Source organism: Ahaetulla prasina, chromosome 2 (genome assembly GCF_028640845.1).
Source record: "Ahaetulla prasina isolate Xishuangbanna chromosome 2, ASM2864084v1, whole genome shotgun sequence".
NCBI lineage: Eukaryota > Metazoa > Chordata > Lepidosauria > Squamata > Colubridae > Ahaetulla > Ahaetulla prasina.
Genome location: NC_080540.1, coordinates 278,998,860 through 279,069,233, shown reverse-complemented (window position 1 = coordinate 279,069,233; position 70,374 = coordinate 278,998,860). Strand labels below are relative to the sequence as shown.

The 70,374-nt window shown below is 42.1% G+C and overlaps 1 protein-coding gene across 3 annotated transcripts; it reads right to left on the bottom strand.

The window, feature by feature from the left end:
* Window positions 1-10,311: 10,311 nt before the first annotated feature.
* On the bottom strand, window positions 10,312-54,129 carry GDNF (glial cell derived neurotrophic factor). 3 transcript variants are annotated; one of them, XM_058170040.1, is made up of 3 exons: window positions 53,737-54,129; window positions 30,671-30,868; window positions 10,312-19,011 (listed from the first exon to the last, which is right to left on the bottom strand). In XM_058170040.1, exons 2-3 carry the CDS (start codon window positions 30,840-30,842, stop codon window positions 18,530-18,532), a joined length of 654 nt encoding a protein of 217 aa, XP_058026023.1. In that variant the 5' UTR covers window positions 30,843-30,868; window positions 53,737-54,129; the 3' UTR covers window positions 10,312-18,529. The 3 variants fall into 3 exon arrangements, with proteins under 3 accessions (XP_058026023.1, XP_058026021.1, XP_058026022.1); XM_058170038.1 differs by lacking the exon at window positions 53,737-54,129 and adding an exon at window positions 36,475-39,427; XM_058170039.1 differs by lacking the exon at window positions 30,671-30,868 and having other exon boundaries at window positions 53,737-53,855.
* Between the last annotated feature and the right edge of the window lie 16,245 nt (window positions 54,130-70,374).

Genomic DNA, 70,374 nt, shown 5'->3' with positions numbered 1-70,374 from the left:
GGTGCGCCAGTTGCGCCCCTTTCTAGACCGGGATGTCTTGTGCACAGTCACTCACGCCCTTGTGACGTCTCGTCTGGATTACTGCAATGCTCTCTACATGGGGCTCCCCTTGAGGGGCATCCGGAGGCTTCAGTTAGTCCAGAATGCAGCTGCGCGGGTGATAGAGGGAGCCCCTCGTGGCTCCCGCGTGACACCTATCCTGCGCAGGCTGCACTGGCTACCTGTGGCCTTCCGGGTGCGCTTCAAGGTGTTGGTGAACATCTTTAAAGCGCTCCATGGCATAGGGCCGGGCTATTTACGGGACCGCCTGCTGCTACCGAATACCTCTCACCGACCCGTGCGCTCTCACAGAGAGGGACTCCTCAGGGTGCCGTCGGTAGCGACAGTGTCGTCTGGCGGCGCCCAGGGAAGGGCCTTCTCTGTGGGGCTCCGCCCTCTGGAACGAACTCCCCAGGACTCCGTCAACTTCCGGACCTCCGAACCTTTCGTCGCGAGCTTAAAACTCACTTATTCATCTGCGCTGGACTGGGTTAGTTTTAAATTTATGGGTTTTTAATGGGTTTTTATCCTAAATTTTTAATCTTGGCCAATTTAATAAGTTTTTTAATTGTATTTTAATCGTATTTATATTGTATTACTGTGTATTTTTTATCTGGCTGTGAACCGCCCTGAGTCCTTCGGGAGAAGGGCGGTATAAAAATTTAAATAATAAATAAATAAATTTTGGCTTCCTTCCTTCCTTCCTTCCTTCCTTCCTTCCTTCCTTCCTTCCTTTTTCTTCTCTCAATTTTTATCCCCTCTTTATTACCTTATAGGTAACTCAAGGTGAAAATATATACAATGCTCCTTCCTCCTCCTATTTCCCTCACAACAACAAGTTTGTGAAGTGAGTTGGGCTTAGAGAGAATGACTGGTCCAAAGTCACTCAAATTGTTCTTGCCCCTATGGTGGAACTAGACCTTTCAGTCTCCTGGTTTTTAAGTTGATGCCTTAATCACTTTTTGCACCCATATCCGCCTTTTATTATTCTTGTTGTTTTGTTTTCGGATTGTCACTTTTTCTTCAGGTACCTTTTCTCCTGATGTTTTCTTCCCAAATCCAAAATTTAGCAATTCTTCTATTTCCCTTTTAGCATATCCTTCTTTTAGGAGTTCCCATCCTCTCAGTCCTTTTCTGGCTGTTTAATCCTACTTATCATTGGTGTAAATCAGGGGTGTCAAACTCACAGCCCGCAGGCTGGATACGTCACACGCTGGTCATGCCCCCCCATTTTAATGACGGGGGGAAAAGTCACGATACATCACGTGATGACAATGTGACAATGCAAGTTGGTGTAAATTAATTAAAGTCCACAGATTTGACTTCACTCAGTTTAAGGTGTTTTTTTTTTAAAAAAAATCAAGAATATCAGCATTACATGGCTACTTTCCTCCAATGTCGCTGCTATTCCTATTTCCTCAGGTAAGTCTTCCCTCTTGGTTAGCATCAAGTTAAGGATAACTGATCCTCTTGTGCCTTCCTCCATCCGCCGAAGGAGAAAGTTGTCAGCAAGACAAGTCAGGAATTTCCTGTAAAGTCCATGCTTGGCAGAGTTTATCTCCTAACAGATGTTGGGGTAATTAAAGTTCCACATCACTACTAGTTCATGACTCTTTGAAAGAATTGCAGTTTACTTTTGGAAAACAATAATACATCTTCTCCTTAGCTGGGCTGGCAATAGTAGCCCTCCAACAACATGGCTGTCATTTTTTTTATTTTTTTATTTTTTAACCTAGATGCTCATCATTCGCTTGGATTTCTATTTTTAACTTACAGTACAAATCCTCCTCCTTCTTTATACCTTCTGCTTCTCCTGAATAAATTATGTCCTTCAATTCCATTTGGAGGAGTCATTCCACCAGACCTACATTATACCTATTAAATCACATTTGCTTTCCTGTACTAAGAGTTTAATCCTGTCGTGTTTATTTCCCATACTCAGGAGCTTTAGCATGTAGACAGTGAAGGCCATGAACTTTAGGAGGTTCCCCCCCCCCAGTGATTTAATAGGCCCCACGACATGAAGAAACACTCCCACTCCTTTCTCTAGTCCAGAAGCATCTGAGATTTTTCCTCAAGGTTTGTGTCTCCAACCCCCACAAGATTCATTATAAAGCCTTTCTAGTTAAACTTTGCCATACTTCAGCCAAAATATTTTTACTAGTCATTGAGAGGTTCAACCCATCTTATGCCATTTGGAGCTATCATTCCAATAGCTCAGACTATACACCCAGAAACTAAAATCCTCTTATCAAAATCAACTGACTGAGAAGGTTTCCAAAAGGCAATCCCATGTCCCCAGGACATTGCAACCTTCATAAATACAAGCGTCAAAATTTTGATCGTGTCACCATGCTATAATGGTCATAGATGCCATAACTGCTAGTAAGTTACTCTTCAGTCTTGTAACTTTGAATGGTCGCTAAACAAACAATTGTAAGTCAAGGACTACCTCTATACCAGGGGTGTCAAAATCTCATCATCATGGCGTCATCACATGACGTATCACGACTTTTTCCCTTTCACTAAATCGGGTGCGGGCATGGCCAGCGAGTGACGTGTCTGGCCCATGGGCCACGAGTTTGACATCCCTGCTTTATACACTAGCATAGAATAGAATAGAATTAGGATACAAGACTTCCCCTTCCCCTTCTGATGGACCAACCAGGAGATGGAGCACTTCACTGAAAACAGAAAAGTTTACAGCTGGTTGGTTTTTTTAAACAAATTTTTCAATCTATCAATCTGGAAACCAATTTTTAGTGTGCAAATAGATACAACAGTTGGTAACAATCTGACTGTACTCTTCCTTATCTCTATATTTTTGTTTTATAATATATTTTATATATTATGTTTTTATAATATTTTATATTTTTGATATGTTTTGTTAAAAACATATCAAAAGTGCTGCAATGGAAAGAGGAAGAGGTTGACAACAGAAAATTCCAGAATTTATCTTGAGACATTCAGTAATGCCTTTAGTGTTCAACTCAAAATGCAAAAACAAAAATGTGTTTTAAGAGTTCCAGATATCATTATCAAACATGATTTTACAAAAAGCAGGAGAGTGAAGGAAGGAAAAGAAGGGGAAAAGGCCAGTGGTGGGATTCAGCCAGTTTGCACCTCTTTGGGAGAACCGGTTGTTAACTTTCTGAGCAATTTGGCAAACTGGTTGTTGGAAGAAATCATTAGGGCAGAGAACTGGTTGTTAAATTACTTGAAGCCCACCACTGGAAAAGGCTGATTTGATATTCAACAGTCTTTGATGACCCGCCACATCATCTAAATGCAAGTAAAGTAACATTCAAATTAATGAACTGGAAACACCGGGCTTGTAATACATTGTTCTAGTATCACTCAGAACCTAAAATTAGTATATTATATAAAGGCCTCACATTGTCCATTTGAATAGTTGCAGTCTTGGATTACTGATGTCACTCATCTCTTGTGAGTCTTTCATTATTGTGGAGTTTAGTCAGCGATCAAGAGAGATTGAAGAGTCATCAACTCATAACCAAATAAAGCATCAGGAATGAAACAGAAAGCTGTAACTGACCAGGAGTGAAGAAATGATCAACAATGCCATCTCGATAAAACAAAGTATATCTTTTTTTATCAAATCTGAATTTGTAGATCTACACACACACACACACACACACACACACGGAATGTTATACAAACACACACACAGTTTCCCTGAAAATAAGCTCCAGTTAAGATTGTCAGCCAGATGGATGCATTTGGTATTATATTTCCCCCCAAAATAAGACCTAACCAGAAAATAAATCCTAATGCATCTTTTGGAGCAAAAATTAATATAAGACCCTGTCTTTTATATACATATATATATATATATATATACATATACATGTACATGTACATATACATATACACACACCATGTTTCCCCAAAACTAGGATCTGTTCAGATAATAAACCCAATTTGGCTTTCGAGTGCATGGCTAAAATAAGCCCCCCCTGAAAGTAAGCCCCCCCCCAATACTTAGATGCATGCACGCAAACAACACAACGTGAGGAGGCGAGGCCGGGGGGGGGGGAAGGGAGGGGAAACATGCCCCACTCACCCCACAGGCACTTGCCATCCACATGGAATGGCCTCACAGAGGCTGCTCCCTGAAACCCTAGCTTTTAGTGGCAGCCGCAAAGAGCAGCCACAAAAAACCTCTTGCCAGTCCTATCCCTGTCAACCTGGGATTGGGGGGAGGGGGACAGCTCCAAGCAGTGGCCAGTGAAGGCTGTCTGCGCAGGATCAGCTGCGCAGACATGCTGAAGTGGGATCAGCACGGCTGGATCTTACCCGCAGCATTGCTGGTGAGGATCGGGTCAGAGCCGCTGCCGCCCGAGATTATCAGGCCAGATTTGGTGAGCTGGACACATTGCTGCCACTCGGGAGAAGAAGAGAGAGAGGCCCGAGAGAACCCATTTCTCATGTTCTTCTTCTCCTCCTGGGCAGCGGCAGTGCATTCAGCTCCCCGAATCTGGCTTGTCGATCTTGGCCAGCGAGGGGGAGTGGCAGGTGGGGAGGGGTGGGGCGGCGGAGAAACATGACTCATGAAGCAAGACAGGGCTCCCCTTGCCATCTCTTCTCCCCCCCTCTGGGCATGGCAGGAGCTGGTAGTCAGGTAAGACGCGGCGGAGAAGCAAGACATATATATTTATGCTGTCTTGCTGTGAGCATATATGAAAACTTTTCCTATTTTTATCCAATAAACTCTGATAATGTGCATTGATATAATCCATATGCCTCATAGCAGCCAAGTCTAATATAAGCAAACCTTTTCTAGCAACATCTTGCACATGCATACAAAGAAGAAATGAAATTCATACATCAGACGGCACTCCTACTGCACCCTTTCTACACCCAGCTCAACTTCTCTTTCTTTTCTTTTGTTTCCTAACTGGACCCATTTGACATTATGCAATTCGACCAATTTCTACATCGTGATCATTTTTTAAAACATTCCAGCCAGTTGTCGAGGATTAATTGAAAGTCTATAGGGCAATCTGCTGCCCTCCAGATATGTTGGATGACAGATTCTAGACCAGTGTTGGCGGACCTTTTTGGCACCGAGTGCCGAAATGGGACTCAGCGGTGCTGAGGATGGGATGCATGGGGTACATGCACGCGCTGGGAAGATTATTTTCCATTTCAGGCATGTGCATGCGCACTGGCCAGCTGGTCTTCGTGCATGCATGCACACCAGAAACCGAAAGACCAGGTAGCTGGTGCGCATGCGCTTGCCGGAAACTGAAATATCATCTTCCTGGCATGTACATGTGCACCGGGTGGCTGCTCTTCTAGTTTCCAACGTTCCCGCGCATGTGAAGGCCAGCTGGTTGGCGTGCCAGAACCCAGAAGAACAACGGGCGAGGGCTCACGTGCCCAGAGAGATGGCTCTGCATGCCAGTTCCAGCACGCGTGCCATAGATTCGCTATCACGGTTCTAGACACTCCAGTAAGCAGGAATGACCAGATGGTGGTAGAGAGCCCCCCCCAAAAAAAGGGGGGTATAACATAGGTAAGAAAGGGGACAGGGCTTTGATGATGTAGTGGCAGTTGCCATCTTGACTTTTTTGACTCGCTGTGCAGATACCCTGCTAGGCAGATTGACTATTGAGCCAACTTAGATTTACATTTAATAAATAATAAATAAACCTCATCCAGGGGACGTGGTGGCATATTGGGTAGGACGCTGAGTTTGTCGATCGAAAGGTCGGCAGTTCAGTAGTTTGAAACCTAGTGCCGCGTAACAGAGTGAGCTCCCATTACTTGTCCCAGCTTCTGCCAACCTAGCAGTTCGAAAGCACGTAAAAAATGCAAGTAGAAAAATAGGGGCCACCTTTGGTGGGAAGGTAACAGTGTTCCGTGCGCCGTTGGCATTGAGTCATGCCGGCCACATGACCACGGAGACGTCTTCGGACGTTGCTGGCTCCTCGGCTTAGAAACGGAGATGAGCACTGCCTCCTAGAGTCGGGAACAACTAGCACATATGTGCGAGGGGAACCTTTACCTTTACCTTTTAAACCTCATCCTATACATGTGGATGGCAGCAGGTTGAAGAAGAATTGGTGGATTTTATGTTTAAATTGCAGCTTAGACAATAGTCTGATAAAGGAATGCAAAAGAGGGATGAGGTCAGAGAAAGCATCTCCCTGGCTCTCTAAAAAGTAGAAGCAAGGAACAGAAGAGGTGCCTTCACACTTGTGAGATTCTATTACTATAACTTACAATAAAGGTAATGTTAATATAAATAGTTTTAGTTTCCTGTCTGGACTATCTCAAAGGGCTGACAGCGAATGGAAAAAGCTCTGACTTTTTTAAAGTTTCTGAATTGGGCTTTCCTCTTCTTGTTTCATTTTGGTTCTTCTTGTTTTTGTTTCTGAAATTCTTCCAGAGGACCGTTGCATGTGGCATCCAAATTAAAATGCTTTCAGCCCCAACACTTAAGACGTTTAATTGTAGAACCGCAGTAGGTATATAGATGCACACTCAATATTATGATCGTTAATGTCTCCCAAGAGAGAAATTATACACAATGTTTTTCCGGGAGCAGTTTTCATTTTTAAAACTTCCTGGAAAGAACCAACTTCAGTGCATAGACATATTAATTTTTAGAATTCCTCTCTCCTTGAACATGCTATTCCACTCGCAAATATTTCAAAACATTTTCAGCTGTCTTTCTTTTTACATTAGATGGCCAACTTCTACCTTGGCCTGTTCATTGCCAGCTATAAAACATGGTTCAGGAAAGAGTTTTTAGAAAAGCATTTACAGTATAACCTTATGGTGAGGGCAGAAAGAGGAATAAAATCATCGGTACCACGTACGGAATGGGGAATTGAAAATAAATTAAGCCCGTTCCCCATTTCCTCTGGAATAACATCTGACCATTTTAAAAGACCTGGCAATAAAACATATGATTGAGTGATCACCAGAGAATGCCTTTGCTATAAAGCAACACATTAGTGGTGTGTTAGGTATGCCACAACTGTACTTGTGGTTTATGCTATTGCAGGCAGCAAATGAGCTTAGACTGAGCCCCAGGGATATCCCAATGAAACTATTTATACTTTTAAGACAGGTGTTACTGTACATTATATAAAGGTTTGATGTGCAGTATTAAACTACATGTACGGGTTGGGCATTTGTAGAAGAGAGAGAAATGCAATTGAGAACAGAAAATTTGGATCCTTTAAAAAAAAAATCAGACCTGAAGATCCTTTTAAATAGCAATAGTGCTTAGACTTACATACCATTTCATAGTGCTTTTACAGCCCTCTCTAAGTGGTTTACAGAATCAGCATATTGCAACAATCTGCGTCCTCATTTTACCAACCTTGGAAGAATGGAAGGCTGAGTCAATTGAGCCGGTCAGGATCGAACTCCTGGCAATGGGCAGAGTTAGCCTGCGATATTGCATTCTAACCACTGCACCACCATGGCTCCTTTTACATCCATCTGTACCTCCTTAAAAAAATGAGCAGGAGGTAATGGATATTTCCCTGGATGAATTGGGGAATTAAATACACTGACCATAGGGTGATGTAACACCAGAGTTTATATTATTTGTCCCCCTATTTAGTCTTTGACTCTTTGAGTAATATTTGGAGGGTGTGTGTGAAGAATGACAGTTTGATGAAGTCTATTACTGCCAATTTAATTGTATCTTACCAATGAAAAGGAGACAAAGAAGGAGAGGGAGAAAGGAAAGAAAAAAAGAAAAAAAGGAAGGAAGGCAAAAAGAAGGGAGGGAGGGAGGGAGGGAGGGAGGGAGGAAGGAAGGAAGGAAGGAAGGAAGGAAATGTGCTATCTGTAAAACAGAAAAAAATGCTGCAAATCTTGAATACTTGGATATCATTTATCAGGACTTATTTATGTAACAGAAGGATAGTTGCTGTTATTCCTAGCTAAGGACAAATGCAGATGTGTTTGGCATTGACCTCCTCCCCTTCTTTTGACAGACAGAACAAAGTAGCACTTGATGAAGGCCGATTTCATAAGAATAATATCCAAGGGCTTGACACTCTGCTAGCCCTTCCACTTCTGCCTTAGTGCTTTGAAACTTGGGACCAATTATTTTTCTTGTTGCTATTTATTTCAGAGCTGTCAATGGCCTCCTACCCTGCCCAAAATCTTGGATGACTCGCTTCCACTTCTCTGAGCAAAGCATCTAAAGCTTCCCAGGCTAACATTCCAGGTTCTTCTTTTACCTGTCCCTAGAAAGTAGCCCATGTCTGAAGGCAAAATCAGCCTTCGCTCTAAATGAGAGAAGAATTGTGAATGTAGGTCGGTGGACATGGCAGCCTTTCAATTCTAGAGCCCCCCCCCTCTCTCTCCAACCCTCCCTCCCTCCCTTTCTCTCTCTCACACACACACACACATGCACACAGAACACACCTCTTGCCAAATAAAAACCAGAGCAAGTGCATATATCATATCACAAATCCAGGAGGCATGTGGATCATTTGAACAGGATGTTTCAGTGCTATCGTGGTTTGGATCTCTGGCTACCGCTAACACAGAAATGTTTGTGCATCCCAGCCTCCAGCATTCTTGCTGTTAAGCTTTCCCTCCAGGCTTTAATGTGGCTGCTTCTGTTGATGGATGAAATTAGCCTCTGTAGTAACTGGAATAGGATGTGCAAAAAATGTGGCGCTGCAATATAAATGACTTTTATCCTTCGAGTTGTTCTGACCTATTCTGAAATATGGCCACAAAAGGCCATCTTTTTAATTTATTTATTCGTACTTTAATCTCTAGTAAAAAAAAAAATCAGCTCATAGGTAGATGGGAATTTAATTATTATTTTTTTTAAATTTGGGAAGAATGGTGGAAAAGTTGGCAGCTTCCCCCAAGAATGAAATGGAAGGAACCAAAGCTATAAAAAGGATAGTGAGGAGGAAAAAAGACAGCTCCAAAAGAAATAACTTGTTGGGTGGCTGACCTCAAAGTTGGTATGGTAATAGATGGGGCATTGTGCTGGTAGACTAGCCAAAATTTTTCATTAAAGAACTCGAGATTTAATGAGTGTCTGTGTGAGAGAGAGAATATGAACTCCAAACAGCATAAGTATCACATGGGATCAAAATCAGTGAATTAGTGCAATGTTTCTCAACCTCAGGAACTTTAAGATGTACGGACTTCAACTCCCAGAATTCCCCAGCCACTTGGCTGGGGAATTCTGGGAGTTGGAAGTCCGTACATCTTAAAGTTCCTGAGGTTGAGAAACGCTGAGTTGGTGGACAGAACATTGGGATGAAAGCCACTGAGGCTTTCACGGTGACCCTCCACCTGCCATCCACCTGTCAATTTTTTAAAATAAGATTTCATTTGAATTTTAAATACACAATAAAAACTAACAAGAACTAATATTCAACTCTTCGGCACTCCCCCATGGACATGAAACAAAAAGGGGGCATAGTCTCCATTCAGGCAGAGGACTTTTGTTACACCTCCAGCCAGTTAGAATTAGACTTGGCAAGGGTTTCCTTTCCCAAGGTCCTCTTTAACAGCGCCAGGTCCTCTCCATGTGGAAAGGCATTCCATGTGTTAAATTTCGGCGGGGGAGTTTGGTGCAAAAATTATTTAGTGGGATCATACATAACTTTGTAAAAAAAAAAAGATTTTTCTATATTTACCTTTGGAAAATTCAAATTTAGTAGGAGGGAAAGAATTCCCCTAAAAACATGTATTGCTACAGTCAGTCAATCGCATGTGATTGGTAAAATGTCTTGATGAGTGCATGCCATCCCAAAAGCCTCATGAATCAGAGATCTGGAGAGTTCGTTGGCTTTTGAATTTATCTTTTACATGTGCTTCAATTAGCTGAGTGTCCACAAGTATGTGAAACAAGGCCAGTTGATGGACAGAGGCAGAATTACCATATATTACCTAAGAAATCAGCCATCAGTCATTTATGTAAGGGGCCCTCAGAGCAACAGATCCCCTCAGCTAATATACATCTGTTTCCCAATAAAGTGACCTGGTACTGAGCCAGGGCATCTGCAGGGTTGAGGTAAGAAACTCAAGATGGCACCTACAATCATGTGATCCAAGCTCTGTTTGAGTGATGTCACAGGAAAAAGGGTGGAGCATAAATTGTGCAATGGCAACTGACATCTTGGCTATTTCATAGCGGGCAACCCAAAGCCTTACCTGCCTTTGAGATTCTGTTTCAAAAAGTCAAGAGACCAAAGCCATCTTTAAAGTTGTGCAACAACGACAGTTAATCACCTCATAACAATAGAAAGAAGCTTTATTTCATAAAAAGTTTATAAAATGCATATTGTACAAAAATAAAGTCTGTAGAGAACTTTGCTTAACACAAACGGCTGAGACGTCGATTGGAGGTGAAGTAGAAATCCCCAATAATAACAACTGTTTTATTTTTATTTTTTTCCCCAATTCTTATTTCCAGAGTGGGAAAAAATCACAAACTTTACCTTTTTGGTTTGTTAGCATTAGGCTGCCATTAAAGGGTAAAACAGGGAAAGCTACTGGTTGCTGAAAGAGGCTCACAGCAAAGGCCAAACTGATTTCTGTAAAGGTGCTTGGATGCTTCATGAGAAGACATGGAACCTGCTCTCCCTGGTTGGTTTGGATGAATATTTTGAGGGTATCATTTTGCCTTCTGCAGGCTTCGCTGTCTGAAAAGATAACTATACTCATGCATACAGAAAAACTTGAATAAGAACCATGATGTTCTTACATCGCCAAATCCATTAGATTTTTCCAATTGATGACCACATAGTACCATCTTATGATTAAGGATAAACCAGTCATGTAACTACTCTACAACATATCCTAAACATGACAACTAATTGTCCAGAAGGCATACCAGTCAAATTTATGTCTTGCTGATTTATCTTACAGGGAACAGTATGAGATTCATGCATTGCACTAAACCATAAACCATGGTTTCGACACAGCAGTTAGATAGCTTCACAAAAGCCAAAAATAAAACATTTAGTACATTATGGCTTAATACAAGATGTGAAACTGCAGTTGGTCCTGTCTTGCCAGAAGTAATCAAGATTTAACAGACTGGTGGTTTGTAATACAGCCTATCTGGTAATATTCTGTCCACGGTAAGATTCAGATTGTAGAAATTCATTAAAGGATAAACTTTCGTGCAGTCTTGTATCCTGTCATGTGACCATTCTATCACTATTCCTTCATCATTTCCCCCACCCCCTTTTGGATAAAAATCCAGTGAAATTCCTTTTGTTTCAGTGGGAATATTAAACAAATGTTTAAATCCACTCTATGAAAGCCAGATTTACAGGACACATGAAAGATTCACTGGAAAGGAAATTAAAACTGGAAGTAAATGTGACAATAATTCTAGCTGAAAGAGTCTTAGGTTGCTCTCTGGAGTAAGTCCTATTGAAAGCAATCAGCTTTACTTCTGAGTAGATAGGCATCAATGCTGTTAATATCTATTTATACGTGGAAATATAGGGTAGCAACAGCTGGCTATGTTACCGTAGCTTGATAGTTTCAACTCCAATGATTCTTTATCCTCACCAGCATGGCTGATAGCAAAAGACCTGGAAACTTGTAACTCAAAATATCTGGATGGTCCTAGTCTGCCTTCTTCTATGCTAACCTATAGGAATATGAATGCTTCAAAAAGTATATCAGAGAAGTCCTTTGTGCACATTTGCACAAGTGTGAATGCAGAACTCTTTGCTAGACAGTAAGGCAGCTCACAGTTGTTCAGGTTACTACCTGAACTTGAAGAAAGTTACAGCTGCTTTAAGAATCTCATATGTCAACTCTTTAAAGCAGTGAGATTGTTCTAGAGCATGGGTGTCAAACTCGCTGTGTCACATTGGCGTCACGTGACATTTTGCGATGGTTTTCCCATTCACGGAGCTGGGGTGGGCGTGGCCTGCACATGACACATCCAGCCCATGGACTGCCAGTTTGACACACCTGTTCTAGAGGCCTGCTTTTGGGGGTGGGTGGGAGCTTTTTAACAAAAGAGAGAGCTGTCAAGCTTGTGTAAAACGTTTGAATCCTTTTTGAAGCAGGTACAGTCCTTTTAAACAATTAAAACTAGGGGTATGTTCCTTTTCATTTTAATTGGGAATGCTGCTGAACACAGCAGAATATATCTCTAAAATGAACATGGATAACTATAGCCGCGCAAATTTCTGTAGCAACAGGATAAAAAGTGGCTTCAAGACAAGCATTAGGCAGGCACGTAAGATGTAATCCACAGAAAGGTCAACATCCCTAGGACAAAATCAAAATATTTTGCTGGAAGCTTTAGAAACCTTTTCCCAAATGAATGGAACACATTCTTGATGACAGAGATATACTGAACTGTTGGCTTAAATCCCGCTCAGATCCCATTCTTGCAATAGATATTTCTCAGATGCAAAGGCCGCATGAATGAAGTGTATGCTCAGCACAGCAAAATTACTTATCGACATTTCCAAAAACGAAGTGCTTGGAATTATTTTTAAAAATAATTCTCAGATACTCACTCCAATGAAATTACTTGAAGTTAAATCTATTTCATTTCTGCGGAATACTAATTTGATGTTCCATTGATTTCAGAAAACTTATATTCAGTGTTAATAAGAGTAGAGTTATAGCCTGGGATATGACATACAGTCTGTTCTCTGGATTACAGTCGCTTATGTTTATTGGAGACCAACCGCACAAAAAAAAAAAAAAAAAAAAGAGAGTCAAAAAGAGATAGGAATTGCAGTTAAAATATTTGGATGGAAATTATAGTGGTCCCATGTCTGTTGTACATTAGCAATGGTAGCAGAATCAGACATGAAAAACATAGCATTTGCAGGTTTAGTCAAAGTTTCAACAGCATCCATGATAATGTAATCAAAGTGTCACCTGTATTTTTATGTGCACACATGACATGCATAAAAAACAGGTGGGACTTGGAACCCACTATTGTGGCTGCCACCTTAAGGACATCTCTGCAGGCAAATGAACAGGGACATAAATTCTTCTGCTTTCTGGTGTGAAAGAATAAGGCTACATTTTCATAAAACTTTGATTATGGATTAATTGGCGTTGAGTGTGTTTTTATTTTTTTCATTATTATATAATCCACATGTGCTCTGTAGTTTTTGGCAGAATGAGATAATATGGCTTTCTTTTCTCTTTGGTCTTTATCTTATCAAATGCTGAGGGGTATTTTTCAAATTCCACATTAATTATTTTCTATGGGTCATGGTGTTGCAACTCCAATAAATATTCTACCTGTTACATCAAAGTAGTTGTTGTTGAATTTCTACCAGAGAGTTCAAAGACACTGGCTCTCCTTTTTCTTGGAAGAAACCTCTGAACACTGTAGGACTGGAGGAATTTCTCTTTTGGATTGTCTCCACATGGCAGAATTAACTTAAGAGGGAGATTGTGGAAGTTCCTAGCCATCTCACCTTGGTAAACTGTATATGTTGAGACACAGGTCTTCCTTGGCTCCATAGTCCAATTGTATGAAGGTGGGATTGGCAGATGGCTCAAGTAGGAAATGGTGAGCATAAAGTTATGTGTCCCAAGAAGCCACAAGTTATCATCCTATCAGATAATATATTACATGAAAAAATAAAGATGTGGCAGGAAGAATGGAAAGCTTCATTCAAGAATATATTAAGATTCAGGAAAAGTTCCTATATCTCAGTATGTCTATGGAGATCCTCAGTCATCCAGGTCATGGTTGTCCCAAAGGTGCTTTTTCAAAGGGAAACTGGACTTTGTTTTTCCTTGAAGATGTTTCGCTTCTCACCCAAGCAGCTTCTTTAGTTCTCAAACATTGCACTTCAGAACTGAGGAAGCTTCTTGGATGAAAAGCGAAACGTCTTCAAGGAAAGACAAAGTCCCGCTGCCCTTGAAAAAGCATGTTTGGGACGATTATATCTCTCAGTAGTAATATGGTAGGCAGTAGCAGCAGAAATAGCAAACCAGCTTCAAACATGTAAGATCTTCATTTTCATTTCCTGGGATCTCTGCTTTAAGAACATTAGATATGAACCCCGGGAGATAACACTCTTTTGTCAGTCAGAATAAAAAGACAGGACAAAATGACCTGGCTTATTATGAACTATTGTAATAAAACGGTAATAAGTACTCTAAAATTTTCACAATTTAATTTCCCCCCCCCATGCTTTTGCTTAAAAACAAGGAGAGCTCCATTACAAATATTGATTAAATTCCTAGGTGTATTTAAATAACGTTTTTAGCAGATTAAGACCAATACTAGGAACTAATATCTGCCAAAGACTACAGAAATACTGTTATTAACTAGTTTTTTCATAATGGGTGAAATGTTCAGATAGTACGAATATCTTTCCAGATGTAGGATGGTCTTGATCAATGTTATGCAAGGATGTAAAATGTTTCTTAGGAGAAGGGTTTTGCTATAAGCATCCCAAAAAACATTATGTTCCATCTGAAGCAGAAAATTAAGAGTCGCCAAATTGGGCACTAGCAAATATTGTTCACTTCATTGAGATGGCGTTAAACAAATGCTTAACTTTGTTGTCTAAGTCAGGGGTCTCCAACCTTGGCAACTTTAAGCCTGGAGGACTTCAACTCCCAGAATGCCCCAGCCAGCTTTGCTGGCTGGGGCTTTCTGGAAGTTGAAGTCCACCAGGCTTAAAGTTGCCAAGGTTGGAGACCCCTGGTCTAAGTGACCAGTGACTAAGCCTTTGCTGCAATGGGTTTGCCTCACCTCTAAGTTCCTTTCAAATAGTTGCTATTTATAGTTGCTATTTTAGGGGTTATGTCAAACAATAGAAGCTTGGGCATCCAACAATTTGTATGCAGATTTCCACTGAAATGCACTTCAGATAATTTAAAAGACCATCGTATTAAAAATGTATGCGTGCATGCAGATGTTCATCTGCTGCGGTGCTTCCCAACTTAGCAGCTTTAAGAAAGATGGACTTCAACTCCCAGAATTCCTCAGCCAGCCATGCTGGCTAGGGAATTTTGGGAGTTGAAGTCCACAAGTCTTAAAGTTGCCAAGGTTGGGAAACTCTGATCTGCTGCATACAACAGTTTGCATCAGTTGACCCAGTGGCTTCTTATTGGAGATAATGGTCTTCAAAATGAATATATATCAGTTGTTTGAAAGCCATCACTAAGTTATTATTTGAAATAGCTCATCTTTGATGGCCTCCAATCACTTCTCTACGCTGAATGAGGCCAAGGAAGAGACATCTCAAAATTAAACCCATTAACCTCTGACAGGATATTCAGCTATTAGAATATTCTTGATATTTTCTGGTCTTTATGATACTTTGCCTCTCCCCCACATCAAAGGTAATAAAGTATGATATCTCCTGTGACTTCAACCCTTCCCAACAGCACTGTCAGAAGTTAGGGAATCTTCAAACTTTCAACTAGTTAAAGAAGATCAATGATAAAGCATATTGCAATGAGTATGATGAAATACTATCCAACTGGGCTTCCATGATTTTTTTTCAAATGGTAAAGTAAGTGATTTTTTTTTAAAACAACAACAACAGTTTGCATTCCCAATATTAATTCTTAATACTTCTTTTTTAAAAAAAAGAAAAACTATATACCTTGATCCCAGCATCACTATCCCATTGTAACTTTGGCACCTCTTTAAAGAAAGAAGCTTTAATAAATAATGAAACTGAAACTCGTGTCTGAACCGTAATAAATAATAATAATAATAACTTAAAATCTCAATAAATATTTTCTCTAGATTTGACTTTAAACAGGATGCATTGCATCAAGTAGTCTTTCTCTTCACTCACGATGACTGCAAATAAAAATGTAGTTCATTAAGTAAGTGACCTTAGTCCTTCTTTAAACCAATAAAAAAGATCCACATTTTTAAAAATGGCATTTTGCTAGACAGGTGATTAAAAACACAGCCTGCTATGTTGGGAAACAGAAAGGGTAACATCTCTCTCCCTCCAACGTTAATCCTTTTTCGGTTACATTCTAAATTAGTTAGCTTTCAGAAATCCTCCATCCTTTTTCATAATCATTTGTTTAGAATTTAGCAATAGAATTAAAAGTTGAGCTTGATTTCTTTGCCATACAGGTACTCCTTGACTTACGTACACCATCGAGAACAACCGAAGTTCTGTTGCTAAGCAAGATGATTGTTTAGTGAGCCCCACTCGATTTTACAACCTTTTCTGTCACGGTTGTTAAGCAAATTACTCCAGTTATTAAGTGAATCACACGATTAAGTGAATTCGGCTTCAGCCATCACTTTTGTAAATACAGTACATGCCAGTTGCCAAGCATGATCATGGTGGATACTGCAATGGTTGTAAGTGTGAGGACCATTTGTAAATCCCCCTTTTCAGGGCCAATAACTTCAAACGGTTGGCACATGAGTGATTGTTAATTGAGGGGCTACCTGTATATAAAACTATGGAAGTGCTTTCGATTTACAGCTAGTCCTCGAAGTAAGACCACAACGGAACCCAACATTCACGCTGCTAAGGGAAACATTTGTTAAGAGAGTTTGCCCCATTTTATGACTTTTCTTGCCACAGTGGTTAAGTGAATTGTTGCAGCTGCTAAGTTAGTAACATGGTTGTTAAGTGAATCTTGCTTCCTGTCAGGCCTGGAAACCATATTAAACTTTAGGTTTCCAGACGCTGCCACATTTTTATCCTGAGGGGAGGAGGGGGGGTTGAGGGATAGGGTAGTATTCTTCAACGGCTCAAGGTCGGATGGTGTTCACGTCTGCAGGAAGAGTGGCAAGAAGTTCCTCGAATGAACTGGAGGAACGTGGGGCCGTGTGATCATCCGAGGGGTCAGGGGGGTGGGACTATTGGGGTTTGTATAACTGGGGAAACGAATCCGGAACTTCAGTTTTGGGAATTGCACTCATCGTGTGCCAGTCTCCTCATGCTAGTAAAGGACTCTGAGAAAAAGAAAGAATGCTTCTGAGTCTTTTTTCTGAACGCAGAAGAGGAATTTCTGGAACCTTGACATTTCCCCATTGACTTTGCTTGTTAGAAGGTTGGCAAAAGCTGATCCCATGACCACGGGTATACTGCAACTGTCATAAATAACTTGATAACTAACTCAGTCATCAAGCATCTGAATTTTGATCACATGAGCATGGGGATGCTGCAAAAGTTGTAAGTGTGAAAAACGGTCCTAAGCCGCTTTTTTCAATGCCGTTGTACCTTTGAGTGGTCACTAAATGAACTGTTGTAAGTCAAGGATTACCTGTATACGTAACTCTACTTGAAGCTTTGTAACCGGAGGACTCTGTTGCGAGTTTCCTTTCTGACGGATTGGTATGGGTAGAATAATTCTGCATTATTCATAAGGCACAGGAGAAGAAGCTTGTTAATGTCTTTACAGAGGGATGTTGTAATGTCTTTACAGAGGGATGTTGTGATGTACAATTTAGCTAAGTGGTCTGTAAATCAAGGGCAGAATTTCAAGCTTAGAATTCTGTGAAGGATTTCTGAAAGAGATTATTAGCAATGGAAGACAAAGGTCTACGATTGCTAGGTTTTCCATAAACAAGTATCAAAAAAAGTGCTGAGTGAATTGTTGGGAACTGTCAGTTCTCAAGCTGGACAAGTTTAGTCAGCGATTTCTATGAACGGAGAATTCTGCTAGGATAATTTCCTCCTTTCATCAAGTGTGTTTTATCCATTATAACATTTCTATATATTCCACTCTTGCATCTCAAATATCCCGATAAATTCTTCAGGATTGCTCACTCAGTTTTCAGAATACTTCAGCCAGTATGGCCATTATGAAGAATTCTGGAAACCCAGTCTATATTAACTGGAGGATGCAAGCTTAAGGAAGGTTTGGATCAGGGGTATCTATGGGGGATGAGGTCAAGAAGACCAAAATCGTAGATATGGCTGGGTAACCAAAGCATCGTTCCTTTTTAACATGCAACAGACACATTTAAAAAGGGTTGGAACGCCAGTCATCTGATCATGGTGGCCACTCTGACATTGTTGATTCTGCCCCCCCCCACCCAGAAGCTCCTGCATCTGATCATAAAATACATTCTTCTCAATATGAAAGACAGATTATGCCTCCAGATTGGGATGAAGGCCTGTGATCATTAGTTTAACTTCCATTTTGGAGTGGGGGGGGGGGAGAAAACAAAGAAGGAAGGGAGCTTGTGTTGATAAGCACCTGTTTGGCCAAGTTTTGCCAGTGGTGGATCACTTCATAACCAATGGTGTAAAGTAATTCCCATTCATCCTGGATCTCAACCCCTGAGCACTGATGTCTATTTGCCTTCCTGTAGAAACCAAAAGCTCCATCATGTTGTCGCTTCACCAATTATCCTGTGCTGGATATCCATCAACCAGGCTCCCACAGCTGTTGTTCTCCTGTATGCTTGGTCCTCTTCCTTCTTTTGAAGCCAACCTTTTCTTTCCTCAGGAGCCTTGGTCCCCTTCTTCGCCCATTGTAGCAGGAATGCAATATCATAGCCATGTCCAAACACACAAGGACATCAAATGCACCCACACTTTTTAGCGGAATGTTTCCTCAGTATGTGATAAGTTGATAGGTCATCGTCCAAAAACGAAAGGTCATCATCATAAGCAATGGGTCTGCAACAAGGCTGTGGCCTGATTTTGTCACTGACCAACTTTTTATTTTGGGTTAAATTGTTTAAAATTTGGTCATACAGGGTTACAGCAGTCTCGCACGAACCACTACAATAACGGAAAATTAATTCTTCTTTGGTAGTGTATCCCAAACCCAGGTCAGTCACATTTAAGTGGATCTCACTTAAGACACAATCCCGAGATTTAAGCCTTTGAGCTCTCCGTCCTTTCTTGTTGGAATTATTGTTCCTTCCTGCATTTTGCCGGTTTCTTTCCCGTTTGGAGAAACGTGGTTTATCTGGTGACCTCTTCAGTCTTTTTAAAGTGGTTTGAATAAAATCCATCACATCCTCAAGTTGGCTGGGATAATCCACAGGCATATTAGCTGTTGGGAAACAGGAGAAAAACAATTTGTCAAATGATTGCGTATCCATCTTATTTCACATGGAGAAAATGATCTTACTTACTGAAATTTCAAGCAGGCACATGGTTAAATCTGGAAGTGACAACTGCATACGTTAAAGGTTGCAAAATTCAATTTTTAAAATTTCATTTATTACTGGATCCAACTCAACAATGAGACTCTGCGTGATATACACTAACAAAACACAAGCCTTAAACCAAACAAGAACCATAGTGTTAAAACAGATATTGTACAATATATAAATATGACATACAGAATATAAATTGATGACCAATACCATAATATAAAAAACCAAAAGAAAACTGTGCTCAACTGGACCCAAATCATCCCATGATCACGACAGCTTAACAAAATGTATGTTCTATAGGCATGATTTCAAAATTCACAAGGATTAACACATTTTTATCAAGACGAGAACATCCATTGCTGCCTTCTTCTTTTAGGTGCAGACATTGTATAAGGTGATTGTGAAAATTCAAACATTACTTTTGATGTTGAAAGAGGTCCATAAAACAGGCTAACCTATTTAATACATATCCATTGGTTGACTAAGTGTTTCCATGGAAAACTAGATTAAGTGAAATATTAGACTGCGATGTATTCTCACAGCACCTAGTCACTCTTGAACAGACAGAAAACTTCCTTAACTTGATATTCCCAATGCATTGGAGTACAACTGTAATTTCTATCCAGGGGAACCACTGGGAATTATGAAAGTGGTGATCTGATACATTTGGAGGGTTCCAATTACAGAAAATTGGTCTATTCCTTGTCTGTGACACTCTATAAGTTGCCTATTCATAGTTCTGTTCCATTTCCAAAACTGTCTGAGCATTGTTACCCACCTTTTAATGTAAAAATGGGCAGGAATTACAGCTGGGGGAGGAGGACATTTTTATTTGGAGCATGGCAATGACACAGTGAACAGGATTTAAATGTTGGCACTCACATCCTGGACATAAACTGTTTCAACCGCCTTCTGTCACCGATTGCCTCCCAACGACCCGTGCGCTCCCACAGATTGGGCCTCCTCAGGGTGCCGTCGACCAAACAATATAGGTTGGCGACCCCCAGGGGGAGGGCCTTCTCTGTGGCGGCACCAGCCCTGTGGAACGAGCTTCCTCCGGGATTACGACAACTCCCCGACCTCTGGACCTTCAGACGTGAACTGAAGACTTTATTGTTTCAGCGCGCTGGACTAGCCTAAGAATAAAATGTTTTAACTAAATTTTAAGGGTTTTTAAATAGTTTTTATCAATTTTAGTGATTTGGCCATGATAATATTTAGTTTTAATTGGGTTTTTAATGCTTATTTATTATATTGTTTTTAATATGCCTGTAAACCGCCCTGAGTCCTACGGGAGATGGTGCGGTATAAAAGTATGATTAATAAATAAATAAATAAAATAAATAAACTCCTACCCTCAAAACGACGCTACAGAGCACTGTAGACCAGAACAACTAGACACAAAAACAGTTTTTTCCCAAACACCATCACTCTGCTAAACAAAAAATTCCCTCAACACTGTCAAATTATTACTAAATCTGCACTATTATTGTTTATCGTTCCCACCACCCATCTCTTTCCACTTATGACTGTATGACTGTAACCTTGTTGCTTGTATCCTTATGATTTATATTGATATTGATTGTTTCCTGATTGCATATTTGTAGCCTATGATTATCATTAAGTGTTGTACCTTATGATTCTTGATGAACTTTTCTTTTATGTACACCGAGAGCATATGCACAAAGACAAATTCCTTATGTGTCCAATCACACTTGGCCAATAAAAAATTCTATTCTATTCTATTCTGTTCTATTCTATTCTATTCTATTCTATTCTATTCTAAATTTATTCAGGTTGGATTTACACAAAAAATACACTAAGCCTCAAAATATAACTGATCACTTTTAAAATTTGAACACAACTAGTCCAAAGAAAAATATGGGATCTGTAAAACAGGTCTTCAGGCCATATCTAGCCCATGGTTCACAGGATTACCATAGGATTACCACTCCTGATTAACTGGAAAACATCTGCCTGGATTCAAGCCACTTTCAGTCTATCTACGTGTGAATGCATCTCCTCCTTTGAGTGATACTTGCCGTGGAGAATTGCACCATAGAATTCATCCCCTCAACAAATATTCTTATCCATTCCCAGCAAAATTGGTACCATTCAAAGACTGAGTGCAATGATTAGGAAATCTGGTAGTCGTAATCAACAATAATGAAGATAACCCTGGTATATGCAGAAAGTATGGAAGCAAGCAGACAACTTCATAATAATTGAAATATTTGAAGGATGAGTAAGAAAGTTGACCTTGACAGAAATAAGTCAGATCTGTTATGGAAACAAGGAGGAGAAAAGGTTAGCTTAAATCCTAACCAAGCAGAAAGTATGCAGAGGCAGGTCAGATCAGACTCCTCCCTAATTCACATGGGTATAAAAATGAAGAGGAAATACTTCACAATTAGATTTGCAAGGTTCTGTTATTATATCCCATATCAAAGTAGTTTTAGCCTGCCTGTAGAGTTGTGACGCAGTGACTCAGTGGCTAAGATGCTGAGATTGTCAATCAAAAGGTCGGCAGTTCAGCGGTTTGAATCCCTAGTGCCATGTAATGGGGTGAGCTCCTGTTACTTGTCCCAGCTTCCGCCAACCTAGCAGTTCAAAAGCACGTAAAACATGCAAGTAGAAAAATAGGGACCACCTTTGATGGGAAGATAACAGTGTTCTGTGCGCCTTTGGCATTCAGTCATGCCGGCCACATGACCACGGAGACGACTTCGGACAGCACTGGCTCTTCGGCTTTGAAACGGAGATGAGCACCGCCCCCTAGAGTCAGGAACGACTAGCACATATGTGCGAGGGGTTACCTTTACCTTTATTAGAGTTGATTTCCTGGTCTGGTCTACATAGTAGGCCTGTATAAAACCTAAGATAACCCAAATATTCCAGCCTGCTTTGCAGATATGGCAGTGACTGAGAAGGAATCCGAACTGACAAGTTAGAACCAGAAGATTGTAGAATTGGAAGGGACTACAAGGCTCACCTAGTCAACCCTCTGCAACGTGTAGGAAAATCAATTAAATATCCATGGAAGGTAGGTATCCAGCCTTTAAAAAAATAATAATCCACAGATGGAGAACCAACAACCTCCAGTCCTTAGGTGAACTATTCTTGTTGTTTGCATCCAGATTAAGAATGGACTTCATTGCAAAATGCACAAGCTTTGGAGGAAATGGAAACATGTTCATCAACGATGGATGATATATTAACAACACTGAGGAAAAATAAACTTTGAATGACTCAAACAGTCCTTGTTGGCTTACTAAACTAGAAAAGACAGCTGGCCAACAATCCTTCCTATAATATAAACTAGTACTGTATTTTTTTTTAACAAGACGAAAGGTTGCATCCAACCAGCACAGTCTATTTATTCTCTGATATTTTTGTGCCTGTTATAATTCCTTCTGTGAGACCATCTATGACAAGGGTGTCAAACTCAAGGCCCGCGGGTCACAGATCTGGCCTGTGGGGGCCACCCTGGAAACCCCAAAGGACCTGCTTGAGGTGCCTCTGCCAGCAAAAACAGAGCTTGGGGGGGGCCATGCATGGTCCCTCGAGCTCTGTTTTTAGTTGCAACCCCCTTCTGCAACCCTCTGTCAGTGAAAACGGAGCTCTGGAGGACTGCATGTTGCCCTCCTGAGCTCCATTTTCGCTGAAGAGAACTCAGGTCACCACAGGTGCCCCTGACACGAGTGACGTCGAATTGGCTGTGCCCAGTGTTGGGATTCAGCCAGTTTGGGCCAGTTCGGGCGAACTGGTAGTTAAATTTCTGGCTGGCCCCTCCCCTCCCCGCCCCTTCCAGGAGTCCCCAAGCACCCCATTTTGGCTCCCAGGTAAGTGCAAGTAGGCCTCCCAGGCTCAAAATGGGGCACAGGGGGAAGGCATCCACTCCCTGGCCCTTTTTTGCTCCCAGGGGGGTGCAGGAGATCAAGTGCTGCCTGTCACACCCCCTGGACACACCCACCATGGCCACGCCCATCCAGCTGGACATTAGGGCAGAGAACCAGTTGTTAAATTATCTGAATCCCACCACTGGCCATGCCCATCCTGGCCTCACACCCCGGTCCCCCAAGGTCAAATACAACCCTGATGCAGCCCTCAATGAAATTGAGTTTGACGCCCCTGATCTATGAGATCTCATGCCAGGACTCAAGTGGGAAGAGGAGAAACCAAGAAGCCCTTTCTTTGAATCGTCATGTACAGTCAACATGTTCACATGTAGTTTTGCACTAGCTTGTAAACTGACAGTAAATAGAAGTGGGAAGAACTAGAAGCTTTGGGTTTAGAATTCCAAACTGGTTGGCCAAAACTGTTACTTAGTCTAAAACTCATTTTATGAATTAAAGGGAAGCCTACTACTGCATGCTGGTTAAAATAAAGATGGTGTAAGCCACATGTACTTTGAAAGAATCACTGAAATTAAATAAAAATATATTTACAGTGGCTGGGTTCACACAACATAGTAGACAAGGTTAGATGAGTTTGTGTTGTTTGTGTTTCAGTCTGCTGTGAGAAACCAGGCACTATTTTAGTATCTTGTGTGAACACTGAGCTACATCATGGTTTATTTTGGGGGCCTAACACATTATGTGAATTATATTCTGTTTTCTTGGTTTCAGTAAATCGAAAAGCATCTATCAATGAATATAGAATACATATGATTCTTCTATACATTAAATGGATGCTCCTCAATTATGAGAGCTTTGGGGGCTTCTGATGTTCACTTAAGGTGCAGTTTTCTTAGAAGAGGCTAATGGAGACTTAAGACATTTTGGTTACCAAGATTGAACATCATCTACAAATTCACCATATTAGCATTCTAGAAATTTCAGTTTCTGAAAAGAGTTCTAATGTCAAAGAAAGCTCTCTGCTTCCTTTTCAGAGCCATCTAAAAGTTCATACAAACTGCAAGAATAGTAGGGACTTCGTGGCTCTACCCCATTGCAAAATTAGTTTAATAATTGTGGGTGAACCAATGGCTAACAAAAACAAAATGCAAAGCAAAACAGTCCCCTTAACTCAGCTGATCTGATGACTCCTTGCCCCATCTACTTACCTTGAGACACCAAGCCTACCTGGGAAAATCTGGTGCTTATGAGACCATAAGATGTAGGAAAATTGATTCGCTTCCTTTATTTGCTGCACAAATGGTCATCTTGCCTGATTTGCATTTGGTTGGGGTTGACCTGGCTTCAAATTAAAGACTGTATAGCACACTGAATTTAGTTGCATAAAGTCACTAATCAACTCTGCTTATTTTTCTAATCATAAGCAACATCTGATGGTGGAAATAAAAAACGGTTTTGCTTCAGTCTAGTCTAGCTTTGAGCTGTATGGAGGCAAATACATATCCCTAATTGGATGAAGAATTATCTGCCTGTAGATGCAATGCGGGCAGTTCTTTTTATCAATCCAGCTAGTAGATTGTTAGAGAATTTAGAACAGAATGAGCTGGAAGGGACCTTGGAGGTCTTCTAGTCCAGCCCCCTGCTCAAGCAGGAAACCCTATACCTTTTCGGTACCAAGTGCTGAAATGGAAGTGTATACATGCGGGGGAGCACAGGAAACTGGAAGAGCAGTTCCCCAGTGTGCATGTGCGCATCAGGAAGCCAAGCTTCTGGTTTCTGGTGTGCGCATGCGCCGGTCACCTGATCTTCTGGTTTCTGGCACGCACGCACGCACGAAGACCAGCTGGCTAGTGTGCATGTGAATGCCGGAACCCGGAAGAGCAATGGGTGACGGCTGGCATGCCTGGAGAGATGGCTCTGTGTGCCATTTCTGGCACGTGTGCCATAGGTTTGCCATCACTGCCCTATAGCATTTCAGACAAGTGATTGTCCAGTCTCTTCTTAAAAACCTCCAGCGATGAAGCACTCATGATTTCTGGAGGTAAGCTGTTCCGCTGGTTAATTGTCCTCACTGTTAGGAAGTTTCTCCTTAATTCCAGGTTGCTTCTCTCCTTAATTAGTTTCCATCCATTGTTTCTTGTCCTGAGCTCTGGTGCTTTGGAGAATAATTTGACCCCCTCTTCTTTGTGGAAGCCCCTCAAACAAAGGAATACGGCTATCATGTCACCCCTAATTCTTCTTTAAAAGACTAGTCAAACCCAAATCCTGCAGCCGTTCTTCATATGTTCTGGTCTCCAGGCCTTTGATCCTCTTAATTGCTCTTCTCGGAATTTTTTCCAAAGTCTCAACATCTTTTTTTGTAATATGGTGACCAAAACTGGTTGCAGTATAAAATCAGCAACTATACCAATCAATTGCGGTATTTGGGAAAGACGAAGAACTGATTTTGACCTGCCTTTTTCTATTGAACAGCTGATTTGCCACAACTGCGCAGGGTTGCTGTGCAAATATGATGTAACGCAGGGTTTCTCCTACAGAGGAGACTGCCCTTTTCCTGCTGGATTTTCTCCCTTACATATGGTTATATCTAAAGCTGGACATGTTAGTTCCATCAATATGCCTCATGGTTTGCTGGGTGCCAGTGAGGATGGAGATAAAACACTGAAGGAATGCTGCCACATTTGCTGCCAATCCGTTACAGTGTGATGGGGTTCCTTTTTTTTTTTTTTTTGAACTAGAGGTATATTATTTTACAAGGGGGTCAGTTGACACAGAAAAATATGCATTTTGCTATATAGTGATATTGACAGCATGTATTTAGGACAGGTATATAGCACAACACTGGATCCTCCTAAGTCCCCCAGAGACTATCCATCTGTGTCTCTCTTGCTTCCTCTCTTTTTCTCTCAATTCCTTCCCCCTTTTCAGGCTTTTACAATAACATGCTAAAAGATGGCTTGATCTTCTCCTGCTTAGCTGAATATCTACTGCTTCTCTGCTGAGGGAAGAATCTTTCTCAGGGTCATCTGCCCAGTCCTTCCCCAGAGACCAGGCTATCTCCTTCCCCCCCACACCCTTGCCTTATGTCTCCTTTTCCAATCAGGAAATTAAATGTGTGGTCCACACTCTTAACTTCTCTCTTCAACTTTCTTCTCCAGCCCCTCCGTTAATTTTATGCGCAGACTTTTTTTCTCTTCTCTCCTCCTTCCCTCTTCTATTTTTAGTCAGGCTAGTAGCATGACCCCTTAGTAGAGGTGGGTGGCACCCTCCCCGCCCCCCCACAGCTATGTAGCAGACTGGAACAATGGGACTGCTGTCTCCAAAATTTCCTCACAAAAGCCCTGGCCAGCCAGAGCAGCTCATCAGGCCTTGTGATAAGTGCAGCTTCTCTTCAAGGCCAACATTGAACTTTCTTTTCTCTTTTTACTCACTCCAATAGCTGGCCCATGTCATCAGAACAGCCAACAGGCCAGGCCACTGAAAACCCATGTGCCACTTTATCTCTACTTGTTGAATCTAATGAGAATTAAAAATATTTCAGTGCAATAAATATTTACTCCTAGTTGCTTATGCCTCTGAAACAAACGACGTCCATTTTTGTAATCTCACCGCATTGGGCACTCAGCATTGCAGCCAGCGATCAGAGCTAAGGGTTCGCCCGAACCTTTGCGATGATGCAGCAATCCACCACTGGACGGAAGTCAACCTTGAGTCAGTGAGAATTAAACTGCGACAGTCAGCAGAGTTAACCTGCAATACTGCATTCTAACCACTATACCACCGTGGCTCTGTCTCTCCTAGTCTTTTGGTGAGCCTTAGTGAGAGCTATGTATAGTTATGCTATACTGCTGTTTCATTAAGCTTGATTCTTGCTCAGTGATGTATATTGACTGAGCACACCTTACATATTTAATGTATATTGTGGAGGAAGAAAGCAACTGCAAATGTAACTGGTTGTGATTGACCAGACCAAAAAATATCAATGACTATGTAATATCACAACTTTATTCAATTTGTAAAGCGGCAAAAATGTGACCAACGATAACTGGAAGTTTCAGAAGATACTAAATTAATTTTAACTCATCCCCAAATTTAACCATGAAGAAACACTAAGATTAATCTAGATATATATTTTTTTTATTAAAACTATTTTTGGTTATTGATAAGCCTCTTTGCAAGTAGTTATTTCCTAGCCCATCTTTCACAACATTAGGTTGAGGTATGAAGAAATTAATTATGATTTAAACCACTTTACAAGTAATAAGTAACAGCAATGATCATAACTGACTGGAGAATGACAGTTGTACTTCTGGCATTTATTGTCAGAAATTTTTATTTGTGACGTTTCATTACACTTCCATATTTCCCAAAAGCAACTAAAGAGGGGTTCTAAAGACGGAGAAACCTGAGACCTCTAGAACGTCTATTTGGGTATGAATGCCTTCATCACACAGAAAAGAATCAACAATTGAGTCAGACAGTCAACAATTGAAGAATTATAGTAGTTAGTGTGGTAGAAGGAAGAAAGAATGACAAAAGTTTAAACATTTTGGCTAACTTGCATCATTCCTGTGGCTTCCTTCCAAAAAAAAAGTGAAGAGGGAAACCCAGGAAAGATTCCAGTGGAAAGACAGAGAAGGAGGAACAGACAAGGCAGAAAAGTAGAAGAATGCAGTTGTGGTTTTGCATCTGTTGGAAAGATGCTGAAGTGGCAAAAATGGATGACAATCCCTATGTCACCAGAAAGCAACAGTGGAAGGCTACTGTATAATTTGCTACAAGCATAATAAATCCCACCCAAGGAGTGGCTACAACTCACGGAGTACATCTATTTGCACATAAGAAGCTGTTCCTTGATCCACTGTCTTACAACAGAGTGAGGCAAAGCCTAACACCAGGGTGGGTTTTACCTACCTTTACTACCAGTTCGCAATGGTATGGTGCGTGCTTCTGCGCATGCGCAGATCAACCATAATCACGTCTGGGAAGGTGGGCGGAGCCTCCTGCCAGTTTTACTACCGGTTCGCAAGAACTGGACAGAACCGGGGGCAACCCACCACTGCCTAACACCCTGACTAGGTGGCTCAGCGGCTAAGACGCTGAGCTTGTCGATCAGAAAGATCGGCAGTTCGGCGGTTCGAATCCCTGGAACAGATCTCCTGCGTGAGCAGGGGGTTGGACTAGATGACCTCCAAGGTCCCTTCCATCTCTGTTACTGTTAAACTGTTAAATTGCAAGGCATCACTATCTGCAATAACGTTTCACAACCTTGGCAACTTTAAGATGTGTGGACTTCAAGTCCCAGCGTTCCCTAGGTCTAGAAGTTGAAGTCCACACCTTTTAAATTTGCTAAGGTTGAGAAACACTGATCTATAAGCTTCACTAGAAAGGCATTATTCTTTCAAAGGTTTTTTGGGGGAAAGGCAGACTGCTGACACATAAATAATATTAAATTCTCCTTCAACGTAGCACTCTAGGAAACAGAAACAAGGAAATGTTCATTCTCATTTATTCAGCAAGTGTGTGAGTGTGTGTCTCTGTGTGTGGGGTGGGTAGGTAGGAAGCAGGACTGTATCTTTTTCCAGTGTTGGCACATTCAAGTCCCTACCGTCTGTTGCAGAGGTGGGTTTCAGCAGGTTCTGACCAGTTCTGGAGAACCGGTAGTGGAAATTTTGAGTAGTTCGGAGAACTAGTAGTAAAAATTCTGACTGGCCCCGCCCCCATCTATTCTCTGCCTCCCAAGTTCCAGCTGATGAGGAGGAAATGGGGATTTTGCAGTAACCTTCCAGATTGGGGTGGGAATGGAGATTTTACAGTATCCTTCCCCTGCCACGCTCACCATGTCACGCCCACCAAGCCACACCCACAGAACCAGTAGTAAAAAAAATCCACCACGGGTCTGTTGGAAGGCTCACATGGAAGGGACCTATGAACAAGCCATTATACCAATATTATCTCCTTGATGTGAAGAAAGACCTTGGAGTGATCAGAGTTCCTGAAAGGATGAAGGAATTAAACATACACCACCAACTGCATGAATGTTATAGAACAAGGGTGTCAAACTGAAGGCCCGTGGGCTGGATCCAGACTGTGGGGTGCTTAGATCCAGCCCATAGGGCCGGCCTGGAAACAACAAAGGACCAGCCCGCGGTCCCTCTACCAGCGAAAACTGCCATTTTCGCTGGCAGAGGGCTATCAAAGCAAAACTAAAAACAAAACAAAAGGAGAAATGTTTCCCCTTTTGCATTTGAGCATGCAAGAAGGGACAGGAAAAGGGAAAACGGAAAGAAGAAATAAAAGAAAAAGAAGGAAAGATGGGAAGAGACCAAGGAAGGAAAAATAGGGAAAGAGGAAGGAAGAAAAAAGGAGAATGGGAAAAAGAAGAAAAGGAATTAATGAATGAATGAATGATGAAAGAAGGAAGGAAGGAAGGAAGGAAGGAAGGAAGGAAGGAAGGAAGGAAGGAAGATTATAATGAGACTGAGTGAGGGTCTCAGAGAGTGGTGGGTTGCCCCCGGTTCAGACTGGTTCTTCCGAGCCGGTAGTAAAACAGGAGGGAGATTTCGCCCACCGACTCCAATGTCATCCAGGAACGTTCTGCAAGTGTGCGTGCGCGATCCCGCTGCGAACCGGTAGTAAAGGTAAGTAGAACCCACCCCTGGTCTCAGGGAAGTCCTGCATTAGCACTTGGCCACAACAGGTGCCCCTGAAATGAGTCATGTGTCACAGCCACCATGGCCATGCCCAGTGATGGGATTCAGCCAGTTCGCACCACTTCGGGAGAACCGGTTGTTAACTTTCTGAGCAGTTTGGCAAACTGGTTGTTGGAAGAAATCATTAGGGCAGAGAACCGGTTGTTAAATTACTTGAATCCCACCATTGGCCATGCTTACCCCAGCCACAGCCACCATGGCCACGCTTATCCCCCAGCTCTCCAAACTCAAACAACCTGATGCAGCCCTCAATGAACTCGAGTTTGACACCCCTGGTATAGAACATGGCCTTCCCTGGATACAGATTGTAGTACAATCCTGTTCCCTACTCTATCCCTACTTCCACAGACATGTGAAGGGAAAGTGAATAGAAGCCTGCACTATGTTCGAAGACAGTGAGCAGTATATTGCCAGTGAAAATATCTCATTTCATCATAAAAACCCCCAGATTAACAGAACTTTAATTTCAAGAAAATCTGATTTTCATTCCCAGGATGCAACTCATATGCATGTGGGAATCGGCCCAGCTGAATTGGGTAGATCTTGAATAAAGAAGACTAAAACTCTACATCGTAAGGTTCTTGATCTGAAGCAAATCTCAAGGAAACAATCTCTGCAACGTGGCTTCTGTTCAACAACTTATATAGAAGACCCAAGCTTCCTGACCAACCCAACTTGGAAAAGACTAGTTTTTAAAAAAAGGGATACAGGAAGCTGGTTTGCTGAAAAGCAAAGCAACAGCTCTAGCATCATACTAAGTTGCAGGAATGCCTTTAGCCTTAGCTTATCTTTGGCCATGGGGCAACAATGGCAATCCCTTGACTGTTTTTTTTCCTTAGCCCCCATCTGCCCATCCCCATCTGTTGGAGGGCAGAGCCGACTGGATCGTCTCAAAACGACAAGGGAAAAAAAAAATAAAAAGGCCAGTAAGCAGCTGTAAAAATAACAAGAAGTGGCAGCAAGAAAGTGGAATGTGTGCTTACAATCCATTTGGCCAGCGTAGGGATTCAGCAGCCTGCTGGTAGTGTGGTCTTCTTCAGCTCTTCCTAGCACTGAGCGGGCCTTTTCAGGAGGTCTCTTACCAGCGGGAAGCGGAAAGGTCGAGATCGAGTTGAGTAGCACCACGCAGACAGTCATCATATCCCATAAATTCATCTTAGATTCCCTTCCAGCACAAGACCCTGGCAAATGGGAGACATACATTAGTTTTCACCGCTTCTTCCCTTGGCGTGCCATCCGTGTTCAACTCCACCTCTCTTTCCTAACCTGGCCTTGCCTATCTATTGTAAATGCAACCGTTTTCAACATCAATATAATAGCAAGCACTATGTTTGGCATTTAAGTGTTTATTAATACTGAGTCATAACTTTTCTTGGTGTCTTTCATTCCAAGTCACCACAGCTCCCCAGAACAGCTGGAGTTCATGTATAAAATCTAGAGGAAACGATGATAAAAAAATATATATCTGGAATGGGAATGAGAATTTGATAATAGAATATTGGTCAAAATTCTGGAGCTCCATTTATTATCCCTTCTTTGGATCCCCCAAATTTTCTGCAACGTTGTTATGACCATAAGCCCTATTTCATTTTATTATCATTATTTTTTTTATCTATCTGTCATCTATCTACAGTATCTATCTATCTATCTATCTATCTATCTATCTATCTATCTATCTATCTATCTATCTATCTATCTATCTATCTTTCATCATCATTATCTATCCATCATCATTATCCATCCATCCATCTATAACGCATCCCTACATAATTAATTCTTACTTAAAAATGAAGACCAAAAGAATGACAAATTGAGCCTTAAAATTGTTCAGCAACCATTTCCATTTGGACAGCAGCGGGTTCCTGGTCACAATTTTGCCCAGTAAAGTGAAAAGTACTCTCTCTCTCTCTACCCTATAATTATGTCTAATATGTAATATCAACATACATAAATAGAAAGCATAAGTTTGCTCCTTTTCCTGGAGATGATCTCCTCCTAGCATCGTTTAGAAATATGAGAACATTCAGCTGCACGCACCCTATGTAGTGAATGGTTGTTCTTTGCTGTCTGGTAAACTCACCAGAATCCATCAGTGGAAGACTCAAAGGTCCAGCAAAATAATTGTATCCAGGGTTGTCTTGAACCTGATGAGATGCTTTCAAGGTCCTGTCTAGTTTGGCATGACCCACAATCCATATTTTGGATTGTGGATCACAACCGAGTGATCACTACCAGAGTGTTTTGTATCCAGGGTTTCTTTCCAGCAGTTCATTCATAGCCTAGTCATTAGCCCTGATGAAAAAAAGCTGTTTGTCTGAGCTATATCATTTCTGACAATTGTCTGAGCTGCACCATTTCATATCCTCTTAAACATTGCCACAACCTCACCCAGGAGTTGCCACTGAAAGGCCGCATTTTAATCCTTAAAACCCCAAACACATCAAAATATAAATTATACCTCTCGCACACTCAATGATATTAGAAGCACAATTTCATTTGAAGAAAAATCCATAAACACAACTTACATGCATCCCAATTCAGTAAACAGGTCAATCTTATATATGGCATGACAAAATTTGGCTACACTTAAGGAAATAGAATCATTTGAATTTAAAAGGAAAGGTTTTCAATAAAACTGATCCGAGAGACCTATTTAATTTAATTTTTATTTAATTAATTTATTATAAATATATAATATATATTAAATTTTATTTCATTTAATATTTAATTAGGTGTGAGGCTAACAATTCTCAGGAAAAAATCAGCATAAAATGGACCATACAATAATTTCACTGACTTTTTCATCATGTCACATTAAATCTACAGAGTCTGGATTTAAATGAGTTGCCTCTGTATCTCCTTCTAAAACCATCAATGGAAGACTATGCCAAGGTTAGGGCCTTCCTTAGGTTGGGAACCGTAATTTGTTTTGGGTAGTCTATAGGGAGTATAGGGGCTACTTAAAAATACTACTTTGAAGAACTAGTTTTTGAGCAGTCAGAAGCAGGGCAGCCATGAGTTCATGAGGGCTTCCTGCAATGGATGGGGGGGGGGGGCGGGAGTCACTCCCCATTTGACTGCCGACTGAAATGGTATAGGGCAGTGATGGCAATGCGCGCGTGACACCCCCACATACCCCGTCCCCCTGCGCATGTGCATGCAACTCCAACCTGTGCCTCGCCCCTGCACATGTGCGCAGGACACCCGGGCTTCCCCACCCCCGTGCATATGTGTGCACTCTCCCTGTGCTCCCCCTGCCCCTGTGCATGCGCGCGTGACCCCCGCACATGTGCCCCACCCAGTGGTGGGTTTCAAATTTTTTTACTACTGGTTCTGTGGGTGTGGCTTGGTGGGTGTGGCATGGCTTGGAGGGCGTGGCATGGGAAGGATACTGTAAAGTCTCCATTCCCACCCCACTCCAGGGGAAGGTTACTGCAAAATCCCCATTTCCTCCAAATCAGCTGGGACTCGGGAGGCAGAGAATAGATGGGGGCGGGGCCAGTCAGAATTTTTACTACTGGTTCTCCGAACTACTCAAAATTTCCACTACCGGTTCTCCAGGACTGGTCAGAACCTGCTGAAATCCACCTCTGGCACCACTCCCGTGCATGCACGCATGACCCCCATGTATGCATGTGCCCCATGCATGGACAGGCATCTCCCGCATAGGCCCCGTCCCCACGCGACAGAGACCCAAAAACCAGCTGGCCGGTGGGAGGCGGAGCACATGTGCAGTGGAGCTGAGCTGGGGCAATGGCTTCTGTGCCCACAGAGAGGGCTCTGTGTGCCACCTGTGGCACGTGTGCCTTAGGTTCGCCATCACGGGCATAGGGTTTCCTACTTGAGCACGGGGTTAGACTAGAAGACCTCCAAGGTCCCTCCTAACTCTGTTATTCTGTCAAGTTGTTACTCTGCCCTATGTTTAATTAACAATATTTCTGGGCTGGCACTGCCAGGAGCCTTTGCCTGTACCTCTTTGACCTTCTAACCTGCCACGTCTACAATAGCTGAGTAGTGATGCCTGAATCTAGAAGAGGATCGTTCCTATTTGTGAGAGATATCATAGACACTAGATTACTGCTCTCTTTTGCTTAAGATTTCCAAACAGAACAGAATAACAGAATTGGAAGGGACCTTGGAGGTCTTCTAGTCCAACTCCCTGCCTAGGCAGGAAACCCTACACCACTTCAGACAAATGGTTATCCAATCTCTTCTTAAAAACTTCCAGTGTTGGAGCATTCACAACTTCTGGAGGCAAGTTGTTCCACTGATTAATTGTTCTAACTGTCAGGAAATTTCTCCTTAGTTCTAAATTGCTTCTCTCCTTGATTAGTTTCCATCTATTGCTTCTTGTCCTGCCCTCAGGTGCGTTGGAGAATAGCGTGACTCTCTCTTCTTTGTGGCAACCCCTGAGATATTGGAACACTGCTTTCATGTCTCTCCTAGTCCTTCTTTTCATTAAAGTAGATATACCCAGTTCCTGCAACCATTCTTCATATGTTTACATATCGGAATACTGCTATCACCCCTAGTCAGAGGTGGGATTCACTTACCTTCCCTATCGGTTTGCAAATGTGAGCGCGCGCGCCACGTCTCCACATGTGCACAACCTTCTGTGCATGCGCAGTAGTTGCGCATTATGTCCGGGTGGGTGGGTCGAGCCTCCTAAGTTGCCGCTACTGATTTGCCTGATCCAAACAGAACTGGCTGAATCTCACCACTGCCCCTAGTCCTTCTTTTCATCAGACTAGTCATTCCCAATTCCAGCAATTTTAGTGACCATTTAGAAAAGGGCCTGACATCAGATTTGAGATTGCAATGCATTCCTAGTTCCAAAAAGTACAGTTTAAATCATCTAAATAAATCGCATTATGTCTTAAGAGCCTTTCCATGAACAAAAGAACGAGAAGGTAACAGAGATACCTGGGAATGAATTGTCATTTTTTTTTGCAAAGGCAGTTTGTATTAATTGTATTAACACAGAGCAACAGATCAGTTCCTTTCAATTAAAGTGTTTTGTCCCCAGTGAGGATAGTAAGTCACTAAGATTGAGCTGTATCGATTATTAGCTTGACTTGGAAGAAAGCAGGTTTTTTCCCCTCTGAACTTAAGCCATTCGTTTATGCTGCAGCCTCTCACATTCCGTTTTCCCTTCATGAACATAAACAGAAGCAGATGAGGCCCATTTAGTGAGCATCTGGATCTACCTTTGCATACAAAAGAAATACATAATGCAAAAAAATATATAAAAAAATACAAACTCACTTATGCAAGCAAGACCATGTGTTTGAAAACTCATAAAGAAAGAAGCACGAAAGAGAACAACAACAACAAAAGTTTCTATCTTGGACACAAATTATAACTTGATGCTCTCCTGCAGACTCAAGGTTAAATTAACCTGGTTCCAGGTCAGATCATACAAATCGGTTGCAATTTGTGTGATTTCAGGATTTTAACCAGGGGCGGGATTCACGTAATTTACCTCCCGGTTCGTCCAGCTCCAAAAATGCGAGCACACACGCTCGCTTGCTTTGATCACATGTGCTACCTCCATGCCATGTGCATGACTTTCTGTGCAACTACTGTTGTGTCTCGCTCGCTCCCCCTGCCGCAGCCGGGCCCCTCTTATCTCCTGCCGGACGTTGATAGTTCGGAAGAATGTCCTGGAATGCCTCCAGCCCCCAGCCCTGACACCATGCCCGGACAGGCCGAGCAAGACGAAGGGCCTGACGTGCCTTCAGCCCCCAGTCCTGGCACCATGCCCAGGCAAATGGAGCAACTAAACCCCTCCCCCACAGCATGTGAGCCTGAAGAATGTGAAGCCAGTCATGAGCTAAGATTACCAACAGCTGGAGGCTGGAGAGATCCTCGCTTCTGGAGAGAGGCGACATCAGCAAAAGGAAGGGAGGGGCAGGCCTGGATAAGTGCTGAGTCATGGAGCCACACCCCATGGCCTATATAAAGGATCTGCTTTCTGGCATTCTCTGAGTCAGGCAAAGTCTAACTTGGATTGCTGAAGTCACTTCCTGGTCTCCTGCCTGCCTTGAGAACTCTGATAGGACTTTGGCAGAGCTGCAGAGGCACGCTTGATACGGACTTCCTCGACCCGGCCGTCAGCGGAGGAGTGGGACACGACAACTACTTTGCTCGCACGCGCGGCTTCCACGCATGCGCACAGCTTGAAAACATGGCTAAAGAGGACGGCATAGTGCTGGAGCAGGTAGGCGGAGGTCGCCAATACCGGTTCTCCCAAACCGGTCCGAACCGGCTGAATCCAATCTCTGATTTTAATCCAAAAGCTTCCAGGAAAAGCACTTTTCAAAAAGCACTTCCAATAAAAAAAAACCCCAAAACTCCCAGATTTCCCACCTTGGTAATAAGGCATGTTATTACAAGTAAAAGGGAGCAGCAACTGGGCCCCCCGAATAAAATTCCGCAAAATGGATTGAATGATGGATGGAAAATAGATGGTCCATAAACCTTAATGCTCAAGGTAGCCTGAGTCATTGGCTTTGTTTCCTTCCAAGGAGAAGAAATTCTATTCTTAGCAGGACAACTCCTGTCAGGGAAAGCTATTACAAGCAGCAGAATGGGAGAGCCATTCTCTCATTTCCTTTAGAAGGTTCATCAAAGGTACAGCTGTACCTCTACTAAAGATGGAGAAACTGTACCTCCTTTGCAGATGTTCAACTAATAATATACAACTCTCAAGTGGAGGGAGAGAGAGGCTTTAGGATTTTAAATACATCTGTAAAAAAACTCATCTGGGCCCCAGATGTGTGGTTACCTGGTTTGGTGAAGGATAAAACCTTCTGGGCTTGCTCAGACAAAGATTATTATAAATGCTCCATGGAGCTGACGTTTTCTATGGTCTTCGAAAGGCACCCCTGGTTCTTTCTTTGCAGTTCAGAGTTTAAGGGCCTCTTGCTTGTTTACAGAAGAAGTTTCATCTGGCTTTCGCATCAAAAAAGCAACAGTTGGGCAATTTCCAATCATCAAATGTTGTATGGGTACCATGCCTGGTAAAACTGAGATCGGGGGGCGGGGGGAATGGTTGAGCAGAGAAACCAGAACAGAAAAGAAAAGAAAAAGAAAAAAGAGAGAGAGAGAAAGTAATCTGCAGAGTTGGAAGAAAACGTAGCTCTTTTGGCTGAATTTTCCTATCCCCACTGAAGCCATTATCCGCCTTGCAAAAACAGGCAATCTGGGACCAATCAAGGCATTTCCCATCCTTTCAGCTCGTTTCACCAGAACAGGCTGGTGTGCAGACTGCCTTAAATTCCACTGGAAATATTTCAAAACTGTCCTTTGATTGGAGATGAGTTTCTTTCATTTGACCCCGATTTTGGATACTGCAAGCAGCAGTTTGGAGGTCATGGGGCAAAGGAAGCAAAAGAGTTTGCAGGTGCTTAATTGGATCCAGCATGCAATACTCCTCATCCAGTTTTTTCCCCCCCATTGCCAAGTCTTCAGTCTTTAATGGCAAAAGGCCATGCAGGTAAATCTGCAGCGTGCTTACCTTTTAACACTGAATAATTGTAAATCATAATGACCTGAATTAAGGCTTCTAAAGCAAGGGAACAATAGATTCAAAACAAGCTGGTGAGTGAAGCTCTCTCCTAGTCAGTTTGGTTTCAATGGGGATAAAAGCCACATCCATCCACGATGCGCTGAGCATGAGGTTTTAGATTCAACCAGACGGGTAACACTTCCTGAACAAATTAGTAAAGGTAAAGGTTCCCCTTGTGATAAGTGTTAGTCGTTTGTGACTCTAGGGAGTGGTGCTCATCTCCGTTTCAAAGCCGAAGAGCCAGCGCTGTCCGAAGACGTCTCCGTGGTCTTGTGGCCGGTGTGACTAAATGCCAAAGGAGCATGGAACGCTGTTACCTTCCCACTAAAGGTGGTCCCTGTTTTTCTACTTGCATTTTTTACATGCTTTCAAACTACTAGGTTGGCAGAAGCTGGGACAAGTAACGGGAGCTCACCCCGTTACGTGGCACTAGGGATTCGAACCGCTGAACTGCCGACCTTTCGACTGACAAGCTCAGCGTCTTAGCCATTGAGCCACTGCATCCCTTCTCCTGAACAAATTACCTAAATTACATAACACTTAAAGGCAACCTTTTCCTGTGGAGGAAAATTGTTTAAAATTATTATGTATTCTTTCTAGGCTTATTAATTATTTAAAATTATTATGTATTCTTTCTAGGCTTATTAATTCTGGATGAATTTTACTTCCATGTTCTAGGTTGAGTCCTGTTATTTTTCCTGCAAGTATTTCAGCAAGTTAAGAGTTCTAACCATCTTTAAGGCTTGGGATGTTGGTCTGGGCTTAGACAGCACTCCAAAATTCAAAATGACGCCAGAGCTTCAATGACAACCACATTTTCAATCAACTTTATCTGATTGATACCACAAACCATAAACATTGCCCTTAGCTATACAGTTCTGTGCATCTTTCAGCACAAGTACGGTCCATGGTGTCTAAGCCTATATAGAAAGTTCCAAGGGTTTCCAAAGGCATTCAAAAGGGTAAAGCAAACGAAGTGTAGGAGAGTTATATATATATAAAAAAAGTACCAATTTCTAGTTCTCTAACAGCATTTTGCAAATGAATGTGCATGCGTGTGTCAGTCTCACTTAGTTGGACAAGATCGAGGGAGCAAGAACGGCACAGATTTCAGTAAGGCACCCTTAATGCCAGCCTCGTGTAAATATTATATCTTGGAAGCAAAGTGGAATTTCCACTGTTCATTTATAGTGTGTGATGAAATGATTTGAAAAGCTTCTTCCAGGATTTCTTGCCAGCTGGGCTGTGTTGCTGTTTATGAGATAAGCTGCCAACAAAATCATCCTCTGTGTCTGTTTGTATCTATTCTCCCTTCCATTCTTTTCTCAGCCTTCCCACTGTCTCTCCAAAATAATTGCATGCTAGAACAGGGGTCTCCAACTTTGGCAACTTTAAGACTTGTGGACTTCAACTCCCAGAATTCCTCAGCCAGCAAAGCTAGAAAACTCGTTCCAAGGCACCTTCACCACCAGGGATTGGAGGCTAAAACATATGAAGAACAGTTGCTGGAACTGGGTATGTCTAATTTAATGAAAAGAAGGACTAGAGGAGACATGATAGAAGTGTTCCAATATCTCAGGGGTTGCCACAAAGAAGAGAGAGTCAAATATTCTCCAAAGCACCTGAGGGCAGGACAAGAAACAATAGATGGAAACTAATCAAGGACAGAAGCAACTTAGAACTAAGGAGAAATTTCCTGACAGTTAGAACAATTAATCAGTGGAACAACTTGCCTGCAGAAGTTGTGAATGCTCCAACACTGGAAGATTTTTAAAAGATGTTGGATAACCATTGTCTGAAGTGGTGTAGGGTTTCCTGCCTAAGCAAGGGGTTGGACCGGAAGACCGCCAAGGTCCCTTCCAACTCTGTTATACTAAAATATATAGCACAATTCCTTTCTGTTGATCCCTCAGCCTTTATTCATTTACCATCCCGAACCATAGTTAGCCATGGTTTAGTCACCTGAACCATTTTTCTAGCTTCTCATGCTATCATAAGACAAAGAGGCCCTTAAGTGAAGTTTGAACTCTTGTGTATTTTTCATGGAAGTATTAATGAAACAGTTTTGCTATAGCCTTCTTCCAGAATATTTTTTTTATTCCAGATTTCTAGTCCAACGGTCACCAACTGGTGGTCTGTGAGAAAATTTTGGTGGTTCGCAGAAATATTTCCATTTTTTATATTGCACTAAATCAGGGGTCCTCAAACTATGACCCCTGGGCCAGATATGTGCAATGAATGCTTGTGCTGCTGCAGAGTCTTCCCCTTCGGGGTCTTTTTGTGCAGGGCGGGGGGGGGGAGACATTTTGACTTGGGGTCTGCTTCAGCCTCTTTGGCAAAGGCTGGAGGGAAGGACTGCTGGTGGCAAAGAGCCAGAGGACCTTGTTCCAGTGGGACTGCATCATGGTCTGGAACTGGCTGACCATCTCAGCCTGCTGAGCCTCTACCTGGCTTTGCACTCCCGCAGGTAGGTCTTTCCTCTGCTTGGAAAGCCTATGCTCGTAGTCTTCAGTGAGGTACTTCTGCTGGGCCTCCTTCTCAGTCACATACAATTTGATCTGAGCCAGCTGTTTGGCCAACTCTTTCTCATGGCAGCTGCTTAACTCCAACTGTTTCCTGTTGGGGAAGTCCTAAGGAACCCAGGTGGGCAGGGAGGAGTGGCTGGGAAGGGAGGAGTGAGTAGAGGCTGGCGAGGCGCCTCTTGACATGAGTGACATCAAGTTGGCCACATCCACCCAGTCACATGATCACCTAGCCACGCCCACCGAACCGGTCATTAGGCAGATCATATTAATGGTCCATGGGATTTAGAATTATGAATTTAGTGGTCCCTAAGGTCCGAAAGGTTGGTGACCCCTGTTCTAGTCTATCTACCAGAGGTGCTATTCAGCAGGTTCTGACAGGTTCTGGAGAACAGGTAGCGGAAATTTTGAGTAGTTCAGAGAACTGGCAAATACTACCTCTGGCTGGCCCAGAGTGGAGTGGGAATGGAGATTTTGCAGTATCCTTCCCCTGCCACGCCTACCAAACCACGCCCACAGAACCGTTAGTAAAAAAAAAAATAATTCCACCACTGCTATCTACCCTATGGTCCTGGAATTCCATCTTTCAGGTGGTCTCCCATCCAAACATTTACGATCCTGACCCTGCTTAACTTCAAAGCTCAGATGAGGTTGATCAGATACTATCATAGCTGAGACTTATGTGATATAAAACATCATAAACTAATTGTATACGCTGTGTTTGTGAAATAGGAGTGTACAGTCTTTGTCTAGTAATCATATTCTCTCCTCTTGTCCCCTTCCACTTTTGAAAACTACTCAAAGAAGAGGCTTTTTAATCTTCTTCCTCTCTGATAGTTCTGTGCTTCCCAAATGCTTTGCCACAGAAGAAAGATGAGGCAACATCAGTTGTTCAGTATGTTAACTTTGGTACTAGCCAAAGGTACATAAGCCACCAGAATCCTATTTAGAGGCTCCTTCTTCAGTTGCTTCTCTTTACAAATGCAATCTACTTTTTGATGTATTTCTTGCTCCCTGGGCCTCACAAAGGTTATGATCTGAAGGAAGAGCACTAAGCTTTTTATGGTTGGTCTGCTCACTAGCTATTTTAGGCAAAGAAGGAGAGGGCAATGATGAGAAAGAAAGAGAAGCAACAACTAGAGCAGGGGTAGTCAAACTTTTTATACCTACCGCCCACTTTTGTATCTCTGTTAGTAGTAAAATTTTCTAACCGCCCACTGGTACCACAGTAATGGTGATTTATAAAGTAAAGAAGTAACTTTACTTTATAAAATTTATAATTTGACAATTTGACAAAACCCCTACCGCCCACCATGAAAGTTGGAATGCCCACTAGTGGGCAGTAGGGACCAGATTGACTACCACTGAACTAGAGTAAAGATTGATTCATGAGTGCATTTGCCAGAGGTAATAGCACTAGTAATGGCACTTAGACTTATATACTGCTTCACAGTGTTTTACAGCCCTCTCTAAGCAGTTTCAGAGTCAGCATATTGTCCCCAACAATCTGAGTCCTCATTTTACTGACTCAGATGGAAGGCTGAATCAATCTTGAGCCTGGTGAGATTCGAACTGCCAAATTGCAAGCAGTCAGCAGAAGTAGCCTCCAGTACTGCATTCTAACCACTGTGCCACTGCAGCTCTGAGTTCAAGGCACAGTGGCTATGTTCACAAGACACATAGGAACCAGCCACAATGAAGTGTAGCTGTCATGAGAACCTAGATAGTGGTTACTTTATGGCTGAATGTGTTGTGTAAGTCCTAAAAATTGAGTTATGTAAACCCTGGGTCATGGGTATCTCTATAGCCCAGTCACATTCAGATCAGAATTATAGCCAACTAATTTCAAAGTATCCAAGGGTAATTGTAAATAATGTTATCTTATCCTTGTGTTGTCTGAGATCAAAAGACGAAAATTAACTTGAGGTTATTTCTCCCTTTTGGCCTCCAGTTCCAAGGGACTGAGAAAGGAGAGGCCCTGCACAAAGTCGTTGCTGCAGACACAATTTCCCCATCACTTTTAATCTCTAGCGCTTTTTACTTATTTATGATTTAGCATAAATATATCAAAGGCGCCTATCAAGAGTCTTACCTACACCCCTTCCATAATATGGAGCAGACACTAAGGAAGAGCTGCATTGACACATTTCAGCAATCAAATAAATTTGGACTGAAAAGTACCTATTTCCTTCCCCACGCCACAGCCTGCCAGCCTATAGTGTAGACTTATTGCTTTAAACCAGGGGTCTCCAATCTTTCAGACCTCAGGGACCACTAAATTCATAATTTTAAATCCCGCGGACCACTAATATGGCCTGCCTAATGACTGGTTGGGTGGGCGTGGCTAAGTGGTCATGTGACTGGGTGGGCATGGCCAACTTGATGTCACTCACACCGAGGGGCCCTTTGCTGGCCTCTACTCACCCCTCCCCTCCCAGCCACTCCTCGCCTCCCTGCCTGGGCCGCTTAGGGCCCCATCAGAAAGCAGTTGTTGGAGCTAAGCAGCCACCATAAGAAAGAGTTGGCAAAATAGCTCAATTCAAATTGGATCTGACCAAGAAGGAGGCTCAGCAGAAGCACCTCACTGAGGACTATGAGCATAGGCTTTCCAAGCAGAGGAAAGACCTGCGGGAGTGCAAGGCCAGGAACCGGTGCCTGGAGGCTCAGCAAGATGAGATGGTCATCCAGTTCCAGGCCATGATGCAGTCCCACTGGAACAAAGCCCTCTGGCTCTTTGCCACCAGTGGTGCTTCCCTCCAGCCTTCATCCAAAGCCCCACACCAGAAGGCTGAAGCAAACCCCAAGTCGGAATTTCTGCCCCCCTCCAACCTACACAAAAAGACCTTGAAGGGGGAGACTCTCTGCAGCAACACAAACATTCATTGCATGTATCCGTTCCAGGGGCCATAGTTTGAGGACTGATTTAGTGCAATATAAAAAATGCAAATAATTTTTCTGTGGACCACCAAAATTTTCTCGTGGACCATTAGTGGTCCACGGACCACTAGTTAGTGACCGCTGCTTTAAACAATCTCTAAGGTCCATTTGTCAAACTAAAAAGTTTCAACTTCACATGCAAATGAGGCAGGGGTGGTATTCACTTATCTTCGCTACCGGTTCGCAAATGTGAGCGCGCATGCACATAGCATCAAAAACAGGAAGTGATGACATCGGGGCGGGTGAGCGGAGCCTCCTGCAGCCGCCACTACCGGTTCCCCCGAACCGGATAAAACCAGGTGAATACCACCACTGAAGTGAGGGGATGATGCAGTTAGCACAATCTGAACTTGGACCTTCAGAGATACTATGCCCAAGAAATTGGCATTCAACTCCTCAATAAAGTAGGAAGGAAGGAGGGCTGCTTTGTTCACCTGTTCATTCATACCTTCCCTACACATCACATAAATAAGATTCTTGATGACCTATGTTCTGGGGATGTGCCTGAAGAAGCATGTGCTAACACTAAAGTAGGAAGGAGATGCTGTAACATACCCATATTACGAACATAAAGTGCTCCTCTTCTGTTTTGCAGACAAAATTTCTTCCATCTTATTTCAACCCTGGCAATAAGGGTTGAAATAAGGAGTGTGCATAAGTGCACCAACGTGCCGACCGTCCCTGTCCTACTGTCCCCATTTATTTGTATCCATTTCATGTATTCATAATCATGTTTATACTTATATCTGTTACCTTATACTTGCTTGACAAATAAAATAAAAAATAAATAAATAGAATATCGGTTCAGACAAAAAAATAATATTGACCTTCTCAAGTGGGTCTTCTCCAGGCTGGCCTGATTGTGGGGCATAAACCTTGACCACCAAACTCACAAGGATATCAATATGTTCTTCTTCTTTACTTCCTCTTTTAAGGTTTTGGATGTTGAGGGAATCAATATGTTACAAGCAAAAAAGCTAGAGAAGGATGAAAAGCAATTGAGAAGAGGCAGACCTGTTTCCTGGACTTCAGAAGACCAGGTTTTAATGAACTCAACCAGAAGGTGGTTCAGGTGTAATGGTTTCAAATATTTATTTTTTTAATTTTTTTTATTTATTTAGTTTGTCACACAGTATATATAAGCGTAAGCATAAAATACACAGTATATAAAAGCGTAAGCATGAAATAACTATATAATATATAAGCATATATATAAGTATGAGTATGTAATAACTATATTAATTGGATATAACGAAAGAAAATAATAGGACAGGAATGGTAGGCACTCTTGTGCTCTTATGCACGCCCCTTACAGACCTCTTAGGAATGGGGTGAGGTCAATAGTAGACAGTTTTTGGTTGAAGCTTTGGGGATTTTGGGAAGAGACCACAGAGTCAGGTAGTGTATTCCAAGCATTAACAACTCTGTTACTGAAGTCATATTTTCTGCAATCAAGATTGGAGCGGTTAACATTAAGCTTAAATCTATTGTGTGCTCATGTATTGTTGCAATTGAAGCTGAAGTAGTCTTTGACAGGAAAGACATTGTAATAGATGATTCTATGAGTTAAGCTCAAGTCATGCTGAAGACGGTTTAGTTCTAAATTTTCTAAAGCCAGGATTTCAAGACTGGTAGCATAAGGTATTTTGTGGTATTCAGAGGAGTGGAGAACTCTTCTTGTTAAATATTTCTGGACACATTCAATTGTACTGATGTCAGAAACATGAGGGTTCCCAGGAAATGTCTAGGCAAATAGGGTACACTTGGAAACAAGCCCCATGAGAGGAAAGAGCTAGAGAAATTTGAAGATACATAAATAAGACCTCCAAGGTCCCTTTTCAATTCTGTTATTCTATTATTCTGTTATGTTTGAAGTGAATGGAGCTGGTCCAGTGGTGGGTTGCCCCTGGTTCAGACCGGTTCTTGCGAACCGGTAGTAAAACCAGGGGGAAGCTCTGCCCACCGAACCTGACGTCATCAGGAAGCTTCTGCACATGCACAGAAGCTTCTGCACATGAGCGAAGCAAGTGCACATGCGCAATCCCGCTGCAAACTGGTAGTAAAGGTTAAGTAGAACCCACTCCTGAGCTGGCCATTGTTATGTTTTTGAGTAAATAAGAGAATTGCAATTTAGAAGACAGCTAGGTTTTTTAAAATTTCCAAGGCCAGAATGACGAAGCAACTAAATGACCAGAGAACTCCACTTTCAAAAAAAGGGAAAAAGGAGGATCCCAAAAATTACAGTTGTCAGGTTGTATGGGCCATCAACTTTGAACATATTACCAAACTGTGCCATTTAACATTTCTATCAATGACTTGAATGAGGGAGTGGAGAGGATACCAAACTGGGAGGAGCAGCAAATATTTTGGAAGAAAGAGATAAGATTAAAACAGATCTGGGAAGGCTTGAACGGTGGGTTGAAATGAACAGGATAGAATGTAATAATGAGAAAGGTTAAGTTCTGCATCGGGCAGGAAAAATGTAGGACAAGAAGGTGGAGACTTGGCTTGGCAAACACATGGGTAAGAGAACTGGTGTCCTTGTTAACGAGGGTGTCCTTGTTAACGAGAAGTTGAACGTGGTCAAACACGATGCATTTGGCAATTCTAGTTTGAGGGACATGAACAGAATCGTAGAGTTCAGCTCATAGGAAACAAGGAATTGTTTTCACCCAGGTCAGACCTCATTTGGTGTAAAGTACCAATTCTGAGCACCACACTAAAACAATGACAAGACCTGGAGCAAGTTGAGAGGAAAGCTATTAAGATGATGAAAAACAACCCTTTATGAGGCATTATTGTGAGGCTATAGGACACAATCATATTTGGACTAAGCAACTCTATGACTCAGCAAAGGAGGTTGGTTGGAAGAACATATTGAAAATTATGACCTACTCAGAAATAGGGTAATATATGTTGCTTGAAACCTGTGCTACTGTGCTAATTCTATTGTGAGTGCTTCTAGCAACCAGAAATGGGACTGTCTGCTTGTTCCATAAAGCCATCGGGAGAGGACGGAAGACTTGAGTCTCCTATTGCACCTGAAGACAGCAATGGAATTACAAAGTATGCTTTAAAACAAATCTCTGCCACTCCATATCTTTCTACTTCTCAATACCCTCCAGCTTATTTGATCTAATAGCAGAGTTTGCCTTTCTTCTGTCAAAGGATGTAAAGGTACATTTCAGACTAGCAGCCCCGAGAGACCTTGCACTGGAATCAAACTGACAATGTCTAGGCAACATGGAGGCCCCTTGTCTATTTCTTTCCTGGCACCTAGCCTTAGACTTTGCCTTGAGTTTTTGTTTCACTGCCAGCCAAGTGAAACAGACATGGGATTTTTCAGTACAATAAATCATTTCCATGTTGATAGAAGGTTAGAAAAAACATTTGCTTCTCTCTTGTGCTATTTGTGATGACTGTCACTGTTAGAGAGGAATAGAAAACGGAAAGAATGCTGAATACATCCTAAGTAAATCAAAGATTGCATACAAATAATTTTAGAACTATTTAGTTCTACAAGTTGAGAAATCTCAAGCACGTCCTTGAGGAAAATTGGGTCTTGCTTCTGCTAGTTTAGCTTAAAACAAGGATGGGAAACAAATATTATTACAAATATTGATGACCAGAAGTCTGGAGAACCCCAATCTGCATGGTTAATAGTAAAGTTACTACTTTACTACTAAAGTCAGTAATAAATCATGTGAAGTGTTAATACCACTTTATAATGCCTTGGTAAGGCCACACTTGGAATATTGCATCCAGTTTTGGTCGCCACGATGTAAAAAAGATGCTGAGACTCTAGAAAGAGTGCAGAGAAGAGCAACAAAGATGATTAGGGGACTGGAGGCTAAAACATATGAAGAACGGTTGCAGGAACTGGGTATGTCTAGTTTAATGAAAAGAAGGATTAGGGGAGACATGATAGCAGTGTTCCAATATCTCAGGGTTGCCACAAAGAAGAGGGAGTCAAACTATTCTTCAAAGCAAGGTTGACTTAGCCTTCCATCCTTTATAAGGTAGGTAAAATGAGGACCCAGATTGTTGGGGGGGCAATAAGTTGACTTTGTAAATATACAAATAGAATGAGACTATTGCCTTACACACTGTAAGCCGCCCTGAGTCTTCGGAGAAGGGCGGGATATAAATGTAAATAAATAAATAAAAAAGCACCTGAGGGTAGAACAGAAGCGATGGGTGGAAACTAATCAAGGAGAGAAGCAACTTAGAACTAAGGAGAAATTTCCTGACAGTTAGAACAATTAATAAGTGGAAGGACTTGCATGCAGAAATTGTGAATGCTCCAACACTGGAAAAAATTAAGAAAATGTTGGATAATCATTTGTTTGAAATGGTGTAGGGTTTCCTGCCTGGGCAGGGGGTTGGACTAGAAGGCCTCCAAGGTCCCTTCCAACCCTGTTGTTGTTGTTGTTGTTGTTGTTGTTATTGTTGTTAAGTTACTGAATGGTTAGTAGTAAAAAATGCTGGGAGTTGTAGTTCATAAATATTTACAGGTTGCCCATCAAATTAATTTCCATTCTTGTTACAGATCTTTGTCATATCTTCAGAGGCAGAATCTCAGGAAGGCAATAGTATTTTGTCCTCAAAAAGACAGGAGATTTGGCCAGGCCATAATCTAGATATGTCCTGAAAGATCCCAGAATATCAAATTATTCATATTTTTGCAGAACTCAGTCAAGGATAAGGAACTACCTTAGAGTGTGATTTTGGTTTTCAGAGAGAGAGAGAGAGCCATATTTGTCTGCTGTAGGAAAAAAAATATGTGATTCTTTAAAGACTAACAAATTCATGATGACCTAAGCTTTAATATATTACAGACCACTTTATCAGACATTGACAAAAAATGGTAAAAATTATAACAAAATGTACCTTGTCTTTAAGATTAATAAGCCTCTTCACCATTTTTTTTTGCTTTTAGTATCATTTTATTAGATATAAATTTTAAAAGCAGATATAAATTGATCTATTTTTACTTCCACTTTTCAAAGTTGCTCTGTGCTAGGGAAGGCTTCTCTGTCCTACAAGTGCAGTTTATCTAGTTAATATATTTGTGTTCTAATTTCCCTCTGCAATCTCAAGTGAGCTTTTTCCAAGGAAACCAAATTCTGAGTCTGTGTCCAGAAACATTTCACTGTTCAGTCCTGGAATGCACACCATAACAACTTACTACAAACAGATAGCTTTCTGATAACTCATGCTTCTTCTGCTGCTTTCTCTGCCTTCCCTTCACAGAGCTGCATTTTCTAACCTTATTTCAGTGAATTAATCACGTTATTCTAATAAGATTCCTTCTCCAAAGATGGTGGTGGTGAGGGAACTGTAAACCAAAGTGTAGCTCCATTCATTAGAGGCTCTAATATAGGGGGTCTTCAACCTTGGTCACTTTAAGACTTGTGGACTTCAACTCCCAGAGTTCCTCAGCCAGCTTTGCTGGCTGAGGGACTCTGGGAGTTGAAGTCCACAAGTCTTAAAGTGACCAAGGTTGGAGACCCCTGCTCTAATAGACTAGAATTGATCTATAGAAGAATCAAAACAAGTCATTTAGACTTTGGGGCGTGTGTAATCTTCTTCCATGGGTCAGGTGAACCGAATGTGCAGTGATAAATAAAGTTCCTTTATTCTGAGTCACAATTTGGACCATTAAATCCAGTCCATTCTACTTGGGTTGGCCAAGAATTTACCAGGGCTGCTAGTAAAGGTTGTTCTTGTACTTTAACAGATTAACAGAGTTGGAAGGGACCTTATAGGCCATCTAGTCCAACCCCCCACCGCTGCCCAAGCAGGAGACCCTACACCATTTCTGACAAATGGCAGTCCAATCTTTTCTTGAAAGTCTCAAATGATGAAGCTCCCACAACTTGTGAAGGCAAGCTGTTCCATTGGTTGATTGTTCTCACTGTCAGAAAGGTCCTCCTCATTTCTAGGTTGAATCTCTCCTTGGTCAGTTTCCATCCATTATTCCTTGTCTGGCCTTCAGGTGCTTTGGAAAATAGCTTGCCCCCCCCATCTCTATGGCAGCCCTCCAAATATTGGAACACTACTATCATGTCTCCCCTGGTCCTTCTCTTCACTAGACTAGCCATGCCCAGTTCATGTAACCGTTCTTCATATGTTTTAGTCTCCAGCCCCCTAATCATCCTGGTTGCTCTCCTCTGCACTTCTTCTAGAGTCTCAACATCTTTTTTATAGTGTGGTGACCAAAACTGGATGCAGTACTCTAGGTGTGGTCTTACTAAGGCTTTATAAAGTGGTATTAGTATATAGTGACCAGACGTCCAGCTTTTGGTGGGACAGTCCCACTTTTTAATAATTTGTCCCGCGTCCCGCGGCAATTCCAGAAAGTCCCGATTTTTTTTTGTTTCACTCCCATTCTGAAAATGGGAGGCGACAACGCAAGAGGAGGAGGCGGAGAAGGGGGAGTGGCGGAAAAGGGAGCGCGAGAGGGAGGAGAGACGCCACTTGACTTCACCCGAGAGGAAGAGCCGAGCCGAGAGGAGAGCTGAGGAGAGCCGAGCCTGCCTGGAAGAGCTGAGAGGAGAGCCGAGCCTGCCTGGAAGAGCGAAGAAGCAGCAGCCGCTCCTCCTCCTTCAGGCAGGTGGCAAGACTCAGCGCATATGCGCAGCGGGCCACCCCCCGGTCAATGGTGTCTCGCTTTGCCATCGCTGAAATCTGGTCACTTTATATTAGTACCTCACTTGATCTTGATTGTATCCCTCTGTTAATGCAATTTAGAATTGCATTGGCTTTTTTGGCTTTTTAAAAAAAAGCTAAAAATCCAAAGTACGTTTATGAACATCTTGTTTCCCACCAAACAACCCCTATCATGCAGTGTCTAAACTTCTACTTGGACTGAGGTGTCAGTTGTTTTGATCCACTATCCTATTTTCCCTGTACTGTGTTCAGGATCCAGAGAAGGGGAAGACCAAATTTCAGTCGTTCTCAAATAATTCACATGGGAACTTTTCACTGAAAACAAAATTATTTGAGAATAAATAGTTTGGATGCAGTGAAATGGGCCTTCCAGTGCCAGTAGACATTCAGCAGGAGTTCCAAGTTTTCTTCCTTTGTAGGAAAAAAATGGAACAAGTGGTGGGGAAGGATGGGATCAGTAACAAACAAAACATCTTTCTTAGAACCCCATACTAAATGCCATGAATAAAGCAGTGTTAATATACGGCACCTACAAGTTTGCCAATAAATTCTCCCAGCACTATTAAACCATCAATTTGGACTTCATTTATCTTGATTTCTATTGTGCCCCTACTTGGATCCTGAAAACCAGATCCGGAGAGCAATTAAATTATGCCACGTCTCTTATTTGGCTGATGGATCAACATCTTTGATTAATTGTGTCCATTTTTTTTAGGAATTTGAACTAGTTCAGTCTTCCCCAACCCATTTGAGGACACCAGGCTGGGAAAGGCTGAGATACTGATATGTGTAAAAAAATGCTGTTTGAAACTACCACTAGAGGGTAGTAGAAACCAATTGCTTCTTCCAGTCACTGCACTCAGCTCCTCCCCTTTGTAAATACACAGAACCCGTTAGTTTGGGATGGATCATGGGTATGTTAACCTATATAGAACTTTAGAAAAGACAACTTCATATTGCTATGGATACTATCTTTCAAAGCCTAACCCAAGTATCGCAAAATGGTTTAGCAGGGAGAGGGAAGTGTTTCCCTCGGTACCCGTTTCTGAATGTGTAAAATTCAAGCTGTCCAGATGTTCTTCCCAATGGAGGAATCCCGCTTATGTTGCAATATCCACCAGATACTTTAGAAGCACCTTAAATATATTTAAGGTGGCGCAGTGGTTAGAACGTAGTACTGCAGGCTAATTCTGCCGACTGTCAGCAGTTCGATTTTCACTGGCTCAGTGAGGTTGGCTCGGCCTTCCATCCTTCTGAGTTTGGTAAAATGAGGACCCAGATTGTTGGGGGCAACATGCTCACTCTGAAACCACTTAGAGAGGACTGTAAAGCACTGTGAAGTAGTATATAAGTCTATAGCTATTGCTGCTCAAGCATTTTAACTCATCTGACAAGAAAGGTTCAGATTTAATTTACTACGGTATTAATCTTTGCTGCTGAAATTAATGGGAAAGTTGAGTGCCTGATAAAATGATAGATCTGTGGATCTCTTCTTTCCTGAATCTTAAAATACCCCAAGATATGGTAATAGTTTTCACATGACATACTGAGTCACAGATTAAATCATCCCACCACAGCCTTGAATCATGGGGCAAACCCAGCCCAGGTACTCTTAGGTCCTAAGGCTCATGAGAACCCAGAAAATCATGTTTATTCTCTAAATCACAGCTTAGTTAACCATGGTTTAACTTGTCATGGGAACCCAACATCGAAGTATCTCTTTTTTTAAGTCAGTGCAAAGTCCCTTAAAGGGTATATATTTTGGAAAAGGACTGGCTCAACTTATCATCCAATACTGGAGACTGCTACCCTGCCCGATGATTTACACAAAGCTGCTCTGAGATATGCTAACTTCCTATGAAACTTTTTATTATAGACATAGACATAACATAACAGGGTTGGAAGGGACTAATGGTGATCCACTAGGTGGATCCTTCTCACAGTCACAGTTGAACCAGGTACTACCTGTTCTATATGTCTATGGAGATTCTCAGCCATCCAGGTCATGGTTGTCCCAAAGGTGCTTTTTCAAGAGGCAACTGGACTTTCTGGTTTCTCTTTGAAGACGTTTAGCTTCTCATCCAAGAAGCTTCTTCAGATGGATGAGAAGCTAAACGTTTTCAAAGAAAAACCAGAGAGTCCAGTTGCCTCTTGAAAAAGCACCTTTGGGACTACCTGTTCTATATCTTTGCATTGGGTTCTTCGTGATAATGCCATGCAGAGGCCAGGCTTTCAAGTATGCACACATACTTATTACATACATACATACATACATACATACATACACATACACCATATTCCTCCCTTTGACTAGTCTCTGGGAGGCCCAGCCAAAGTATCTCTCTGCGTACTTGGATCTGATTACCTTTTCTATGCAACAGAGCATATTTGGGCTGGGATTTCCAAGAGACTGAATAAAGGCAGTGATGGCATACAGGAATGTCTTACTGTTTTCTGCAAATGGAGGGGAAAGGAGATCAAGGCATTTTGGGGGAATCGGTGTACTCAGAGAAAGGAGATATTTAGATTCTTCTCCTGAATGGTTTTGGCTTTTGCTTGGCACAGAGGATTACCATTAATGTCTATCTGCTTGGCCATGCCTCAATCTTGGCAACTTTAAGATGTGTAGAACTTCAATTACCAGAATTCCCCAGCCAACCTTGGCTTCTGGGAGTTGAAGTCCACACATCTTAAAGTTTCCAAGGTTGAAAAATACTTTTAGGCATTCTTCTTTCTCCTCCCTAGCTCTGTTGGGCTCTCTGAAAAAGAGGGAAGGAAAGAGAAGATCAAGAGGAAAAGTCAGGCGGGCTAGAAACTGTTGATGCTACTTCAGTGAAAGCTTTCAATACTAAGCCTTTTTGACAGCAGTATCAAAAAGACTGTATATTGTCTCTTCACCCCTTACCTGATCAGGATCTTGAAACCCACAAGCAAGTTTATTGCTGACCCTTAACGCACATTTTTTTTCCAAAGCTTAATTTTGCAGGGGAAAAAAAAACAGGCAAACTGGGCTCAGTCATGGCCCAATATTTCTTCTCCCCAAATCAGAAACTAAGGCTAAGAAACAAACTACACACATGTTCCAGATCACAGCCTTCATGAAAGAATTTGGCAGAACAAAAAAAAGGGAAGCTTTGATGCTCCACTTATTTGGGAGAAAAAACTCTGAACGAACCAGTGTTGGTTCTGAGTAGACAGGCACGAATGTAATTAATGCATCAATCCATAAACTGATAGCTCTCCACGCAAACTCTCCAAAACATGGAGCTGAAACACCACATTGGGGGAGACAACGGTTCAAAGTCCCAAGAAATTCATTGGGTGGTTTAGAACCAGTAACCCATTACCCTCAGTTTTATCTACTTTGCAGGACTGACCCGAAAATAAAAGCAGAAGAGGGACAATCTCAAATAAGAGGGACAGAAATGTGACACGTATGTACCCACCCTTACAGGAATTGATTCTTGGGATTTAAGGCAGAGAGCCAGCCAGTAAACCATTCCAGGCATTGGAGAAAAAAGAAAAAAAGAAAGAAAGCAAAAGGGAGGTAAAGTAATCTAGCTACGGTAATCTGGATCAGCGAAGTGATTCTGTTGTATTAAGAAGTTTACACTCCGAATTTAAAGTAAGGGTTGTGCTTGGCCATGCTGCCCATGCTGGAGAGGAACAAACAGAAGGAGGGGCAGACCCCACCGCTGGGGAGAGTCCATTGGAGGATAGCAACCCCCTGTATTTCTCAATCCCTTGATCCTAGATTAACCATCTTTCTAAATTGCACCCCCCCCCTCCCAAGTCTTTGGGATTCCTGGGGCTCCCAAGCATTCCTTCCAGGAGAGAAGTTAATAAAACAAAACAAAAACTTTGGGTTGTAATATTCCTGCGCTTCTTACTCTGGTTTGTGTGTATGTGTGTGTGTTTTACGTTCCTCCCTGACTATCCAAGGCAGAAACCTCCAGGGATCTCCTCCCACCGCAAAGCCAGGCGGGCGAAGCGTTGCTTTCTTTAATAAAGTAATGGTGGATCCCAAAACGGAATAGTTGCGGGAAGAAAAGAAAATCAGCCAAGATCGAATAGATAAGATGCACGCTCAGCTCTGCAAATAATACTTTTGTACGTGGATAGAAGAGGATAGAAAAGATAATTCGGGGGACCCAGAGAGAGAAAGAGAGGGAGGGAGGGAGGGAGAGAGATCCTTCGCACTTAGTTCCCAAATTCTGCCCTAGGAGCAAATCCCAAACGCCACCCCCTCCCCAACTCGCAGCGCAACCTGTCCAAAACCTTCCCGGGGCTCGAGCCTGGGTGGGGGGCTGCTTGGCCAGCCGGCCGGCCGACTTCTCTTCCTCCTTACCTTTGAGCTGGTCGTCTTCCCAGGCCCCGGGGTGACATGAACGCCAGAATTGCCCGCTCTCCAGCTCCGAGAGATGCGAAAGGAGCCCCCGGGCGCCGCGATATCCTCCAAGTGGGTGGGCGCGCGGGGGTTGGGGGGGCTGGTTGGGTGGGTGGGAGGGCGAGGTTGCCTTCGGCTGACTCGGCGCTGGCGATCCAGGCGGGGGAGGGAGCTTCTGCTGCGGCTCCGCGCCCTCCCCCCGCAGGTGCAGCCGGGGACTCCCTCCTTCCCCGGGGGGTGCTCCGAGCGAGCGAGCGAGCAAGCCGGGGTTTCGCGCACTTTCCAAGCTCAGGACAGACGGTGCGAGGAGCCTGCCTGGCCGCGCCGGGCGCCGCCTGACAGGAAGGGCTGGCTCGGGATCCTACCGTTGCCAAGGCGCTGGTTGGAAAGCGGAGAGAGACACCCCATCAACAGCGGCGGGGAGTCCCGTGAAGACATCAGGGGGGGCTTGCGACGCCAGCTGGTCCAGGGAGAAGCAGGCGGCGGCGGCGGCGGAGGAGGAGGAAGCTACGGGGAGCCCCGGAGAAAGCGAGGCGGGCCGGCGGGAAGGGGATCCAGCCAAGGCGGGGGTCTTCGGTGGTGGTGGTGGAGAAGGAGCGGGGCTGCGACGGCCAGCGGACGCCCGAGATAGATCCACGTGGGACGCCGTGTCCTTTCCAAGGGCCGATCAACGGCGGCTCTTGCAAATCCACCGCGGTGGCGAAAGCGCTTCTGGCTGTTTCTTCCTCGCCCAGGTAACTCGGTAAAATCCGCAGGAAATCAAAGAGGACGGGGTGAGAAAGCGAGGGAGAGAAAGAAAGAAAAGGAGAAAGGAAAGAAGGAAGGAAGAAAGGAAGGAAAGCGATCGATCTCCTGCCTCGGGAGGTGTAGCTCAGCGTTTACACCAGGGGGCAGAGGTGGGCGCTCCAGCCGTCGGAAAACACACGCCTGGCCGGTCTCTTTGCCAGGGAAAAGTGAGACTGGAGATGCCTTTATAGGGGCTCGAGGTCGGTGACGTTCTCGCAACGGCGCCTCTGATTCGCCTAAAAACACACACACACACACACACACACACACACACAGTGAGACAGACAGACAGACAGACTGACACACACACACAGATAGACAGACAGACAGACGCACAGAGGAGTGCGTACAGACATACTAGCTGGACTTGTCTTTCCTCCTCCTCCCCCTCCTTCTCTCTCTCTCTCTCTGTGTTTTTCTCCCTCTCTTTCTCCCTCTCTCCCTCCCTCCCTCCCCCCCTCCCACACACAACCATCAAACAACGCTAGAAGCTCCAGCAAATATCTCTCGGCTGAAGTCAGCGGCTCGACATATCGGGTATTATTATTACACGGCAAAGCAACGGAGAAGCCTTCTGAAGTTGGCCCGGCATCTTAACCTTACATTTTCTTGCCGAGGTAACCTAAAACCAGGCTTTGGTGGAAGCCGCCCGCTGCCCCCCAATTCCAAAGCGCTGGCATCACTAAGCGCTAAAAGGACCGGCCGACGGGAGGCTGGAGCCCAGCTGCGCTCGCTCTCGGCCGCCTTTCCCACCGACAGGCAGGTGAAACGTCCAAGCGCAGGTAAAGCGGGGAGGCTGTGGAGGGAGGCGCTCCTTTCTTCGAAGCCCCGCCCACAGAGCCCCGCCTCCCAGTCTCAGGTGTAGAAACCTCTGGACCTGCTGAAGCAGCCAAAGGAGGAAGGTGAGGAGAGGAACTCCAGCCAGCCAGGAGTTTTAGAAGCATCTTCAGATGTCTTTGGCACAACTGAGTTTGAGAAAGGCAGCAACATTGAAATGATATCAACGGACTTTAACTGACGTTCATCTCTGGCAACAGAAGCAACAAACTTGCTGGACACGGTTGAGCCTGATGTGGTGGCCAAGCTGGTGGGGCTATTTCATGGTTCGGCGCATTGGGGAAACTCAGCCACAGATTTGTAAAGTCCAGCCGAAAATAGGTTTTGTGAAAACTTTAAGCAATTCCTGCTTTTAACTGAAAGATGACCAAGAAGGACAAGAGATACAATTCAGAAGCCTGCAGTCATTTCTAACATTCACCTTTAAAACTGCATTGCTGGACTTTCATAAATGTTATGAACTGTGAAGACTGTATAAATTAAGTTCTGTAGCACAAACATTAGTTCAGAATAATTAGGTTGATCTGGATAGGTTTGCTCTCACCATTTGTACTTATTTTCCTTGTTGTTCAACATACTATCATACTAGTACTGCTGTGACACCACAAAGACAACCTTCCTATATGATAAGAAATGGAAAACTGGAAACTAATGTAAGTTGACTTATTTATGAATACATACAGTATGTATCCTGCTGTCCTAACAGTTTTGGGTAGCTTATATATTCTTTGTAAGCTATCCAAAGCTGTTAGGATAGCTTTGAATAGCTTACAGAGAATATATCTATATCTATATATGTCTCCATGGGTGCATGTAGTATGTAAAATACATTTTAAAAACCATTTAAATTTTGGAAATATTAAAATTAAGCATGAAACCATCTAAAACATTTAAGCTCCTTTCTAAAATGTAGTGAGGAAGAAGCCAGTCTCAACTGCAGTGGCAAATACTTGAGTATGGTCTCTCCATAGATAGAATAGAATTTCCTGCTGATATTTAAAGTACTAGAGGTAGCTGTCCCATTAAGGACCTAAAAGGACAGGCAGATAATACAGGAGTAAGTTGGTAACTTTGGCAATAGATCTTTTGACTAAGCTCAGATTTTATAAGAGACAGCAAGCTAATGGAAGGCAGTGTAAATACAATTTATAATGTAAAGTATATATTATATAACACATGTATAATTTATAGGGTTCTTTCCCCTAATTAGCATAGCTGGATTTTAGACCTGCATGTTTGCAATCTCTCCTACCTTCTATGTATTCTAATAATAGAAGGGAACGTAAAACATAATTCAACATGAACAATGCCGCTTAATGATATGGCAATATTTTAAGTGTTTAAAATCTTTCATTTTTTTTCAATAAGTCTTAGAACAATTTATTTAGGAAGCAATGTAAGGATTTCTATGTGAGTGTGGATAAAATTGGGTGGATGAAAATTCCAGTGGGATTGCATGGGTTTTGGAATTGGGACAAATATTGATGGCCTGGAAACTGGAGACAGTAGTAGAGGCCGAATCAGAATGATATCTGACTAGATAAACCTGTCATCAGTCTAAAACTAGATGGATCAGAGGTAGGTTTAGGATATAATGTTGAACCCTGGCAAATCATGGGCTAATAATACAATATTTTCACATAAGAAAGGCATGGGAATGTGAGATTTTCCAGGTATTTCCAAACTACAGCCCTCAACATTCCTTTCAATTGGCTATTCTGACTGAAAACTCAAGGAATTTTAATTCAGGGACATTTGTAAAGCCATACACATCCTACCAGTATTTCTAGACAGTAGTTGTAGTCTAGAGCTCATAATGCGTACTATGACCAAAAAAACAAAAAACAAAATCAGTTTTGTGCGTCTCCTATTTGAACATTAGGGATTTTAAAACAAATGTCTGCCCTATTCACTTTTGTGGGAAGAGAACAATTTTGGGGGGATTGGCCCCAAATAAAAATAGCAAAATAGGTTCACAGATGGGGAAACCAGGAATTTTTGTCTACACTTTTCTGCTTAAGTTCAGATTCTTCTTTCATTTAGGTGACTATATTAATTAAGGGATTTGATGTATTCCTCAAGCTTACCAGAGGTAGCTCAACAAAATGTGTAAATCTTTAAATGTTTCCTATTCATTGCTACGAGTTCCAAATATATTTTCCGAAAGAAGCAGAACAACTTAAAACCTTCTCACTCACATGTTGCAAAACTCCCAGTGACCTCAAGATGGCAGCAAAGAATTTACTTTTAAACAAGTTGCTATCTAAAGTCACTGGGATTCTTCCAGGCCAGATATGCTAGCCCTATTAAATTGCTTTAATAGCATAGAACTATGTCAGAATAGGACAGAAGTCAAAGGTGCTTTTTTTCTTCAAAAGACAACTGGATTGTTTTTCTTTTTTCCTTGAGGAGAAGAAGAAAATGTTTCGCTTCTCATCCAAGAAGCTTCATTAGTTCTGATGGTGGGGAGATGGAAGGATAAGTTCTGATAGGATGGGGTGGGGTTGGGGGAGAATGGAAGGATTGTATTTCTTTGCCGTCATCTGGTCATTAGCACTCTCAGAACTGTTGAAGCCATTTTGGGGGTTTATCTGTGCCCTCAGGGCAATGGTGGGTTTCAATTTTTTTTACTATGGGTTCTGTGGGCGTGGCTTGGTGGGCGTGGCATGGCATGGCTTGGTGGGCGTGACTTGGTGGGCATGGCAGGGGAAGGTTACTGCAAAATCCCCATCTCCTCCTGATCAGCTGGGACTTGGGAGGCAGAGAATAGATGGGGATTGGGCCAGTCAGCATTTTTACTACCGGTTCTCCGAACTACTCAAAATTTCCGCTACTGGTTCTCCAGAAATGGTCAGAACCTGCTGAAAGCCACCTCTGCCTCAGGGTCACCTGAATCAGGGTGTAATTGTGGAATCTTATTGGATCGGCTGCAAGGGCTACTTTGTAAACTGGAGATAAGTGACGTCTTATTCCGCCCCCTCCGTTGAGGGAGGGGTGTTCAGTTTTAACACAGATAGAATTTTTTTATCCCTCTTTCAAACCAATGGTTCTCTCTATCCCAGGGGTCTTCAACCTTGGTCCCTTTAAGACTTGTGGACTTCAACTCCCAGAGTCCCTCAGCCAGCAAAGCTGGCTGAGGAACTCTGGGAGTTGAAGTCTACAAGTCTTAAAGGGACCAAGGTTGGAGACCCCTGCTCTATCCAAAACATGAATTAGTAAAGGACAGAAATATATACTTACTTAATGAACTATGGTTACACAAACAATTTATGTGAAGTGTTGTGCTGTGTTGTACTTGTATACTTCAAGCTCAGTCCTCCCACAACTGTTTAAACTTAGTGCACTGAATTATTTTCACTCATTTACAGTATCAGAATGCCTGTTCTAGCCAAATACTTCAAGAATGTCTTATTAAAGAAATGTTTTCAAGGGCTAATTGGATGTAATTGTGCATGGTTGCCACATGTTGCTACTGGGTTCATTTACAAGTGGCTTGGCAACATCAATGCCTTTTTCATCAATACAAATCTCCCTGGGAGTTCAGCATAAATGTTCGTGGTAATCTCCAAATATCTCGCCATCTTCCCACAGGATAGCTGTTAAGGTTGCGCTGGTTTACAGACATTTGGATAATATATTCTTTACTTGACAGCGATCACAAAGAGAGTACAATTTCAAGGGAGGGCAATAGAGAGGGGCATCTGCAGAATGGGTCAAAAAAACCCAACATAACATAACATAACATAACATAACATAACATAACATAACATAACATAACATAACATAACATAACATAACATAACATAATATAACAACAGAGTTGGAAGGGACCTTGGAGGTCTTCTAGTTCAACCCCCTGCCGAGATAGGAAACCCTACACCATTTCAGACAAATGGCTATCCAACATTTTCTTAAAAATTTCCAGTGTTGGAGCATTCACAACTTCTGCAGGCAAGTCGTTCCACTTATTAATTGTTCTAACTGTCAGGAAATTTATCCTTAGTTCTAAGTTGCTTCTTTCCTTGATCAGTTTCCACCCATTGCTTCTTGTTCTGCCCTCAGGTACTTTGGAGAACAGCCCGACTCCCTCTTCTTTGTGGTAACCCCTGAGATATTGGAACACTGCTATCATGTCTCCCCTAGTCCTTCTTTTCATTCTTTCCAACAAGATGGCATCTTCCCCTGCATGATCAAATCTCTGGCTATTTTTATGTACATGAAAGCAACGTAAACCTGCCAAATTATGGTTTGCTTAACCACTGTTCATTGAGCTGAAGAAGCTTCTTGGATGAGAAGTGAAAAGTCTTCAGAGAAAAACCAGAAAGTCCAGTTGCCTCTTGAAAAAACAACTTTGGGACAACCATGATCTGGATGACTGAGAATCTCCATGGACATGCTCCATAGACATAATTGACTGTTTTTGACACACACAATTGACATTGACTGTTTTTGATACACACACACCCTTTGCAGATGTCCCTGACCATTATGGATAGTTCTTATGCTATTTCATCGGAATGTGACTTGGGTAAGTAAAATGTCACTTATAGGAGGCTGATCAAAAGTGTGTATCAATCAAGTCAGTCTGAACAGAGTAGTTGTGTTTGTCCAAGTCACTTCCTTGAATACAACTAGTTCTTGACTTATGACCACACTTGGGACCAGAATTTCCTACACTATGTCCACCTTTCTGTCAGAACTTTTAGTGGTTAGTACAGCACTTTCTCTGCTGGCTTCAACGTCCCTGTGAAATGGAGGACAGGTGATAGTTTCAAAACCATTCACAAGCAATCGTTGACTGAAATGGACCTGATTCGGGTTTTCCTAATCCTGGACCAGGGACATCATCTACAGCAGTGGTAGTCAACCTGGTACCTACTGCCCACTAGTGGGCGTTCCAGCTTTCATGGTGGGTGGTAGGAGTTTTATCCGATACTGAAGCACTTTCCTTTTTTTTTTATTTAATTGACTTTTAAAAAAAAATTCATAGCATTATTTAAAAACATTTTCATTAGGTTTTCATAAAATTCCCCATGACAATTTAAATTTCTGAAAATATACTATTTGAATCCCCGGTGTATAAGTTTAGTTCACGTTACGTAAGTGAAACTAAATGGTGCTATAGTGCAACCGCAAACAAACGAGCCTCATCCCAGAGTAGCTTGTGCATCTCCCCCCACACCACCCAGCTGTAACAGACAAGCAGAGCTGGTAGCCGGTGCCCCCCCCCAACCCAATCCACAATGCGCGAGGCATGCGCAGATGACGATACATGGCACATTACTGTGGAACCGGAGGGCGGTTAGAAAATTTTACTACTAACAGAGATACAAAAATGGATGGTAGGTATAAAAAGGTTGACTATCCTTGATCTACAGGAACACCTAATCGCTCGCTCTGCTGAACATCTAATTCCCACAGTACTGTCTTATGTCTAAGAATAGTTACCTATACAGTAGGGCTGTATTAATATTATCCTCCTCTTCTTTTCTACAACTTTCTCTTCCTGGTATCATTGTTATGATATTACTCAGTTGTTTTGCATGTACACTGAGAGCTTATGCGCTGGAGACAAATTCCTTGTGTATCTAATCATATTTAGCCAAATAAAGCCTATTCTGTTCTGTTCTGTTCCATTCCGTTCTGTTCCGTTCCATTCCGTTCTATTCCGTCCCATCCCATCCCATCCCATCCCATCCCATCCCATCCCATCCCATCCCATCCCATCCCATCCCATCCCATCCCATCTGCAGGAGAATATTTGATGCCCCTTCTTGGTGTGGCAATAACAATTTGGTAATAATGAGGCTTTTAAGTTTTAATGTTTTTCAGGGTACATTATCCCAAAGAGAGCCAGATAACAGAGCAGACATTGGTTTCTCTCTTTTTCTTTGGTGGGATTCCTACTTCTTGCCAGGAGTTTAAATGTTTGCACTTTGTGGCAAAATGCCTTATATGAATGCGGGGAAGATGCAAATGATGTCATGGTCATTGCGATATTATCCTGTAAGTGAGGCACATTACATATGTGCAATATTTGCAGCATATGAGTATGACCTACCTGCTGCAAACTCTATATAATTTGTGTCATTAGTGTGATGATTTTTGACGGCCACATTATCACTCATGAAAGGCATCTTGCAACAACATGGGATATGATGTCTTTTGTGACTTCTTTTTGGATGCCTATGATTGCCTGTATTTTCAGTTTTAAGTTAACAGTTGCACTTCAGTTACCTTATGTAAGGTTCCTGGGGTGAATTTATAGTCAGAAATGAGTTCAGCGAAGCTTACACTCAGTCAACTGTGCATAGGATTACAAATCGTGCTCAGTGATCTTAAACATGAGCTTTTCTTAGCAGTTTGTTTGTTTTGGATTTCTCTGTATTATAATGGATCCTTAAAGCAAAGGATAAGCCTCATAGAAAAATATTTACATATTTCATAAGGATGCATACAATCTCTCCAGGTAAAACTTTTTTCTTTCAAATCTCTTTTGACTGTGTGAGGGTTTGCGTGCCTGGGCTATTGCAAAGTATCTATATCTGAGCCCAGAAATGCCTGTCAGCCTTCCTGTGGGGGAATGATACAATTAGTGCTTGCATTTCAAAGTTTATTGCTTCACTGTTACTCAATGTATAACCAACAAAGAGTTGCAATAAAAATATGTAATAAAATGGACCAACCAACTAGTCATAGGATGTTTAGCTGGTGTGAAAATAACTTACGTGTTCATCACAAGAATGCTTTATATTGTTAGAGGTTTAGTATTAAAACAGCTTGGTTGCATGTCTAAAAATGATACTGGCGATAAAACATCTGGGAATGTGATTTTGAATTCTGGCATTTTATTTGACCAGAGACAAAGAGACTGGGGCAAAAGAAAAAAATATACAGACTATGAGCAATCACCGGCTATCATGCCACTTTCAACGCACTGAGAAAAATCATTATTTTTCACCAGACAAATTATGAATGCAACAGATTTTTGAGGGACATCAAATAACAATAGAGGTTGAGAAGGGCAGTATGAAGGGTAGAGGTTGAGAACCAGGGGGTTATACCATAGTAAGCTAATTGTCTGTAATTTGTAACCATGTTGTCTGGGAATTCTGCAAATTGTTCCAAGAGATCTGGACAATACCAGGTTAGGGAAATTATTTATTTATTTATTTATTTATTTGTCATAACAGCATACATAAGCATAAGCATGAAGCAACTATATAACATATAAGCATATATATGAATATAAGCATGTAATAACTATATAAATTGGATATAATGAAAGGAAACAGTAGGACAGGAACGGTAGGCACGTTTGTGCTCTTATGCACGCCCCTTATAGACCTCTTAGGAATGGGGTGAGATCAATAGTAAAGATTTTGGTTAAAGATCTAGCAAGGTTCAAACAGAGGGATAGAAACAAGATCACGTGAAGTGTTAGTGCCACTTTATAATGCCTTGGTAAGGCCACACCTGGAATACTGCATTCAGTTTTGGTCGCCACAATGTAAAAAAGATGCTGAGACTCTAGAAAGAGTGCAGAGAAGAGCAACAAAGATGATTAGGGGACTGGAGACTAAAACATATGAAGAACGGTTGCAGGAACTCAGTATGTCTAGTTTAACAAAAAGAAGGACTAGGGGAGACATGACAACAGTGTTCCAATATCTCAGGGGTTACCACAAAGAAGAGGGAGTCGGGCTGTTCTCCAAAGCACCTGAGGGTAGAACAAGAAGCAATGGGTGGAAACTGATCAAGGAAAGAAGCAACTTAGAACTAAGGAGAAATTTCCTGACAGTTAGAACAATCAATAAATGGAACAACTTGCCTGCAGAAGTTGTGAATGCTCCAACACTGGAAATTTTTAAGACAATGTTGGATAACCATCTGACTGAGATGGTGTAGGGTTTCCTGCCTGGGCAGGGGGTTGGACTAGAAGGCCTCCAAGGTCCCTTCCAACTCTGTTGTTATTATTACTATATTATAAACATTGCAGTATACCCTCATTTATTAAGCAAGCATGGAGTATCACATATAACAATGAGCTGCAAACTATAGTTTACAATCCACAGTGGATAAGTTCAGACATTGTACTATGTGGAAACCAACTTGTCACTTTGCTACAAAGTATGAACCCATTTCTATTAATTCTGTGTGCTATACTTTCCTCTATTATATCCATTCCTATATGTGCCTACTCTCTCTCTCTTTCTCTCTCTCTGTTTCTTTCTTTCTCTCGCTCTCTTTCTCTCTCTCTCTCTCTTGCTCTTTCTTTCTCGCTTTCTTTCTCCCTCTCTCCCTCTCTCTCTCTCCCTCTCTCTCTCTCTTTTCTTTCTCTCTCTTTCTTTCCTTTCTCCTTCTTTCTTTCCTTTCTCTCTTTCTTTCCTTTCTCTTGTTCTTTCTTTTCTCTCTGTCTCATTCTCTCTCTCTCTCTCTTTCTTTCTCCCTCCCTCCCTCCCTCCCTCCCTTTCTTCCTCTTTCATGAATGCAGATAGACCTTGACTTTTGATCACAATTGGTACCAGAATTTCTATTCCTTTCTCTCTCAGTTAACAGTGCCTAATTTTATGACCATTTGCCATTATTGTTAAGAGAATCACTGCAGCTATTAAGAGAATCACATAGTCATTAAGTGAAACTGGCTTTCCCCCATTGACTTTGCTTGTCAAAAGCTGCTTGGGAAGGTTGCCAGTAATGATCACAGGGCCCTGGGGTGCTGCAACCATCATAAATAAATTCTAGTTACCAATCACCTGAATTTTAATCACATGACTGTGGTAATGCTGAAACAGTTGTAAGTACATGGACCAGTCATAAGTCACCTTTTTCAATGCCATTGTGACTTCGAATGGTCATCCTGCTAAGTTTTCCTTAACCTTTCCCAGAAAAAATAAAGAAAATAAATAAAACACCCCCCCTCCTTCTGACATTCTGACTGGATCCTAAATATCTGCTGATAAATAGAAGATAACCAACTAAGACTTAATTTAGGAAATCTATGGGTAGGAAGTTTGTTGATCTTGAATCATGATATCATAGCTTTGTAATTTAGGAATGATCGTGGGCTCACTGCTACCTGATGTGGCAGAAATATTAGAACTTATTAGAATAGAATAGAATAGAATAGAATAGAATAGAATAGAATAGAATAGAATAGAATAGCAGAACAGAGTTGGAAGGGACCTTGGAGGTCTTCTAGCTGAACCCCCTGCTTAGGCAGGAAACTATGCTACTTCAGACAACACTTATTCAACATCTTTTTAAAAACTTCCAGTGTTGGAGCATTCTTCTTGATTAGAACGTTCTTAAACTCCGATAGGTCTAACACTCACGACTAGAGTCACTTACCTGGGCTGCAAAGCAATGGTGGGTTTCAAAATTTTTTACTATCGGTTCGGTGGGTGTGGCATGGCGGGCATGGCATGGTGGGCGTGGCATGGCTTGGTGGGCATGGAAGGGGAAGGATACTGTAAAATCTCCATTCCCACCCCACTCCAGGGGAAGGATACTGCAAAATCCCAATTTCCCCCCAATCAGCTGGGACTTGGGAAGCAGAGAATAGATGGGGGTGGGCCCAGTCAGAATTTTTACTACCGGTTCTCCGAACTACTCAAAATTTCCATTACCGGTTCTCCAGAACTGGTCAGAACCTGCTGAAACCCACCTCTGCTGCAAAACTCCAAACAACCACACGATGGCAGCAAGGAAATACAGAACATTCGAGCTCTTTCTAATTATCAAGATTTCTTCAGTCCTTTGAAAGATTTTACATACATAACAAATAGAAAGGAAATGTAGTAAAGTAAATTGAAAAAAAGGAAAGGAAAAGAAAAGACACAAAAAAGGGGACAGATTCTATCTTCCTTCTTCGGATTTGTGCAGTCAGATAGGTTTATGATTTTGTAGTGGAATAGCTAGAAAAGACTTTGATGTCAGATGCAATCAGTGTTATAGCAATAACACTTAGACTTATATACCACTTTACAGTGTTTTACAGCCCTCTCTAAGCAGTTTTGCAGAGTCAGCATATTGCCCACAACAATCTGGGTCCTCATTTTACCAACCTTGGAAGGATGGCTCCACTATGGCCCTCTCTTTGAAGGCAACTTAGATGTCATATATCTAGTAAAAAACAACACACCAATTTACTGCTCCATTATCAAATAACAAAGCAACCTCCCATAAGAGCAGTTGTGCGAGAACACTGTTCAGACAAATACATTACATTTCAGCAACTCACAACACCAGAAAAAGGAAATGGACCACCTATACATGTTCCAACAAAATATATATCCCCACAACTTTATCAAAAAATTTACTTCAATCCAGTCATCCCACTACAGCACAACCAACACAAGCTATGAAAAGGATAACACTGACATAAATCAAAAACAACTCAGAAACAACCAGCAGATTATTAGAACCACATGTTATCACTGTAGCACACAGACCAACTACAGCTCTCCCGAACATTTTAAATAAATCAAAAGACCAGTAACCCAAGAAGAAAAAACAGAAATCGTCTATAATGCATGGTATAAGGACTGTAACAGCTACTATATAGGACAGATAGGCAGAAGACTAGCAGAGCTCATCCATAAACATCAACTAGCAGTCAAAAGACAAGATGAAAACTTTCAGCCTGACAATACATGGAGAGAGTCAACCACCATTTTAAATGGGAAATTGTGAGAATCCCTAACCAAGCTATATCCAAAAAAAATGCTAGGGAATTCTTGGAAACTTGGCATTCAGACAAATCAGCCATCAATAGACACCTAGAGACATCCACATTTACACACCGTTCACAAGAAGAAATAATAATAATAAAAAAATCTAAGAAGAAAACAAAAAAGATCAGCAGCTAACACCCAGATAAGAAAGGATTAAAACCAGACAAACAAGCAAAGAACAATACCCCAACCAAGGAACTACCAACGAGATAGCCACACACACACAAACACTGGCGGTGCGTGAAAGAAAATCCTATGCTCACTTGCATTGATGAGTTTACCTAATTGGATAATGAAACAAGCAAACAACCAAGCTCAGAGAACACCAGAGACTCCACAATACAATTCTGAGCTACATATATGCTCTTCTGTTATATATGGCTGCCTAATTGCTGCTGTGAGTCAGAAGATCTAAAGACATTGTCCTCTATATCAGGGGTCTCCAACCTTGGTCCCTTTAAGACTTGTGGACTTCAACTCCCAGAGTTCCTCAGCCAGCAAAGCTGGGACTCTGGGAGTTGAAGTCCACAAGTCTTAAAGGGACCAAGGTTGGAGACGCCTGATATATATCAAGGTATTTCCAAGTTAGTTCAAAGCCCGGGTTTTAATAGCTTGGAAACAGGTTATCTGAAAGACCAATTTTACCCAACATATCCTGGCTATACTCTAAAGGTATGTCACTCTCTACTACTAAGATGACCTCATAAGAGATATTGTGTTTTTGATGGTGATCCCAAATATATCCCAAAATATGGAATTTATGCCTCTCTCTTCAGCCCCATTTCCCAGTCTTATCATTGCTGTTTTTAATTAAAACCACAAATAACAGATATACGCAGGCCAGTTTTTCCAGTTAAAATATGCACATTTTCTTCTGATATAATTCACTGTAGGTTTAATGTTATTTTTCTTATTTTTGGTACGTTAATCTGATGGCACAGCTTTTTTGTTTACTTAGGTCTATATGCTGCTTTAATAATAGTTTCTAATACTAATAAAATGCGTCTGCTACCACTTATATTATTACAATTGCTAAGAATACGAATCTTGATCTCTTGCACTACCATAAAACTTTAACTCATTTTTCTTTTTTTCACAGACGACACACAGTAAAAAGCATTCATGTATCTGAACACTGAAGATTTTAAGCAGTCAACAGAGTTATGCAAGTTCTAACCACAGTAATGTAAAAAACTGGCATTTGGGCTCTTAGAAAAGCCTCATACAGATCTCGAGTATCTTTGCAGACAACGAAAAAAAATGACATCAGCTCCCTGTTTTGATCTTGCATTATTCTATAACTTTCTAAAGCCATAATTCTGGCATTAATCACAGAAGTGCACAGTGGGCTTATTAGCTTCTTTCCCCTCTCTGTTATAGCACAAATACTTTCCTTCTTTTAGTGTTACAATGCATAACCGTCACTTCAAAAGCTGGTTTCTAATCTTAGTTAAAATGGCGGCATTGAAGTACATGGACTGGTGAATTTTGGTTGGAACTTAATGAGAGATGGGACGAGGTCTGTAGCTGCTACCTGATCTTGAAATGATGAAATTAGCAGCATGTCACTTGTACTATGCCTGCAATATAAATCTTTACCATTCACCCTATCTCAGTCCAAACTATTTCACCTACTGTATTTATTGTGCTGGTGATAAAATGAAGGAGACTGCCATATAAGTAGCTTAGAGCAGTGGTCACCAACTGGTGGTCCGTGGACCACTGGTGGTCCGTGACAAAATTTGGGTGGTCCATGAGAAAATTTTGATGGTCCGCAGAAAAATTATTTGCATTTTTTATATTGCACTAAATTAGGGGTCCTCAAACTACAGCCCCTGGAACAGATACGTGCAATGAATGTTTGGGTTGCTGCAGAGTCTCCCCCTTTGGGGTCTTTTTGTGTGGGTCAGAGGGGGGCAGAAATTCCAACTTGGAGTCTGCTTCAGCCTCCTGATGCTGGGCTTTGGGCAAAGGCTGGAGGGAAGTGCCACTGGTGGCGAAGAGCCGGAGGATCTTGTTCCAGTGGGACTGCATCATGGCGTGGAACTGGCTGACCATCTCAGCCCACTGAACCTCCAGGCACCAGTACCTGGCCTTTCACTCCCACAGGTCTTCTTTTGCTTGGAAAGCCTATGCTCATAGTCCTCAGTGAGGTGTTTCTACTGAGCCTCCTTCTCGGTCAGAGGAGTGGCTGGGAGGGGTGAGTAGAGGCTGACGAGGCGCCTCTTGACATGAGTGATATCGAGTTGGCCACACCCACCCAGTCACATGACCACCTAGCCATGCCCACACACCCAGTCATTAGGCAGATCATATTAGTGGTCCGTGGGATTTAAAATTATGAATTTAGTGGTCCCTGAGGTCCGAAAGGTTGGTGATCCCTGGCGTAGAGTGTCTGGAGAGCAACTAAGATATAAATCTAACAAATACTGGTAATAACTACATATTTTTAAAATAAAGTCAGTTATTGTTTTTGTAAACCGTGATTTATGTGAATATTACTGATTTGACATAATCAATAAAGCATGATTCAAATAATGACTTAGTGGCAATTTATTGCTGAATTCACACATTATATAAAGCTAATCATAGTAATTTGTAAAAGTGATTTATTTAGTATTTTTTTTGTCAATACAACATATTTACTTAATATAGTTAGCAAGCAATGGCTTAGTAAGGGATACAATGCCAATTGCTATCTTTCAACTTCAGTACTCTTCCTTGTATTGCGAACTCTCGTATTACTGTATTAGAGAAAGAACGAAATCTTGGTTTGACAAAAAGAAAAAAAAAGGAAAGACTTTGTAACTGTCTTTAGGACTGTGCTCCGGAATGGCCTTTCTAGTTTCCAAAACTGCTATTTGGACAAAAGTCCATTCTGTTTAGTCTTGGGAATGTTTGGTCCTGGGGAAAGGTAAATAGCATCGATTCAAGTATGCTGAAGCAGAATTTAAGCTATTTAGAGAGCACTGTGAATATACACAAAATAAATCAAACAGAAGGCCCTAGCCTAATAAGAGATGAAGCTGTTATTCATGGCATTGCTTTCACATTGCTCTCATCAGAAAAAATAGTCAGTAACATGCAGATTGGCAATACAGCGATAATCAACAAATATATCTGAAGTATAGGGTATATTTCTAAGTAACTCAGAATTAGGAATTGCTGTAAATAGTCCACATTTTCTGTCCTCTTCTAGATCTTCTCTAGACATTGTCTTATTGTTTGATTATTTATACTTTGACTATTTTCCAAAATTGGGAGAAACGGATAGTTCAGTGCTGGGATTCAAATAATTTAACAACCTTTGCCCTAATGACTGGCTCGGTGGGCGCGGTTATGGTGATCATGGCCAGGGGGTGGACCAGGCAGCACTCTGCCTCCTGCACACCCCCAGGAGCAAAAACCGGCCGCAGGGGCACACCGTACTCCCACACGCCCCTTTTGGGCCTAGTAGGCCTCCCTGCAGCCCCTTGGGAGCAAAAACAGGCTGCAGAGAGGCCACGCCACACCCCCCACACCCTGTTTGGGGCCTAATAGACCTCCCTGCACTTACCTGGAAGCCAAAACGGGGCACATGGGGACTTCTGGAAGGGGCGGGGAGGGGAGGGGCCAGCCAGCAATTTAACAACTGGTTCAGCGGAAGTGGTGCGAACTGGATGAATCCCACCACTGGGATAGTTACTCAAAGTGATGTTTAACCAAGAAGAATCCTTCTCTTCTTTTCTCAATTTCCATTTCAGCCCAAAGATCTGCTAGATTGCAAAGGAAATCAGCAAGTAGCCTTATATGTTAGTGATTCATGGAAGATGTTTCTCCATAAGGAAAACCCCAAGATATTTCTCTAGAAGGATTTTCTAACACTTTGACCCTAGCTGTGGTCTTCTGTAATCTCAGGACATTGGACCTGTTTCAAAGTTATGCCTGACTCAGTGGCTCAGTTGTAGTGCATCTGAAAGACAAATAAAGTTATCCTTTGAAATTGAGTGGTTCTGTGGAGTTGTGGAAGAAGTTCTTGCTTCATTCTGCTTTCTAACTCCTGGATTTTAGCTTTTTTTCAATGAAAAAGCTGGTTTGAAGCTATTCCTCATGGGACTCTCGGCAAAATTCCTCCCAGACCTAAACTACCCATATGTGGGATGAGGTTCCACCAATTTTGCAAACGTTCATGTCCCCCAAATGTTTATTTGGGCCAAAAAGTCCTGCCAAAAAGCCCATAAAAGACATAAATTGTGTATTT

Bases quoted from the DNA above. Each gene is read 5' to 3' on its own strand.
- GDNF (XM_058170040.1), bottom strand. From the start codon at position 30,842: ATGAATTTATGGGATATGATGACTGTCTGCGTGGTGCTACTCAACTCG. The intron at 19,012-30,670 runs GTAAGCACACAT...GTTTCCCAACAG, and splicing joins CTACGCTGGCCAAATGGATT to CTAATATGCCTGTGGATTAT.